The 72,089-nt window shown below is 50.0% G+C and overlaps 1 protein-coding gene and 2 pseudogenes across 1 annotated transcript; all 3 read right to left on the bottom strand.

The window, feature by feature from the left end:
- Window positions 1-39,809: 39,809 nt before the first annotated feature.
- LOC123063467 (neural Wiskott-Aldrich syndrome protein) lies at window positions 39,810-40,633 on the bottom strand. The gene is made up of 2 exons (XM_044487258.1): window positions 40,319-40,633; window positions 39,810-40,082 (listed from the first exon to the last, which is right to left on the bottom strand). Exons 1-2 carry the CDS (start codon window positions 40,605-40,607, stop codon window positions 40,045-40,047), a joined length of 327 nt encoding a protein of 108 aa, XP_044343193.1. The 5' UTR covers window positions 40,608-40,633; the 3' UTR covers window positions 39,810-40,044.
- Window positions 40,634-43,378: 2,745 nt separating this feature from the next.
- On the bottom strand, window positions 43,379-50,429 carry LOC123057248 (F-box protein FBW2-like; annotated as a pseudogene).
- Window positions 50,430-61,148: 10,719 nt separating this feature from the next.
- LOC123057247 (uncharacterized) lies at window positions 61,149-62,019 on the bottom strand (annotated as a pseudogene).
- Between the last annotated feature and the right edge of the window lie 10,070 nt (window positions 62,020-72,089).

Here is a 72,089-nt window from a genome sequence, read left to right as displayed (position 1 = left end):
GAAGAGAGCCCCATATGTTGGCGGCGGTGGCGCCGTCGTGATCAAGCATGTTGAAGATCTCGGTGGTGATGCGGGTGTAGAATCACTGAACAATCGCGAGATCGTCTTTCACCCATTGAGGATCATGAGGGAGAGGAGGACTGTTGGCGGTGATGTGAGAGCGGAGGCTGCAGCGTCCTAGGTGAAGATGAAAGAGGTGGCGCCATTGATAATAGTTGTGTGCGGCGAGGTCGAGGACGATGGGGATGAAAGGGCTGACATCGGTGATGGTGTTGGCGAGCGACATAGGTGCAGCCAGAAGAGTAGTAGGAGGTGTTGGTGGTGCTAGGAAAAGAGTAGATGAAGAACAGGCCGCGGCGGCGGCGGCTCTAGTGATGATAGTAGCCAAGCGGCGGTTGTTGTGGTGGGGTGGGTGGAGCCATGCCCTAAACCCTAGGATCAAAAAGCTGATACCATGATAGATGAATAAAACTATTGCTTGTGTTATGTTTAGCACACGGCACATGGCTATATATATTGGTACAAACAGACTTAAACTAGATATTACAAACCGACTTGGACTAGGAAACTTGTGATCCAAGGAATAGTCTAACACTCCTCTCCCCTGAGTCTCTCTTCTTCCTCCCGTGCTAGAGTTTCCGGCTGGCGGCCCGCTCGCGTCCGGTCCTGGCAGCAGCCTCCCGGTGCGTCTCCTACCCCCCCCCCCCCCCCCCCCCCCCCCAGTCTTGTACCAACTTGTGAGTGCTTTATAGTTGCTGCAGTTCCTTCTTGATACTGCCACATTGCTCCATCTTGAACTAGCAACACATCAACAAGGATGTTTAAAAAAATGCATTGACATCCGAGCACAGTGTCAATTTTTTGGGCAATATTACACCTAGTGCTCTTACTGTTGTAGGCAGCCACTTCAGGCGTAAAGTTCAGGTATACCCAGCCTTAATATTTTCTGATGTCATTGGTAGCTTTGCTCCGTGCTCTATTGTAGGGCCAAAAAATTCCAGATACAATAGTGTGTATTTTCTGATCTTAACCAAATGTGTTCAGCTTCACTTAATAATTATAATCTGAATTGGTTTAGCCTATCTTCTTGTGAAAAGGAAGACCTTCACTTTCTTTATTTCGATGGGCATTTTTACTGAAGATTTGAATGAAAAATAGTGACTTTTATTAACAATCCATCTTATGCTTGGATAGGTCAAGTCAACTTGAGATTGTAGTTTCATTCTTCTGTGCGCTCTCAGGGAGAGACTAAATATGAGATGAAGTCAGATCAAACCCCGTTTTTATATATCAAAGAATGCATAGATCAACTTTGGCATGCTCTACATTTTAGTTCAACACCACAGCATTTAATGTGCAATCTTCTTAGCTAATCCCTTCAATTTGCATCCTTTTTTCCATCAGTGTAGGCTATATTGTCTTGCCAATATTTTCTGAACTTCTTCTATAGACTAGGTCACCCTTAGCTGCGGATGGTTGCTTCGCACAGCAGGCACTAGGTAAAACCTACCCATTTGATTATCTAATCTTGGTGCATTTTTTATTTCCTTTCCTGAAGCTCTAGATTTTTTTTTCGATCATTGAATTTTTGCAGTTTGTTTTTTTAGCAAGCTCCAATTGATACTCAGGTGCCATGCTCCTTCTTGAAGGCGTCTTCCGGGGATTGCTCGTGTGGGGTGGAGCTGCTGGTGGCGTGGTGACGGTGTGAGGTAGCCTGTTCTTCTCAGTGGCGGCTGCCGTGGTCTCGGTCCAATCCCTGACCACCGCTTTGGCTATGCCCCTTTTGGCCTTCTCCATGGATCTTTCGCCTTCGTCCGATGACTTGCGGTTGTGAGCCGTTCCGCTTAGCACTAATGTACATGCCATGGTGAAGCGGTACTTCATCTCACTCATTGATGGCGGCGAGGATCGGCGGCATGGCGCTGTGGAGGTTCGCCGCCCGATGCGCGGAGATGGACTCGCGCAGGAGGAGGTTGCTGTCTGGCGTCATGGTGACGCCGATGGCTGAGTGGCCAGACAAGGTAGAAGCCTCAATATGATCTGAAGACGGACCTGCGAAAGATGGTGGCGACGACACACGAGTGCGTCTGACCGGATTGTGCCCCAGACCCGGTATGTGGCTCGGATGGGGATTCCGAATATGTTTCGGTTTCCGGCTTTTGATGTTAGGCTTAGGTGAGTGGTTTGGGTAGTGGCCCAGCTAGCACCCCTTCATCATTTTGGGTAGGAGTAGTGGCATGTGTTGCCAAGATGATGAATTCAGACTTATTGTTGTAATACTTTGTAAGGTCCTTGAGAATAATCAATAAAATGGCCGTATGCATCTCCCGGATGCAGAGGCCGGGGGTCATCCCTCTTTTCTAAAAAAAAAAGAAAAATTGATACTCAGGTGGACACTCGCTGTCGGCTTCTCCTGGACAGCAGTTTGTCAGGAAATTTTGTTTCAGCAACATTATAATGGCTACATATGAAGTCATAATTTTCCCTTTTATGCATGCATTAATACAGTACGTATTACCTGTCCGTGTTTAACAGTATATACTACACATGATCTTACCTCGGGTTTTTACATGTATTGGGAGACTTTAGTTTCTAAACATCTATTATTAAAACGATAGAAAAGGAACGGTTGAGATTAAGCACTAACTAAGTAACGGCTCAGATTATCAAGAGGCGTACGTGCAAAAAGATAGAGCGTTTTGTTTTAGAAAGAGACCTGTACGTTTAGGAGCAGGACACGGAAAAGGAGGGCCTGTACGTTTAAGAGGAGGATACAGATATCAAGAGGCGTACGTGCAAAAAGATAGAGCGTTTTTTCTGGAAAAAGACCTGTACGTCTAGGAGCAGGACACGGAAAAAGAGGGCCTGTACGTTTAATAGGAGGATACATAATTGTAATAAACCAAATAAAAAAAGAGAAGGATTCGGTGACTAGATGCATCCATGCGTTGAGGTGGAGCCTTTCCCATGTTTTTTTTTAATTTTCTTTCCCACGTTGTATAAAGGGCTTTTCTGCACTTTGCCACACCTGTATATGTACTGGCTTTTGGCCCTCAGTAAAGCTCCAATTGCTCATTCCTAACATGGTATCAGATGCTTAGGTTCCTCTCCCTCTTCTGCACGCTGCAACTCCGTGCCTGCTCCATCCTAATCGCCGCCGCTGCTAGCCTCCGGCTGTCCTCTGCTCTGATTCGTCCCCGTCCGGACCGTTGCTCCCGCTGCTCGATTCCATCTCGTGTCGGAGCTCCTCTCCGCTCCCGTTGCCGCCCGAGGCCGGCCGTGCCTCGCCTTGCTGGTTGCTGCTCCTGGCTGCTGCCTCCCCCGCTCGTCTCCTCTCCGTTCCAGCTCCTTTCGGCCGTCGCCGTCGCCCAGTTCGGCCGCTGCCGCTGTCGCGTTGAGGCCGCCTCGACCGGCTGCCGTTGCCGCCGCTCCCCCGGTCCGGCCGCCACCGCCGCCCCCAGGTCCGGCCGCTGCCACCTGGTCCGGCACTGGTTCTCCTCCAGGTCGTCACCGCCCTGCCTCTCTGGTCGTGGTCGATTTCTCAGGTCTCGCTCGCCTCTTGGTTCGAGCGTTTCCCTCGATCCAGATCGAGTTGAGGGCCCGTTGACCAAAAAAAAGAGGAAGGCGAACAACAGCAGCAAAGTGACTTCCTCATGTCCTCTTCAGGGTATGTCGCGGTCCCTCGGTGCTCGGTGATCTTTGATGGCACCAACTATGTTGAGTTTGTAGGCTTCATGCGCATCCATATGCATGTCCTCCTTCTGTGGGGTGTTCTCTCTGGCGATGTCCCCTATCTGCCATGCCCGGTTGCGCAGTGGCCCCAATCCCACCAGTGCCGCCGGTCCTTGCTGCTGTTGCCTCCCAGGCTGATCGAGATGCTGCCAAGGCTCTGGATAATGCTGCGGTTGATGCTTATGATCAGCAAGTATCCGCTTATTCTGATGCTCTCTCTGTGTACCGGGATGATCTGTCTGCTTACATTCAGTGGTGCAATGATGATGCTCGAGCTGTTGCCGTTCTCACTGCGAGTGTCCTCCCTCAGTTTGCTTCGGAGTTCATGGGACTTGGCACAGTTGCAGCGATGTGGTCTTACCTCTGTCAGCGCTATCAGCCCTCTGGTGATGCTCTCTACCTATCTGTGGTGCGCCAGGAGCATGCACTCCAGCAAGGTGATTCTTCTGTCGATGAGTTTTATTCATCGTGCTCTGCCATCTGGCGTCAGCTTGACTCTCTTCGGACAGTTGTTTGTGGAACCTGTCGTTGCTGTCAGACTACTCGGTCTGATCTCGAGTTTCAGCGGGTCCATGAGTTCCTATCTCGTCTCCGGTCTGAGTTCGAGCCTCGTCGTGCTCACTTGCTTGCTCGAGGTCGTGTTCCTATCTCAGAGATTCCTGCTAAGCTTCGTGCTGAGGAGACCTGCCTTCGCTCTGCTGGGTTGCTTCTGGTTCCGTCAGTGTTGGACGCCCGGGCTCCTGTGTCGTCTGCGCGCCTCACTGCTCCGCCCCTCCTGCCTACTCCTCTAGGGGGGTGAGCCGTCCTCCTTATGTTGAGAAGGGCACGTCGCACCGTGACACCGTTTGTGGTTATTGCTCCCGGTCAGGTCACCCAGAGTCTGATTGTCTCCAGAAGAAGCAAGACCAGAGGCGCTCCTCCTCCAGTGGGAATTCTGTATCTTCCTCGACTCCGTCACTCACTGACTAGGACATTGTTCGCCTCAAGCGTCTTCTTGCTTCCTCAGGCTCCTCGTTGACTGCTTCTGCTGCTGCTGTGACTACATCCCCTTCCTCATCATCACCGACATCTACACAGTCAGGTACATCTTCGTGGGTTCTGGATTCTGGAGCCTCCTTTCATATGTCTTCTGATTCTTCCGCGTTGTCTTCTCTCCGACCTCTTGATTCGCCTGTCAATGTCCTTACTGCCGATGTCACATCTCTCCCTGTTACTAGTCGTGGTATTCTTTCCACTCCATCGTTTTCTGTTCCGAGTGTTTCACATGTTCCTTGGCTTACCATGAATCTTTTTTCCGCTGCCCAACTTACTGATTCTGGTTGCCGTGTCATTCTTGATACCGAATCTTGCTCCATTCAGGATCGTCGCACCAAGGCTTTGGTTGGTGGTGGCCCCCGGTGCCGTGAGTCAGAGGGCCTTTGGGAGGTTGACTGGCTTTGTGTTCCTTTTGCTGCCACTACTTCTGCCAGCTCTCATGCTCTTGCTGCCTCTTCGTCTACGTCCCTCTAGCAGTAGCATCATCGCCTTGGTCACATCTGTGGCTCTCTCTTGTCTTCTTTAGTTCATCAGGGCCTCTTAGGGTCTGTATCTGTAGATGTCTCCTTACATTGCAATGGTTGTAGACTTGGCAAACAGACTCAGTTACCTTATCCTACTAGCGAGTCTGTATCTCAGCGTCCCTTTGACTTAGTTCATTTTGATGTCTGGGGTCCTGCTCCCTTTGATTCGAAAGGTGGTCATCACTATTATGTTTTGTTTATTGATGATTTCTCTCGCTACACTTGGCTCTACTTCATGAAATCTCGTAGCGAGGTTCTCCCTATATACAAACGTTTTGCTGCCATGGTTCACACCCAATTTTCCATGCCCATTCGTACTTTTCGTGCTGACTCAGCTGGAGAGTATATCTCTCAGCTGTTGTGTGGTTTTCTTGCGGAACAGGGTACTCTTGCCCAGTTCTCATATCCTGGTGCTCATACTCAGAATGGCGTTGCCAAACGAAAGCATCGTCATTTGCTTGAGACGGCTCGTGCGCTAATGATTGCTACTTCCCTTCCACCCCATTTTTGGGCTGAGGCTGTTTCCGCATCCACCTATCTCATCAACATTCAACATCGACTGCTCTTTAGGGTGGTATTCCTATGGAGTGTCTCACTGGTCGCTCTCCTGACTATTCAGCTCTTCGTATGTTTGGATGCGTGTGCTATGTTCTTCTTGCCTCCCGAGAACGCACCAAACTGACTGCTCAGTCGGTTGAGGGTGTTTTCCTTGGCTACAGTGATGAGCACAAGGGCTATCGTTGTTGGGATCCTGTGGGTCGTCGCTTGCGCATCTCGCGTGATGTGACCTTTGACGAGTCTCGTTCTTACTACCCACGTTCTTCCTCCTCGAGTTTCTCTGTGGACAACCTTTCTTTCCTTCTCCTTCCCGATACACCCTGCTATGTGCCTCCTGTGTCACCTCTTCCTCCGGCACCTCTCATTCCTTCTCATTCACCACCGACTGATGAAGACATGTACCTAGGGTGGGGACACGGACCTGACCTAAGAGTCCTACCCTAGGACATCCCAAGGAGAAGTCACCTTTCAATCGACTTAAAGGTATCCCACTCGACGGACTCAAGACACTCGACCTGCAGGCTATCAGTCGACCGCCAGGAGACCTGTAGTCACTCCGCAGGCAAACGGTCAGCTGTTAAGTAATCTTTATGGTCATTATAGCACTTTATTAGGGGCGTTACCAGTAACGCTCGACCTTAAATGTACCTTAAACCCTGCATTACTGAAGGCAGGAGGGGGCCGGCGAACTCTATATAAGCCACCCCCCTCCTCAGTATGAAGGGTGGGCACCCCTGTTATTCAGGCACCAGTAATCCAATCGACCGCCTCCGGGCACCGAGACGTAGGGCTGTTACTTCCTCCACGAAGGGCCTGAACTCGTACATCTTGGTGTGTTTACAACTTCCCAATAGCTAAGATCTAGCCTCTCCATACTTACCCCCTACATCACTGTCAGAGTTAGAACGACGACAGTTGGCGCCCACCATGGGGCAGCAGTCTTAGCGCCTGATTGGAGAAGTTGCGATTTTTCCGATCCCTTTGATCATGGTTTCGTGCGGAGTTTTGGTGGAGGGCCTCAAGATCCGTCTCGGCGCGCTCACGTTCATTGCCGACGACTCCGCCTGGCTTCAGGAGGCGCCACTCGACATCGACGCGCTCCCCGTCCGCGGTGCGATGCATTTCCGCGCATGCGTTCGTGGCGTCCTCCTGCGGCAACCGTCGACCCAATATCGGTCGGCCCCCGTATCGTCTCCCCGCTCTGTCTCCCACCGGCGCAAGCGCTCCGGTCGGTCGAGACTTCAGAGGTGGGTGAGACATGCCGTGGCTCGCCAGTCGGCCATCCCGTAAGTCGCGGCGATCGAGCTCGACGAATCCCTCTGCGGCCTATGCGACTGGCTCCGCGGAGACCACATCCGAGTACGACAGCAGCGACCCAGCGGCTGAGGTTCTGGCGGTCGATGGGACACACAGTCCTCCTGGTTTCCCTCGCGCTGGTGGAGGCGCGGGTGGGGGCGACCCGTCGCATCCCCACGATGAGTATCTCCCCGAACCTCTCACATCATTATAGCGAGAGGAGCTTCGCCGTCGGAACATGGACGCGCTCCACACTCCTATTGTCGGAGAAACCCTCGAGGCCCTGGCCTTGGAGGACGCGCGCTTGGCTAACCTGGCCGAGCGCACTCGACTGGAGAATCTCCGGCGGATACTCGACGAGCAAGCGCGTCAGCGGGCTCCCGAGTCCAGTCGACGTCAGCAAGCTCCCAAGTCCAGTCGGCGTCAGCTCTTCCCGCCGCCGCAGGTATACCGAACCCCAGTTCAGAATTTGGCCGCTGCAGCCCGTATAGCAGAATCAATTCAGCCCGCCCAGTCAGAGGCGGGCAGAGGCTTGTTGCAGATCAGAGCGCTGCTCCGGGCGGCGGGAAACCAGAATTCTGCTATCTCTCAGTCGCGGAACAGGATCCACAGTCGATCCGTCGCAACGGGTACAGTCGAGTTGGCTCACAGCCCGAGATCGCCCCCGAGGCGTGAGGGACGTGGCGACCGGCATGATCAGTACAGGAGGAATGAGCAGTATGATCACCGATTCAACCGTGATGATCGACGTCGAGTGCCAACCCCTCCCCCCAGGAGTGGGTCGTATGCGCCTCGATGGCAAGATGACAGACGCCCTCATAGTGTTGGGCAGAGGATTCTAGTCGACCCTAGGGACTCAGGCTTTGACGCGAGATCTGTCCTCGTTCAAGGCTTGGTTGACAGGAACATGGCTCATCGGGAAGGCCAGAATAGAGATGCGCCCGCCAGCAGCAGAGCACGTGTTTCAGGGCCAGAGTGTTTCAGTCGAGCCATCAGGGCCGCGGTGATTCCTCCCAACTTCAGGCAGGTGACTGGGGTCAGCAAGTTCACTGGTGAATCTAAGCCTGACACTTGGCTCGAAGATTACTGAGTTGCTGTACAGATTGGCGGCGGCAACGATGAGGTGGCCATGAAGCATTTGCCTCTCATGTTAGAGGGCTCAGCCAGAGCGTGGCTGAATCAGTTGGCACCCAGCAGCATCTACACCTGGGAGGACCTCTCTCGAGTGTTTGTCACAACCTTTGAAGGAACCTGCAAGCGAGCTGCGAGCCTTACAGAGTTGAGGTCCTGCGTACAGAAGCCGAATGAAACACTGAGGGATTACATCCAGAGGTGGATCATGCTGCATCACACGGTCGAGAATGTGCCAGACCATCAAGCAGTTTGTGCCTTCAAGGAAGGCATTAAATACAGAGAGTTGAATTTGAAGTTCGGTCGAACTGGAGAGATGTCTCTGAATCGGATGATGGAGATTGCCACCAAGTACGCTAATGGTGAAGACAAAGATCGACTCCGAAGCGGCAAGCTCAAGGCAGTCGCCCAAGAAACCGGAGGGAATTCCAGTCGGAAACAGAAGCGGAAGGCCGAGCCAGCCGCTCCTGGGGAGGCCCTGGCCGTAGCCCAGGGAAACTTCAAGGGAAAACCCAAAGGCCCCTGGAAGCCCAAGAAAGTCAAGGATCAAGATGGAAATGATGTTTTGGATCTGCCATGCCACATCCACACCAAGTAAGATGAAGAGGGTAATTTCATTTACCCAAAGCATACCACTCGACAGTGTCGACTCCTGATCCAGCAGTTTCAGGGCAAACAGCCCAAAGACAAGGAAAAAGAGTCGGACAGAGTTGAGGACAAGGAAGACAGTGACGATGGATACCCCCAAGTGAATTCCACCCTGATGATTTTTGCCGATGTCGAGAGTAAAAGTCGACTGAAAGTCATTAACCGCGAGGTGAACATGGTTGCCCCAGCAACGCCCAGTTACCTGAAGTGGTCTTAGACTGCCATCACATTCGACCAGTCCGATCACCCGACGCACATTGCCACCCCTGGGAGGCAAGCTTTGGTAGTCGACCCAATCGTTGAAGGCACTCGACTGACCAAAGTCCTGATGGATGGCGGCAGTGGCTTGAACACAATATATGCTGAAACTTTGAAAGGAATGTGCATTCCGATGTCCAGACTGAGTACCAGTAACATGAGCTTCCACGGAGTCATTCCTGGCAAGAAAGCCGAATCACTCGGCCAGATTGCTCTTGATGTGGTTTTCGGTGATTCAAAGAATTACCACAAGGAAAAGTTGACATTCGAGGTTGTGGACTTCCAAAGTGCTTATCATGCCATTTTGGGTAGGCCAGCTTACGCGCGCTTCATGGCTCGACCATGTTACGTGTACCTCAAACTGAAGATGCCTCGCCCTAAAGGGGTAATCACTGTTACAGGCAATCGGAAGAAGGCAGAAGAGTGCTTTCAGAAAGGCTTAAAGATTGCAGATGCTCAGATGGCAGTGGTCGAGCTGCAAGAGTACCAAAAGACTGCCGATCCGAGTGAATTGCTACGGGCCAAGAAGCCTGCTTCAGAGTCAGCTTTTCAGTCGTCCGGTGAAACAAAGACAGCTCACATTCACCCGACCGACCCCGACGCTGCTCCGACTCACATCTCGACGACGCTCGACTCCAAATAGGGAGAAGCGCTCATCCAGTTCCTCCGTGAGAACTGGGACGTCTTCGCATGGAAGCCTTCCGACATGCCTGGAGTTCCCAGGGGGCTGGCTGAGCACCGTCTGCGAGTCGACCCGAAGTTCAAGCCTGTGAAAGAACATCTTCGACGGTCCGCCGTCCAGAAGAGGAAGGCCATTGGCGAGGAGGTGGCTGTAACACCCCCAGTGTCATGCTATAGTAATCCTCTATGATTAAACTAATCATTTTTTCAAACAGCGCTTAATCATCCTTGTTCAATATTCCATTTGAAATTCCAGTCAAATCGAATTCAAGTAAAGTTTGATGTTGCTCAAAAGTTGCTGGAAAAATGTTCATCTTTTAGCAAATAATCCAAAACTTTTTACTGTTAAGGAACACAACATCATCATCAACTCTAAAAGGGCCTAATGCATTTTAATAGAGCAAAAACAGCCTTTATAATGCCCTTTTCATTTTTGAGTAAATTCAAATGAACTCCGGAAATGCCCAAACTTTTTGTGGCAGTGCTGCATATTGCAAAGTAATTATGTGACCAAGTTTCACATTTTTGCAAAATCTTATGGAAGCTCAAAATATTACTAAACCCCCCTTTCTGTAAAAAGAAAATAGAAAAGGCCACTGTGCACTGGCCCAAGTGCACAGTGCCTAGAGCCCAGCCCACCACGGCCTCCTCCTTCTCCCCCGTTCTCTGTTCAAGCGACCGAGGCGCACCACCGTCGCCGCCGAGCCAGCTCACCGACAGTGTTACTGGGTGGATAAGGCCTCCACCGAGGCCTCCCCACCAAGATATTTTCCCCCTCTCTCGCTCCGCCTCTCCCTATCCCCGCCAGATTCTCCCTCACGCGCTCGCCGCTCTTCCCTCTCCTTGCCCGAGCACTTCGCCGTCGCCCTTCGTCGATCTCGCGGTCCCTGGCTCCCCCCTCGATCAAGCTGGTGGCTGGAAGGAGCGCCGTCCTCCGCTCCGTCGTCCTCGACCATCAACGGGAGCTGGGAGGCCCTGTAGTGGCCGCTCTCCTCCACCCCCTTCCGCCTCTGTCGCCGGCAATATTCGTTGTCTCCGGTGAACCCTGCGCTCCTAAGCTGTCGCAGGCTTTTCGTAGCCGCTCGGTGAGCTCCTCCCTCCCTCCATTCTTCTCCTTGCACCGCGTGGCACTCCCTAGCTAGCTCGTCGCCGTTGCCGCGAACTCACCGCCGTAGATCACCTCACCGTCGTGGCCACCGTGGCCCGAGCTCGCGCCCGAGCTCATAACCGGGCTCCTGGAGCTCGTAGGAGCACAATGCCGCTCCCCGCATCGCCTGACTTGCCCTGCGTCACCATAGACACCAACGGCCGAACTCTGGCGTCCGCTCCGCCGCTAGCCATCGCCGTCTCCGGCCGTTTTCGGCCAAACCGCCGCGACAGATCGATGCGCGGGCGAGAGCCCGTTTGAAAGAACCTAACCGCGTGCCAAGTGATGCGTTGTAGCGCGATTCCGGCCATCTCTAGTGTTCGGCCGCCGCAGATGGCCTTGCCGGCGTTGCTCCGGCGCTGGCGCTGACCTGGCACCGGCAGGGCCCGCCTCTGGGTCGCTGCCTGCGGGCCCCCTGGACCTAGTTGACCACGTTGACCGTGGTCAACTATGCTGACTGGGCACTCAGTGCCACTGACGTGCGGGTCCCACTTCTTAATCCTCTAATTAAAACATTTTAATAATTAAAACTAAATAGTTTAGTTAATTAGACACTGACAGGTGGGCCCAGTAGTTTTAGTAACTAAATTTAGATTAGTTTGAACTCTGTTTAACCCACTGTCTATGACAGGTGGGTCCCCATGTCAGTTGACCAGTCAACCGGACAGTTGACTGCTGAAGTCACTCATACATCATGCTGACATCATATTCCTTTTCTGTTAATTTTAAATAATTCCAGAAAGTGTTTAAATCTTTGAAAATTCATAGAAATTAAACCGTAACTCGGATGAAAATCTTTTCTACATGAAAGTTGCTCAGAAAAATCCAGCGAATCCGAATACGCGGTCCGTTCATCTGTCACATGCCGCTAGCATGCTGAACATGGGACATTCCCCCTCCGCTCATCTGTGTGACATAGGACCGGAACCGGGAATACATTCCCGGTTGAATTCCCCCTTCACCTATATCGTGTAGCCATACGTTAGGTCACACCCGGCATAGCATATTGCCACGTTATGCTTTGTGATGCTATGTTGGCTTTATTTTTACTGTTTCTTTCCCCTCTTCTCTCCGGTAGACCCCGAGACCGATGCTGCCCCTGTGATCGACTACGTCGACGATGACCCCTCCTTGCCAGAGCAACCAGGCAAGCCCTCCTTTGATCATCCCGATATTGCCCATTCCATTCTCTCATGCTTGCATTAGATTTTGCTACTGTTATTGATTGCTCCTATTCTGATGCATAGCCTGCTTTTGTATCTGCTGTTGTACCTTACCTGCTTATCCTAAACTGCTTAGTATAGGTTGGTTAGTGATCCATCAGTGACCCCCACCTTGTCCTTGTTGCCCCTGCTTCATCATTGAAGACCCGATCAACGGGATCGAAGACCAGGCCCCGGCACCGCACATCACTTTCCCCTTAGTTGCTCGACACTGCTGGGTTACTATCGAGTGCCGAGGGTGAGACCTCTACACACTTCTGATGTTAACCCTGTAGTGTAGCTATTCGGTCGTGGTCATCGAGGGTGATTCCGCCTTAACCACTTCCGATACGACTCTGTCGTGCAACCCCTCAAGTGTGAACCTCGGGGGTGATTCCTCTTACGCTCACCTTGATGATTACGTCGAGTGGAATTCACCGGGGGTGATTCCTCGGGTTTTCCCCTTGATGTTTAGACACACAGTTACTATGATTACTATGACTTTACACTGAACCATGTTACTAAAGACGGGTCGACCCTGAGGGGTACCCGCGTGAGCATAATTGCGAGTGATGTGGAGTCGAGTTGACCTGGAAGGTGCCCGAGAGATAATTACGAGGCGTGGCCGGGCATTCTTAGCCCTTGCCGCAAGTCCTCGAGACGGGGCAACGGGGTTACATCTTTCGTGAGTCTCTGCTTGTTACCGCGTGTTCCTAATCCACTACGATTTGGATATTTGATCCGAGGGGCCTCTGGCCTGATAGCACTAACCATCACGTGGGCATAGTATGGGCGTTCTGCGTCGTATACATCAGCCGAAGCTTAATAGACGTCAGCGACGGAGCGGCGCGCGCCGGGTTGGACTGGTAAGCTTCTGCATTTTTAGGGAGGTAGCTAGGTCTGCTCACCGGCCGCCCACGCAACGTGCAGGAGTTCCCGGGGCGATGGCCCACGACCCCTGGGGGCATAGGTTTAGTCCGGCGTGCTTGACCTCTCTATTAAACCTAGGTCGGGTTGCGGCGTATTGTTTGGCCGAGGCCGGGCATGACCCAGGAAAGTGTGTCCGGCCGGAGTTAAGCGAGCGTGGTGGGTAAGTTGGTGCACCCCTGCAAGGAAGAACTAATCTATGCATAGCCTGTCCTACGGTAACGGACACTTGGAGTTGTATCCCGATCGATACAACTAAAACTGGATAATTGTGATGAGAATTGGATGGTGATGAGAATTGGATTGTGATGAGGTGATAACCGGATAGTATGGCTCTGGGATTGCTTTCTCGCAGGGAGTCGAGAAAGGATCTCTGGCCGAGGTTGATAACACTACTACTACTTTACTTTACGCTACTCTACTCCCTCCTGTTTGCTGCAAGATGGTGGTTTCCATAAGATGCTAGTCTTCGATAGGCTAGGCTTTTCCCCCTTCTCTTCTAGCATTCTGCAGCCCAGTCCACATATACATCCCTCCCTTTGATAATGTTGCATATGTAGTGTAGATCCTTGCTTGCGAGTACTTTGGATGAGTACTCACGGTTGCTTTGCTCCCCCTTTTCCCCTTTTTATTCTTTCCGGTTGATGCAACCAGATGTCGGAGCCCAGGAGTCAGATGCCACCGTCGATGCCTACTACTACGTGGAGACTGCCGACAACCAGGAGTAGTTAGGAGGCTCCCAGGCAGGAGGCCTTGCCTTTTCGATCGATGTTGCTTTTGTGCTAGCCTTCTTAAGGCAAACTTGTTTAACTCATGTCTGTACTCAGATGTTGTTGCTTCCGCTGACTCTTGTGTATTCGAGCTTATGTATTCGATCCCTCGAGGCCCCTGGCTTGTAATATAAAGCTTGTATTATTTTAATTTGTGTCTAGAGTTGTGTTGTGATATCTTCCCGTGAGTCCTTGATCTTGATCGTACCCATTTGCGTGTATGATTAGTATACGATTGAATCGAGGGCGTCACAAGTTGGTATCAGAGCCGACTGCCTGTAGGTAGCCCCCTTCCAACTCCTTGGCCGAAGTCGAGTCTAGTCACTACAAAACTTTTACTAACATGGCTGTGTGTCTTACGGGCCCACGTCGCCATTTGGGTGGTATTAGGATCTTTTATTCCTCGTCTATACTCTGGGACTCTAATCTCTCGTCTATTCCGGTTAAACATTTTACTGACTCTGACATTAGGTTCTCGTACCCACTTCCTCCCGGAGAGCCCCGACATTACCGATGATCGCTTGCTTCGCCAGAAGATTCTGCAGATACTCCTCGAGGTTTCTCGAGACCCTGTGCCCACTGCCTTGCAGTTCCTGACCACAGATAATCCCCGTGAATAACATCCTTGCCGCTTGTACCTTCATACCCAGTTGCTCCTATTATTACAAGATGTACTCTCCGTTGTTTCGAGAATCCTTTATGCCTTCTGCTTTGCAGCTTCTTTTTGCACTACGGATGATTCACTGAACCCGTTTATCCCCAGTTGTTCATGTGTTTCACAAATTCTTTGGAATACTATTCGATCTACCAATAATCCTTAGTAGCCTATTGCTCCTGTTCTTCCTTATCATCTTACATTATGGTTAATTCCATATGTCTAGCAATATTCTTTAAAATTCTTTGTGATTGTCATTCTGTTCCTATGGATTCAACGTGTGAGCGAATACTCGCAATCATCAATTAATCCTTGGAAATTTCCTTTCCGGCTCCGACATCGCTCCGGATATGAGCTGGTTCTTTCCCAATCAAGGTTTGGTCGGGTGCACCTCTAAGTCTATTCAACTTACTCATCTTTTGATCAGAGCCTCTGCTTCTGATCCTTCGTCTTGAAATCATAATTCCTTTGTACCAAAGCATCGAATCATTCAGACGTTTCTATATGCCAATGCCTTTGCATCCCCTTCTTCATCTGATTGATTACCGATAATCACATCAACTCTGTCGTGAATCGCCAGATCCATTGCTGGGTTGTTATCCGACTGTGTCCTTCACATCCAAATTCTTGTGAGTTTTTCCCTGATACATAATATCTTCGGTATATTGTATCATCTGCTTTGACTTCGATACTCTGCTTTCGAACGCGTATCTTTTGCTTGGTTGATGGTTGTATAGATTCGAAAAAAATGCCCCGATTGGTTGAACTTATGCCTTCCGTAATCCGAGTGAACCCGAGAGTTCTCACGAGTCTTACTCTTCTGGTACTTCGCCAGATAAATCCTCTGCACTACATTTTCTTTGAAAAACGAGGAGTGAATGAAAGGTTATGCATTGAACAAGTGGGAGTCGACCTTGAACTCTTGTGTTCATGCCCATGGACCCGATGTAGAACTTATCGTGGAAGCTACTCGTAAAAATGATTACCCCTTGTTATAAGTTCATCTTGTATCGGTGGTTTGATCATTTGTAACCGTAGTTCCGACCATAGTTTCTCCTTAACTCCATTTCCCGGACAAGTTAAAATACTTGTCTTCTGCAGATCATTTCATATGTCTAACCTCTATTTTTGATCTACCTCAAGTATTGCCCCTTGTTATCTCAAGTATATTGTGTCATTGCACTACCACTTGTGAATTCTCATTGGAATGATACTCCATCACATCATTCCTTTCTTGATCGGTTATATCATTACCGAGCTAATTTTAACTGTGCTACCCGACCCTTTTTCCCGGAGCAACTTCCGACGACGAGCTAAGCTTACGTCGATCTTCCTCGCCAATATCATTTTTCCTCGAACAACAAGCTTGATTTCAAGTTTGTGTCATACCCGTGGTTCGAATAACCTTTCGCGTCATCATTCCTTTAACTTGATGTCGTCGCCAATCGATTACATCTTCAAGAAATCTCTCAACAAATGTGTCGTGATTATCGTTAACGTTTTGATGCTCCTCCGGGATATCAATCGAATTCATGATGAAAAATACCATCTGTGCCCCTCGATGATTTGGGTTATCATCGACAACATTCTTGCCTCCCCTGGCATTACATCCTTTTGACCTGTCGATGGATTGCTACTGAACCCATCGGCCACATCCTCATCCTTCAATGATGAAATTGTACGAACTATTCTAGCAGTTCCCGCGGGATCCTTTGTGAATTCTAAAGTCTGACTTTTACCCGATGACCATGTCAATGATATCCCGAAGCATGTCTGTGGTACTACGATTGTCAACAAGAACATTGGGAGCGCAATGCTAACTGTTCTCGATCAAATATCCAAACACCGCTGTATGGGTAAACATCATGATTCTCCTTGCCCCATTAACTAAATGGATTAATACTTGATGTCCTGTCATGTATATCATGCTCTGTTTGTTCTTGGGAAGCATATACTCTAATACCTTTGTATAAGCACCTTTTCCTTTCCACTGGTCTGGTTAAACTAATAACCACTTTTTCCTTTCCATTGGTTTGTTTAACCTTCTTGTGATCTATATGATATAAGCAGGAATAATTCCCTGCTTATAAAACACCCCGATGTACAACCTTGTCAGTGAGACCTTGTTACTATTGTTGATGACATTCCGGTAGCCATCGATGGATGAGAACTTTGCCTATTGGTCTGCCTCGTCTTACGAGCAGGAACATGGTTCTTTTTGTCCCTCGCCCTTGGTACCAACGCTGTTGCCAACATAATTGGCAGGCTATCCTCTGACCTGCCTTGCTATCATGGCCGTGCAACATTTTAGCGCCTTCCTGCTTTTAACCCACATGGTGGGCCCATAACCCACAGTTCCACATGATCGAAATCTGACTCTCCTGTATATCTTTGATTCCGAAATATTCTTGCATTTGGCTTCGTATCATGTTACGAGCCACCTCCCGAGGGATGATCTATTCCTGATGCTTTGAACCCCTTCTCACACTCTGTTCAGGTATCGATCGATTGTCCATCCGCTTGAAACTTCTTATTGTACCATCATATTTTGCTCTTGACGTTATTCTTAAATTTCAACTCGAGAGATACTTCTGTCACATTACCTAAATTGTTCACCAGATAATTAACCCTTCAAGGGTCAGTTCTCCCGAAGTTACTCTTTACTTCACCACTTAAATCTCGGGACGAGATTTCTTTTAGTGGAAGAGATTTGTAACACCCCCAGTGTCATGCTACAGTAATCCTCTATGATTAAACTAATCATTTTTTCAAACAGCGCTTAATCATCCTTGTTCAATATTCCATTTGAAATTCCAGTCAAATCAAATTCAAGTAAAGTTTGATGTTGCTCAAAAGTTGCTGGAAAAATGTTCATCTTTTAGCAAATAATCCAAAACTTTTTACTGTTAAGGAACACAACATCATCATCAACTCTAAAATGTCCTAATGCACTTTAACAGAGCAAAAACAGCCTTTATAATGCCCTTTTCATTATTGAGTAAATTCAAATGAACTCCGGAAATGCCCAAACTTTTTGTGGCAGTGCTGCATATTGCAAAGTAATTATGTGACCAAGTTTCACATTTTTGCAAAATCTTATGGAAGCTCAAAATATTACTAAACCCCCCTTTCTGTAAAAAGAAAATAGAAAAGGCCACTGTGCACTGGCCCAAGTGCACAGTGCCTAGAGCCCAGCCCACCACGGCCTCCTCCTTCTCCCCCGTTCTCTGTTCAAGCGACCGAGGCGCACCACCGTCGCCGCCGAGCCAGCTCGCCGACAGTGTTACTGGGTGGATAAGGCCTCCACCGAGGCCTCCCCCCCAAGATATTTTCCCCCTCTCTCGCTCCGCCTCTCCCTATCCCCGCCAGATTCTCCCTCACGCGCTCGCCGCTCTTCCCTCTCCTTGCCCGAGCACTTCGCCGTCGCCCTCCGTCGATCTCGCGGTCCCTGGCTCCCCCCTCGATCATGTTGGTGGCTGGAAGGAGCGCCGTCCTCCGCTCCGTCGTCCTCGACCATCAGCGGGAGCTGGGAGGCCCTGTAGTGGCCGCTCTCCTCCACCCCCCTTCCGCCTCTGTCGCCGGCAATCTTCGTCGTCTCCGGTGAACCCTGCGCTCCTAAGCTGTCGCAGGCTTTTCGTAGCCGCTCGGTGAGCTCCTCCCTCCCTCCATTCTTCTCCTTGCACCGCGTGGCTCTCCCTAGCTAGCTCGTCGCCGTTGCCGTGAGCTCACCGCCGTAGATCACCTCACCGTCGTGGCCACCGTGGCCCGAGCTCGCGCCCGAGCTCGTAACCGGGCTCCTGGAGCTCGTAGGAGCACAACGCCGCTCCCCGCATCGCCTGACTTGCCCTGCGTCACCGTAGACACCAACGGCCGAACTCTGGCGTCCGCTCCGCCGCTAGCCATCGCCGTCTCCGGCCGTTTTCGGCCAAACCGCCGCGACAGATCGATGCGCGGGCGAGAGCCCGTTTGAAAGAACCTAACCGCGTGCCAAGTGATGCGCTGTAGCGCAATTCCGGCCATCTCCAGCGTTCGGCCGCCGCAGATGGCCTCGCCGGCGTTGCTCCGGCGCTGGCACTGACCTGGCACCGGCAGGGCCCGCCTCTGGGTCGCTGCCTGTGGGCCCCCTGGACCCAGTTGACCACGTTGACCGTGGTCAACTATGCTGACTGGGCACTCAGTGCCACTGACGTGCGGGTCCCACTTCTTAATCCTCTAATTAAAACATTTTAATAATTAAAACTAATTAGTTTAGTTAATTAGACACTGACAGGTGGGCCCAGTAGTTTTAGTAACTAAATTTAGATTAGTTTGAACTCTGTTTAACCCACTGTCTATGACAGGTGGGTCCCCATGTCAGTTGACCAGTCAACCGGACAGTTGACTGCTGAAGTCACTCATACGTCATGCTGACATCATATTTCCTTTTCTGTTAATTTTAAATAATTCCAGAAATTGTTTAAATCTTGAAAATTCATAGAAAATTAAACCGTAACTCGGATGAAAATCTTTTCTACATGAAAGTTGCTCAGAAAAATCCAGCGAATCCGAATACGTGGTCCGTTCATCTGTCACATGCCGCTAGCATGCTGAACATGGGACATTCCCCCTCCGCTCATCTGTGTGACATAGGACCGGAACCGGGAATACATTCCCGGTTGAATTCCCCCTTCACCTATATCGTGTAGCCATACGTTAGGTCACACCCGGCATAGCATATTGCCACGTTATGCTTTGTGATGCTATGTTGGCTTTATTTTTACTGTTTCTTTCCCCTCTTCTCTCCGGTAGACCCCGAGACCGATGCTGCCCCTGTGATCGACTACGTCGACGATGACCCCTCCTTGCCAGAGCAACCAGGCAAGCCCTCCTTTGATCATCCCGATATTGCCCATTCCATTCTCTCATGCTTGCATTAGATTTTGCTACTGTTATTGATTGCTCCTATTCTGATGCATAGCCTGCTTTTGTACCTGCTTATTGATACCTACCTGCTTATTCTAAACTGCTTAGTATAGGTTGGTTAGGTATCCATCAGTGACCCCCACACCTTGTCCTTGTTGCCCCTGCTTCATCATCGAAGACCCGATCAACGGGATCGAAGACCAGGCCCCGGCACCGCACATCACTTTCCCCTTAGTTGCTCGACACTACCGGGATACTATCGAGTGCCGAGGGTGAGACCTCTACAACACTTCTGATGTTAACCCTGTAGTGTAGCTATTCGGTCGTGGTCATCGAGGGTGATTCCGCCTTAACCACTTCCGATACGACTCTGTCGTGCAACCCCTCAAGTGTGAACCTCGGGGGTGATTCCTCTTACGTTCACCTTGATGATTACGTCGAGTGGAATTCATCGGGGGTGATTCCTCGGGTTTTCCCCTTGATGTTTAGACACACAGTTACTATGATTACTATGACTTTACACTGAACCATGTTACTAAAGACGGGTCGACCCTGAGGGGTACCCGCGCGAGCATAATTGCGAGTGATGTGGAGTCGGGTTGACCTGGAAGGTGCCCGAGAGATAATTACGAGGCGTGGCCGGGCATTCTTAGCCCTTGCCGCAAGTCCTCGAGACGGGGCAACGGGGTCACATCTTTCGTGAGTCTCTGCTTGTTACCGCGCGTTCCTAATCCACTACGATTTGGATATTTGATCCGAGGGGCCTCTGGCCTGATAGCACTAACCATCACGTGGGCATAGTATGGGCGTTCTGCGTCGTATACATCAGCCGAAGCTTAATAGATGTCAGCGACGGAGCGGCACGCGCCGGGTTGGACTGGTAAGCTCCTGCCTTTTTAGGGAGGTAGCTAGGTCTGCTCACCGGCCGCCCACGCAACGTGCAGGAGTTCCCGGGGCGATGGCCCATGACCCCTGGGGGCATAGGTTTAGTCCGGCGTGCTTGACCTCTCTATTAAGCCTAGGTCGGGTTGCGGCGTATTGTTTGGCCGAGGCCGGGCATGACCCAGGAAAGTGTGTCCGGCCGGAGTTAATCGAGCGTGGTGGGTAAGTTGGTGCACCCCTGCAGGGAAGAAACTAATCTATGCATAGCCTGTCCTACGGTAACGGACACTTGGAGTTGTATCCCGATCGATACAACTAAAACTGGATACTTGTGATGAGAATTGGATGGTGATGAGAATTGGATTGTGATGAGGTGATAACCGGATAGTATGGCTCTGGGATTGCTTTCTCGCAGGGAGTCGAGAAAGGATCTCTGGCCGAGGTTGATAACACTACTACTACTTTACTTTACACTACTCTACTCCCTCCTGTTTGCTGCAAGATGGTGGTTTCCAGAAGATGCTAGTCTTCGATAGGCTAGGCTTTTCCCCCTTGTCTTCTAGCATTCTGCAGCCCAGTCCACATATACAGCCCTCCCTTTGATAATGTTGCATATGTAGTGTAGATCCTTGCTTGCGAGTACTTTGGATGAGTACTCACGGTTGCTTTGCTCCCCCTTTTCCCCTTTTTCTTCTTTCCGGTTGATGCAACCAGATGTCGGAGCCCAGGAGTCAGATGCCACCGTCGATGCCTACTACTACGTTAGGAGGCTCCTAGGCTCCCAGGCAGGAGGCCTTGCCTTTTCGATCGATGTTGCTTTTGTGCTAGCCTTCTTAAGGCAAACTTGTTTAACTCATGTCTGTACTCAGATGTTGTTGCTTCCGCTGACTCTTGTGTATTCGAGCTTATGTATTCGAGCCCTCGAGGCCCCTGGCTTGTAATATAAAGCTTGTATTATTTTAATTTGTGTCTAGAGTTGTGTTGTGATATCTTCCCATGAGTCCTTGATCTTGATCGTACAGATTTGCGTGTATGATTAGTGTACGATTGAATCGAGGGCGTCACAATGGCTCGGCTCTTAGCAGCAGAGTTCATCCGAGAGATTTACCACTCCGAGTGGCTCGCCAATGTCGTCATGGTCCCCAAGAAGGACAAGTCACTTCGCATGTGCATTGATTTCAAACATATCAATCGGGCCTGCCCGAAAGATCATTTCCCTCTCCCCCGCATCGACCAGATAGTGGACTCGACCGTGGGATGTGAGCGTTTGTCTTTTCTAGATGCTTATTCAGGGTACCATCAGATCCGTCTGTATGGACCTGACGAGATCAAAACGGCTTTCATCACCCCGTTTGGGTGCTTCTGTTATGTCACCATGCCCTTCGGCCTCAAGAATTGTGAAGCCACGTTCATGAGGATGATTCCGAAGTGTTTGCTCACTCAGATCAGTCGGAACATAGAAGCATACATGGATGATATTGTGGTTAAGTCACAGAAAGGTTCCGACCTACTGACTGACCTTGCGGAAACCTTTGCTAACCTCAGGAGATATGATATCAAGCTCAATCCATCAAAGTGCACATTCGGAGTTCCAGGTGGAAAGTTACTCGGTTTCCTCGTTTCCGAACGAGGAATCGACGCTAACCCCGAGAAAGTGCGCACCATACTCCGGATGAAGCGCCCCGTGCGTATACACGATGTCCAGAAGCTTACAGGTTGCTTGGCCACTCTAAGTCGATTCATTTCTCGGCTCGGTGAGAAAGCGTTGCCTCTTTACCGACTGATGAAGAAGTCTGACAAGTTCGAGTGGACTCCAGAAGCTGACGCAGCGTTTGCAGAGCTCAAAGCTCTGCTCTCCACCCAGCCGGTGCTTGCTGCCCCAATCAGCAAAGAGCCTCTGCTACTGTACATTGTGGCCACGGGACAAGTTGTCAGTACAGTACTCACGGTCGAGCGGGAAGAAGAAGGAAAGGCCTTCAGAGTTCAACGCCCAGTCTATTATCTGTCTGAAGTTTTGACCCCTTCAAAACAAAGATACCCTCACTACCAGAAGCTTGTATATGGGATTTACATGACCCCGAAGAAGGTTGCACATTACTTCTCTGACCACTCCATTACAGTCGTCAGCGACGCCCTATTGTCAGAGATTCTGCATAACAGAGATGCAACTGGTCGAGTGGCCAAGTGGGCAATTGAACTCCTTCCCTTAGATATCAAGTTTGAAGCAAAGAAGGCTATCAAGTCCCAAGCAATTGCAGATTTCGTCGCCGAGTGGATTGAACAGCAACTTCCGACTCAAGTTCACTCGGAGCACTGGACCATGTTCTTCGATGGATCTAAGATGCTGAATGGTTTCGGTGCTGGGGTAGTTCTAGTCTCCCCCCGAGGAGATAAGCTCAGATATGTTCTCCAGATTCACTTCGATTCCTCCAATAATGAACCGGAATATGAAGCACTTTTGTATGGGTTGCGGATGGCCATTTCACTCGGCGTTCGTCGCCTCATGGTCTATGGCGACTCAGATTTGGTGGTTAATCAGGTGATGAAGGAGTGGGACGTCAGAAGTCCGGCTATGACTGGTTATTGCAACGTAGTGAGAAAGCTAGAAAAGAAATCCGAGGGGTTAGAGCTTCATCACATCCCCCGACTGAAAAATCAAGCAACTGATGATCTGGCAAAGATAGGCTCCAAGAGAGATGCCATTCCCAGCAATGTGTTTTTGGAGCACATCCGCTCGCCGTCAGTCCAGGAGGATCCTTTCACAGAAGAAGCCCCACAACCGAAAAGCGCCACAGATCCGACTGAAGTCGAAGTTCCTGCTGTGGTCGACCTAATCATGGAGGTCTTGGCAATCACTCCCGACTGGACGATACCTTACATCACGTATATCCTAAGGAAAGAGCTCCCAGAGGACGAGGAAGAGGCTCGACAGATCATCCGCCGATCCAAGGCCTTCACAGTCATAAAGGGGCAGTTGTATAGAGAAAGCGCGACTGGAATTGGTCAGAAGTGCGTAACACCAGAAGAAGGTCGGATAATCCTTGATGATATCCACTCGGGGACCTGTGGCCACCATGCGTCCTCTCGGACCATTGTGGCTAAAGCATACCGAGCGGGATTTTACTGGCCTAGAGCAAATGCGATGGCGAAAGAGATAGTCGACAAGTGTGGAGGCTGCCAGTTCTACTCCAACATGTCACACAAGCCTGCATCAGCCCTGAAGACCATTCCACTCGTCTGGCCCTTTGCTGTCTGGGGACTGGACATGGTTGGTCCACTGAGAACAGGCAGGAGCGGATTCACGCATGTGCTTGTGGCAGTCGACAAGTTTGCCAAATGGATTGAAGCCAAGCCTATCAAAAATCTTGATGCTAGCACTGCTATCGGTTTCATCAGAGAGTTGATATTCAGGTATGGGGTCCCACATAGCATCATCACTGACAATGGGTCAAACTTCGATTCAGACAAGTTCAGAGCTTTTTGCGCCTCTTAAGGCACACGAGTCGACTACGCGTCGGTCGCGCATCCTCAGTCGAATGGACAAGCTGAAAGAGCAAATGGTCTGATTCTCAAAGGACTGAAGCCTCGGCTGATGCGTGATCTCAAGCACGGGGCAGGTGCTTGGGTCGACGAGCTTCCGTCAGTTCTGTGGGGATTGAGGACCACCCCTAACCGGTCGACTGGAAGAACTCCATTCTTTCTGGTTTATGGAGCCGAAGCGGTTCTGCCAAGTGATCTTCTTCACAACACGCCCCGAGTCGAGCTTTACACCGAAGATGAAGCAGAACAGGCCCGGCAAGACGCAGTCGACCTCCTAGAAGAAGAGAGGGAGATGGCCATGATCAGATCGACCATCTATCAGCAAGACTTGCGTCGATTCCACGCCCGGAATGTGAAGAGTCGAACCTTCCAAGAAGGAGATTTGGTCCTCCGAGTGGATCAACAGAAACCACACAAGCTTGCTCCTACTTGGGAAGGCCCCTTCATCGTTACCAGAGTCCTTCACAACGGAGCATATCACCTCTACAATATTGATCACCAGATCGACGAGCCACGAGCTTGGAATGCGGAACTACTCCGCCCCTTTTACACTTAAGTTCTCCCTTGGCAGAGATGTAATAAGAAAAATTTCTGCAGTTCATTTTTATCAAAGGCAAGAGTGTTCCAGTAATTGTTGTCACTTTTTACATACGAAATCCCCCAGTGGGTGACTTAGCTGCGAATCCGTTTCGCCTAAGTTTTAAAAAAAATCCTACCGAGTGGAGAGCAAACCTCCCACTCGGGGGCTTAGCTGCAGTCCAGGACTCGCCTAAGTTCTCCCACTAAGAGACTTAGCTGCAGTCAGTGCTCGCCTAAGTTTGAAAAAAATCCTACCGAGTGGAGAGCAAACCTCCCACTCGGGGACTTAGCTGCAGTCCAGGACTCGCCTAAGTTCTCCCACTAAGAGACTTAGCTGCAGTCAGTGCTCGCCTAAGTTTGAAAAAATCCTACCGAGTGGAGAGCAAACCTCCCACTCGGGGGCTTAGCTGCAGTCCAGGACTCGCCTAAGTTCTCCCACTAAGAGACTTAGCTGCAGTCAGCGCTCGCCTAAGTGTTAAAAAATCCTACCGAGTGGAGAGCAAACCTCCCACTCGGGGGGCTTAGCTGCAGGCCAGGACTCGCCTAAGTTCTCCCACTAAGAGACTTAGCTGCAGTCAGTGCTCGCCTAAGTGTTAAAAAATCCTACCGAGTGGGGAGCAAACCTCCCACTCGGGGGCTTAGCTACAGCCCAGGACTCGCCTAAGTTCTCCCACTAAGAGACTTAGCTGCAGTCAGTGCTCGCCTAAGTGTTTAAAAATCCTACCGAGTGGAGAGCAAACCTCCCACTCGGGGGCTTAGCTGCAGCTCGACGCTCGCCTGAGTACAGGACACAGCCCAATTCGCGAATCGACCGCTACTTTCTCCCTCGGAGCTACCTCGCAAATACAAGATTATTCCGAGTGAAGATCCAGTTCCACTCGACGAATCAAACTATGAAGATATCCAATGAGAAATCTGGTTCAGAAAAAGCCTAAAAGGTCCCAGACCTCAAAGTACTCGAGCCCTCGGCTCGGCAGAGTTTAAACGGTTACAAATCCACTCGGCATTCCGAGGTAAATTCAAAGTTTTTTACTCCTCAGGAGGAGGACTGGAAGGGGCGACGAACTCATCCAAGTCGATCCCGTCGGCAATATGGGTGGCAGCAGAGATGAAAGTCTCCATGAAGTCTTGAAAGCTGTGCTTCCTAGTATTGGCAACTTGGATGGCCGCCAGCTTTTCTTCTCGCGCCTCCTTGTAATGGACGCGGACCAGAGACAGAGCGACGTCAGCACCACATCTAGCAGAAGATTTCTTCCATTCCGCCACTCGACCTGGGACTTCGTTGAGTCGAGCCATCAGAGACTCGAGGTCGTTCTGAAGCGTCGCCCCAGGCCAGAGTGATGTGTCGATCCGCGACATCGCCACTTTCAGCCGAGCCAGATAGTCAACGACGTTGGCAGTACAAGACTCCATATGGAGCACGTTCATTGCAGCCTCGTCCTTCACAAGAGAGTTAATAGGGTCCAAGCTTGGCTCCACTCGACTGGTCTCCTCTTCAAAATTCTGGCAAAGTTCTGCATACACGATCCAAGGATAAGTCAATTTTCATAGACTGAGTCGACACAAAAACCAGTCGGAACTGAATGTGCACCTTCAAGCTTAAGGTACAACTTCTTGGCAAGGCTCCCCAAGTAGCTCTCCAGGTCGTCCCTCCTGCGAGCGATGCCTTCCAGCTTCTCACTCAGGGTGAGGTTCTCCTTCTTCCAACGTGAACACTCCCTGTTGGCTTCATTCAGAGCGGTCTTCAGCTTGGTATTATCTTCTTCTAAGTGGTCGACCGAAGCCAGCTTCTGTGCGCCCAGAGCGGTCTTGTCCTCAGCCTCCTTACGGGCAATAGCCAAGTCCTGATCCTTCTCCGCCAGAGCTTCGTTCAGTTTTTCTGCGAAGAAATGATGATTGAATCGGAAATAACAAAAGGGTACTCAAGCCCAAAGACTAACCAATCGACAAAGCCGTCTTACCTGCGGCGCCGTCTCTGACCTTCTGCAGCTCTATTCTGGCTAGCTCCAGATCAAGGTTCAGTTGAATCTTCTGCTTCTCCAACTCAGTATAGCGAGCTACGAGTTCGCAGGATTTCTGTAAAAGCAAAATCAGTCGACAGACGTCCAAGATAAGTTGCTTCCGAGTAACTAAGGGACAATGATGATGTTTCCAAGACCACAGCCGAATCAAAAACATTCGACAGTAGTCTCGGGGACTACACCCAGTGGGTGCACTCAGCGTGCCCCCACTGGTTTGACCAAGAAAAAAAAAGGGTTCCACTCGACCTGGCCCAACCAAACCGAGTGAAGAAATACAACTACAACAACACAATGTAAAGACTACAGTCGACTGCCAGCAGTCCACCGTAGTCTCGGGGACTACACCCAGTGGGTGCACTTAGCGTGGCCCCACTTGTCCAAGGATAGGAAGACACACCCAGTGGGTGTACAGATACAGATACAAAAAGATCTTCGGAAAAGAGACTCTTCAAACAGCATATCATAACAGAACAAGTGTTGAAGTCGACTGACCTGGATGTTGCTCTGAAGAGCCGAACTCGCGTCATAGGCTGCTTGGCTGGCCTCCCGAGCCATCTTCACTTGCTCCATCGTGATCCCCGCCTGGCGTATAGCCTCCTTGGCAGCAGCCGCTTGGTCCTCAGGGACGGGGTATGCGGCAAAAAGCGAAGACGGATCCGCAGTCGACGATGAGGGCCGCGCACTCGCCAGAGGAACGGCAAAGGTCACAGAAGCCCGAGCGGTGTCACCACCATCCCGAGCTACGGCCTCGGACGTCGGAGCGGAGTGGGGGGCCTAGTCAGCCGGCGCGTTCTTATGCCTCCTCACCCTCAACGGACCATCGTCATCGTCATCCGGGAGGTCGACAACATGTGGAGGGGCTACAAAGGAAACATTCAATCGACCAAAGTTGCAATAAATGATCAGTCGACTCAAGACAGAACGTTAGTAATCGTACCAGGGTTGGAGGTAACAGCATCCTCCAGCTCTTGGTCGTCGTCCTTGGCGGAGACCTCAGAAGTAGCAGCACTGCGAAACTCGAAAGTCAGTCGGTTGGCTCAATGAATCGACCAAGGATCTGTCCATGGTCGACGAAGGAAAACAAGTTTTATTATTACCCAGAAATGGTAGGGACAGCTATCTTCATCTTGGGAAGAGCCTTGGGCGGCTTGGACAGCGTCGTGCGTGGGAGCTTGGGGACCTTCCCAGTCGGCGTAGGAGAAGAGGTCCGAGGGCGTTTCGACGACTGCCTAACAGAAGCAGTCGCCTTGCCACATTCCCGCGCTGGGTCGTGTGTGTGCTTGGACCGCCCCTCTGGGCAAGGGGGTTCGACCTCCTCCTCCTCCTCCTCTTCGCTGGAGTAGACATTGTCGTCTCCCTCCCCTTCACCGTCGGACTCCTAATCGCCTTGGTCGTCCCCGCTCTCACCTCCGCTCGCCTCCCCTTCCTCAGTCGGCCCCTGAGCCCGTTGGGCGTCGAGTACATCTCGGTGGTCGCCTGGAAAACAACACACAAGACAAAAGTCAATCGACCAACACAAAGAAGACCAATGCAGAAAACAAGATTTCAGTCGGGAGCATAAAGACACACCTGGTCCACCTCATACGAATTGTCGAGTGGAACCACCCTCCTGGCTCCTCGGGGGTTGTCTTCGTTCCCCATAATGCTCGACAGCCACCCCTCCAACATCTCGTCAGTGACCTCCTCCGGGTGGACCCGAGTGGTGTCGTCAAGACCCGCGTACAGCCACATCGGGTGGTCACGGGCCTGGAGCGGTTGGATATGCCTCCGGAGGAAGACCTCCAGCAGGTCCATACCAGTCACACCCTCACGGACAAGCTCAACCACTCGACCCGCCAACACTTTGACCTGGGCCCTTTCCTCCGGCGACACTTTCAGAGAAGCAGGCTTTTCAGCTCGGTCGAGAGAGAATGGAGGAAGTCCAGTCGACTGCCCTGGGGTCGCCTGGTCTTGACAGTAGAACCAGGTTGCCTGCCAACCGCAGACCGACTCCGGGAAAGTGACGGAAGGAAAACAACTCTTCCCCCTCGTCTAGATCGCCAGATCCCCGCACAGCTGGATCACCTGCGTCCTCTCGTCACTCGACTTAGCCTTCTTGACCGATTGAGAGCGACAGGTAAGGATGTGCTTGAAGAGTCCCTAGTGGGGGCGGCAACCCAAGAAGGCCTCGCACATAGAAATGTAAGCGGCGAGGTATACGATGGAGTTGGGAGTGAAGTGATGGAGCTGCGCCCCGAAGAAGTTCAGAAAACTCCGGAAAAAGGGATGGGGCGGCAGAGAAAACCCTCGGTCGATGTGGGTGGCTAGGAGCACGCACTCACTGTCACGGGGTTGGGGTTCGATCTCTCCCCCCGGAAGACGCACGGATTGGTGGGGGATGACTCCCCCCTCGACCATGTCGTCGAGATCTTCTTGGCGGAGCACCGACGACATCCAGTCGCCCTGAATCCAACCTTTGGGCAGAGCGGTTCTAGAGGAGGATCCGCCCCGAGCCGATCTTCTTCCCTTCCCCTGCGCCGCCGCCTTCTTCGCGCGCTCCAGAGCGGAGGTCTTGCCCTTCGTCATCATTGCCGGCTAGGTCTCGCTCGAGCCTGCTGTGCTAGGGCGAGAACGGAGGTGGCAGAAGGACTTGCGAAGGGAGAGAGGAAGAAGGAAGGAGGAGAAGAGAGTGCACTGCCTGGAAGCCCCGAGCCGGCGATTTATAAGGGACCGCTTCCAGTGGCTGACTGGTAGGCCCAGGCTATCTAGTCAAATCCCGTAGCAGAGCGCGCGCAGTACCTGGCGAAAAAGGCGACGCGGGGATCGAGGGGCTTCCGCTTTATCACTTCCGATTACTGCGGCCGCTCCTGTCCCGCGCGCTTCCCAAAATCCGAATCCCACGACATCCGCGGGCCACAAAACAACTTGTCAAAACAGAAGACCCCGATTGCCCCGGCGCTCGGTATGTCACAAGCAAAGAAATTCACTCAACGGAAGGCCTGGAATGGATCAAGGCGACTGAAAAAGGTTGGCAACGTCACCCATGACGATTGACCCAAAACGAGGCGCTCACGTAGCCTGAAGAACCAGTCGGAAAGATCTCCAACTCTTTCCCCACTCTAACCTCGATCCATTCGGGGGCTAATGATGAAGACATGTACCTAGGGTGGGGACACGGACCTGACCTAAGAGTCCTACCCTAGGACATCCCTAGGAGAAGTCACCGTTCAATCGACTTAAAGGTATCCCACTCGACGGACTCAAGACACTCGACCTGCAGGCTATCACTCGACCGCCAGGAGACCTGTAGTCACTCCGCAGGCAAACGGTCAGCTGTTAAGTAATCTTTATGGTCATTATAGCACTTTATTAGGGGCGTTACCAGTAACGCCCGACCTTAAATGTACCTTAAACCCTGCATTACTGAGGGCAGGAGGGGGCCGGCGAACTCTATATAAGCCACCCCCCTCCTCAGTATGAAGGGTGGGCACCCCTGTTATTCAGGCACCAGTAATCCAATCGACCGCCTCCGGGCACCGAGACGTAGGGCTGTTACTTCCTCCGCGAAGGGGCTGAACTCGTACATCTTGGTGTGTTTACAACTTCCCAATAGCTAAGATCTAGCCTCTCCATACTTACCCCCCTACATCACTGTCAGAGTTAGAACCACGACACCAACCCCGTCTTCTCCATCCTCCTTCTCCACCTCTCCACCATCATCTCCAGTCCGTCACCCTCTCTCACCGTTTCCTCTCCACTATACCCGTCGATCTTGTACTGAGGATGTCTCCTCTGACGAGCCTTCTACCTCTGCTGCACCTCTCACGCCTTCCCCGGTTCACAACCTCCATGCTCGGCCTCGCCCCCCGCCTAATCGCTACTCTCCTGATCGGTACGGTCTCACTGCTATTGCTGAGCCCACTTCCTATCGGACTGCCCTGACTCAGCCTGAATGGCAGTATACGATGGCTGAAGAGCTTGCTGCTCTTGAGCGCTCTGGCACATGGGATCTGGTTCCCCTTCCTTCTGGTGTCCGTCCCATCACCTGCAAGTGGGTCTACAAGATTGAAACTCGCTCCGATGGTTCTCTTGAGTACTACAAAGCTCGTCTTGTGGCCCATGGTTTTCAGCAGGAGCAGGGGTGTGATTATGATGAGACATTCGCTCCTGTGGCACACATGGCCACTGTCCGCACTCTTCTTGCTGTGGCTTCTGTTCGTCAGTGGTCTATCTCTCAACTTGATGTTCAGAACGCTTTTCTCAATGGTGAATTGTGTGAGGAGGTTTATATGCAGCCACCACCGGGGTACTATGCTCCTGATGGTATGGTCTGTAGACTTCGTCGCTCCCTGTATGGTCTCAAACAGGCCCCTCGCGCCTGGTTTGAGCGCTTCGCCTCTGTGGTGACTGCGGCTGGTTTCTTGCCCAGTGATCATGATCCTGCGTTGTTTGTTCACACGTCTCCTTGTGGTCGGACTCTTCTCCTTCTCTATGTTGATGACATGATCATCACTGGTGACGATTCTGAGTACATTGCTTTTGTTAAGGCTCGCCTTCGAGACCAGTTCCTCATGACTGATCTTGGTGCCTCTGATGGTGACCCTCTTCCTAATCCCACTCGCTATCGTCACCTCGTTGGCAGCCTTGTCTATGTTGCTGTTATGCATCCTGACATCTCCTATCCTATCCACATCCCGAGTCAGTTTGTTTCAGCCCCCACCTCTGTCCACTATAGTCACCTCCTCCGTGTTCTACGATATCTTCGTGGCACGATCTCTCGGCGTCTTTTCTTTCCCCGCTCCAACTCTCTTGAGCTCCAGGCCTACTCTGATGCTACCTGGGCTAGTGATCCCTCTGATCGACACTCGCTGTCTACTTACTGTGTCTTTCTTGGTGACTCTCTTATTGCCTGGAAGACAAAGAAACAGACTGCAGTTTCTCGCTCGAGTACAGAGGCTGAGTTGCGAGCCATGGCTATGTTGACGGCTGAGGAGATCTGGTTACGGTGGTTACTTGCGAATTTTGGTGTGTCTGCTACTACCTCAACTCCTCTCCTGTCCGACAGTACCGGTGCTATCAGTATTGCGCGTGACCCGGTGAAGCATGAGCTCACCAAGCACATCGATGTGGAGGCCCACTTTGTGCATGCTGCTGTGCAGGATCAGACTCTCGCTCTTCACTATGTGCACTCTGAGTTACAGTTGACTGACTTCTTCACGAAGGCACAGACTCGAGTGCAGCATGGAATTTTCGTCTCCAAACTCAGTGTTGTTGATCCACCAAGAGTTTGAGGAGGGGGGGGGGGGTGTTAGATGTGTATAGTTCAGTGTGTACATCCCCATTGTATAAGGGACTTTTCTGCACTTTATCACACATGTATATGTACTAGCCTTTGGCCCTCGGTAAAGCTCCAGTTGCTCATTCCTAACAGTGATAACAAACTGTCAAGACTAGCAGTCCGCTTTCTAAATAAAAAGTTTTGCCGTCGCTGTGCACATGACAGGGATTTCAAGCAAAGAGGAAGACAGATTGAGAAAGAAAAACTTCAGCGCTAACACGTGTGGGAGACGTTGGTTGATGCATCAAGCAGCACGTCGGCCTGGCTAGATCGAGCACCTTGCTGAATTAGACGGCCGAGGGACGACTGCGCGTTAGTAATACTGTCAACAAGGTTTGCCCGGCTCTGATGAGGGAGGGGCGATGGCAGCGGTGCGCTTTTGGCTCGCTTTAGTGCTTGTAGTCGTCGCTAGATGGTCTATGGACCTGGATGTAATTTTTATTATTTCTAGTATTCGTTGTACTACCATAATTGAAGATGAATAGATTGGAAGTTTTCCCCGCAAAAAAAAAGTATATTGTTCGCATGGTAGATTTTATAAAGAAATCTTGTTTGCAGCTGCGAAAAAACTAATCAACATGCGCAATATTTTTTTCTTAAGAGTGGGGGAAATATGGATTAAATGCTAGACTTTTGCTGACCTGCCGTCACAGTCCTGAAAATAAGGAGACCAACATATATACTAAGAGCATCTCCGGCCGCGCCCCCAACAGGCCCTCCCCAGGCGATTTTGCCGCGCCGGCGTCGAAAAAACGGCCCAGTCGCGCCCCCAGAAGCTCGGTGCGAAACTAGTGCCGGTGGACCCAGGCCGAACCCGGCTTCCTGGGGGGCACCTGGGGCGCCGACACAAGCGAAAAGGCCGCGTGGGTCCGCCCTGTCAGCCAGGCGAGCGCCTCTTCCCGTCGTTTCTTCCCGCGTTTTCCCCACTTCCCTCCCGTACTCTTCCTTCCTCCCGCCAATCTCCCTCCCGCTCGCCTCCCTCCTCCCAGCCGGCCGCCATGCCATCGAAGAAGTACGTCGCCCCTCGCGTGGCGGCAACCGTGACCGCCTCCGTCGCCCAGCCGAAGCAGAGGAAGCCGAGGGCGCCGCCGACAAAGCCACCGGGCATGCCAAACGCTTAGTGGAGGGCGGAGGTTCAGCGGCGGGAGGCTGTCACCGCCGACCGGCGGAACAGGGCCATTGCCAAGAAGGCCGGCGACAAGGCGGCGCGCCCGGCTGCGGCTGCCTCGGCGGACCAAATCGAGGCCGAGGCGGCTCGCGCGGGGGTGATGAATCCACCCGGAAGCCAAGCCCAGTACGCGCCTTGGGGTTAGCAAGGCGTCGGCTCTCCGCAACCATGGGGATCGCCCTCGCCGGGCTACGCCGACGATGACGCGCACGGTGGGTTCAACCCAAACGTCACCTTCCCCCATGGATACCCGGTCCAGTGCACGCCCTCACCCGCCTTCGCCGGCGTGCAGTACTCTCCATACAACTACTCGCCGCCCGCCTACGCTTCCTCCCCGACGCCCCCGCTACGCCATGGCCTGCTGCCCTTCTCGCACCTGGGCGACACCGACGAGACCGAGGCTGACATGGACGACATCATCGTGAAAGGTTCGGCCGCGGCCGCCGCATCGCCTGGGTTCGTCTCCCAGGACGAGGTGGTTGATCTCGGCGGCGGCATGGACGGCGAGCTCGGCTACGTCTACGGCGAGGACGAGCAGGAGGAGCAGGAGGAGGAGGACGAGGAGGAGGAGGAGCCGACGCCTGCAACGGCGAAGGGGCGCAAGAAGAAGCGGGCGGGCAGGACAGGGGAGCCGCGCATCAAGTAGGCGTCCAAGGAGGAGGAATGCCTCACTGAAGCATGGAAAGTCGTCTGCCTCGACCCGACGACCGGCACGAACCAGAGCGTCGACATGTACTGGGACCGCATCAAGGCCGAGTTTGACGAACGCAAGCTCGTCGACCCCTACTTCAAAGGCGTCTACATGAAGCGCGGCTCCAAGGTGATGGGGAACCATTGGGGGCGTATCCAGGGGGCGTGCAACAAATGGCATGGGGTCGTCGAGGAGGTCGCGGCTCACCCGGAGAGCGGCGCCAGCGTCGAGGATCAGGTATGCCCCGCCGGCCTCCCGCCACTCTTCGTCGTGTACGCGCGCCAACTGTTTGTCCCTCCGCGCAGTTGCTGCGCATGTTCACCCTGTACCGGCAGAGCAACAGCGACGCCGAATCAAGAACCTCCACGTCTACAAGCGCATTGACAAGTGCGAGAAGTGGGCGGAAGTCCGGCGCACCCTCGACAAGGCCAAGGAGACCTACAAGCCGGACGCGCTGACTCCTGGCGCATCGGAAGGGCGGCCGGACGGCAACAAAGTTGCCAAGAAGGGGAAATACGCCGACGCGGCCACCGCTCGAGTGCAGGAGTCCATCGAGCACTGCCTCGCCGACGCGCAGACCCGGGCCGTCCTTCGTGAAGAGAAGACCGAGGCTCGGTGGTCGGCGTTGATGTCGAGCAGCGCCGTCAAGCTCGACCTGCTCCGGACGAACGTCGCCGCGAAGAAGAGAAACACCGACCTGGCTTTCCTGCTCGGCGGGGCGGATATGCTCCAGAGCACGGACGAGGCGGTCAAGGCGTGGTACTTGGCGGAGCGCGGCCTCATCCTGAACCAGCTTCCCTCGACAAGGCCGCCGACGCCGACGCACACGCCGACGCCGCCACCAAGCCCGCGTGACGACGGCCAGCACCACCGAAGCCGCTCCGACGCCGCCCAGCGCAGAGGCTGCTGTGACGCCGCCAAGCCCGCGCACGCCAACTCCGCCGACGCCTGGGGCAGAGCCCGCCGAGTGATGCGCATGCGAACTTCTGCCGCTCTATTTTTTGTACGCCGAACTGTGGCTTGCGATCGCCCGACTTGTGGCGCCTTTTGTGAGCGGGAACGACCAAGTTCGAATTTTTCGCGTCCTGGGGGCGGTGCCTGGGGGCGTGACTGGGAGCTAGGTCGCCCCCAGGGGCCGAACTAGCACCGGTTGGCCCCCAGACCGCCCTTTTTTAGCGCCCTGGGGGGCCGAATGACTGGAGATGCTCTAAGAGAGACAAGTTGTGTACGTCCCCATACTTTGAGTGAAAATATGACCTCGGGACTAGCACATAGACATCAAAAACCTGACTGTTCTAGCCACAACATAAAGTTCATACTTAGATTGTGCCAGCCGCATAAATACATGGCTCATAATTCTAAACCAGAGATCTTTTCATGTCAAAGGAAAAACAATGATATGTTTGGTTCATCTAATAATCATCTTCAGATTAGCTGTCACATGCTTCTATTTTAAGCAGAATCACTAATACAAACCCACTGTAGATAGATAAATAATTAACTTACATTGGAGTAATATATAAAATAGATTTAGTATTTTGTACCCCGTACAAACTCGGTATGAAGATCATAAATAACCAAAATGCGTTCATGTAGAAACGTAACATGAGTCAAAACATAGATCAAACCCCATAAGAACATGTAATAGTTATGACGAAACTAAGTGAGAGTTGATGTATTTTGCAAGTTTATCTTTGAACTTTATTTGATAATTACATTGCCTTTCATGGTTAAGGGACTATGGCAATCCGAGTAAGACATCATGCCTCCAAGCATCTAGAAGTAATGGGGCATGCATAAATACAACACGAAGTGCAGTTATAAGCCATCGATATTTCAAGTCCAACATTTCCTTCAAAATTATAAGAAATGTGCTGACTGTAGTGCAAGAAAAAAACGGTATACCTGTGGCTTATTACAAAAGTAAATGGTTTTGAATGAATGGCTAGGGATCTTAATTGTATCGGTCTTACAGTGTCGTTGTTAGAGAACAAAATATCATTGTCAAGCACAGAATGCAGACTTCGTAGAAATTCCCAAGAGTGCATTTGGGTTTATAATCACTATTCATATTATGAAATGTCGACACTAATGTTGCATCAAAATATAAATTGAATTGTAGTTAACAAAACAATACTTAATAAATCTAGCCGCGTAAATGCGCAGGTCACCCAGCTAGTTTTTATTTTAAATTTGCAAGAGGCAACATACTTGCCTAGCGCATGATTCAGCTACAAAGTCCAATCCTCAGCCCAGAAAGCTCGCATATCATGCCCTTTCACACCCAGAACAACCCTACAACCATGATGCCATGGCAGGGCATCACTTTCTCCGCCATAGGAAAGTACCCCGTGCTCAACCACTGTGTCTATATCAAGCGGCGAGAAACACAGACCAAAACACTTCTCCTACAGAGAAGAGAGCACACAAAAAATCTCAACTCACCGACATAGCAAGAAATAATGCATACGCTGAGCAAATATATCAATGGATAACAAGAAAAAAAAACAATGAGCAGACGTGCCATCTCAGGAAACAAGATGAGCCACCAAAGAGCCGGCGACCAATGGCAGCCTACAATCCCGCTGAGGAAGTGTCATCTCTAATCTGTAGGAGAAAGAGCATATCCCAAAACAACACCTCATGCCAGCACGCACGTGCGCGGCCAGCCAACTCCCCACTAACAAACCTAAGACATGTAGCCTCACCAGCGGCACACGGATTTGGTACATGTCCTCACAAGCTCCGGACCGACATCGCAAAACCAAACTCAATGGAGCTAGAACTGAACCAGTAAAAACAAAAACCAGATAGAACCGTACGAGGAAGAAAAATAAACCAGCTCACACATGACCGAAATCCCGCGCAGCAAGGCACGCGAATCCCTCTAGTATTACTAGATGCATGCATGTTGGCAAGATTATCTTCGGGTGTCAGGTGTCGCACAGCAGTAGGAGCAGTAGTTTTTCTTTTCTTTTACCAGTAGAGCTGCCGTGTCTTAGCAGTGAAGCAAATAGGCTAGAACATAAGCCATGATGTCATTTAGATACTTGACGTCAGCACATGCGTACCATAGGTCGGTTTGTAAGTGCTATATAAACAGCACCACTCCTCCCGTTGTAATTCCACTGGATCAGCCAAAGAGCTTAATAGTACTACTACCAATTCTCCTCGTGTGTGTGTGTAGATGGAAGGAATCAATCACAGTATATCCATTCCATGTACAGGTTACACATATATATACACAGGTTTACAACAGTGGATGCGCTAGATGAGGGAGTCGTGCGTAACAGACGCACGCCCTGCGAGCGACGTGGGCGCGTGGACGTTGGAGCGCAGGACCCGGTCAGGTTGGCGTGATAGGCGTCTTCCAACAGCCCCCCGCAGTCGAAACGGGGTCTTCGACGACGTTGAGGCTGGCGCGGAAGTCAGTAAAAACGCTTGTAGGCAACCCCTTGGTGAAGATGTCGGCGAACTGGGACGTGGATGGCACATGTAGAACGCGGACGTCGCCAAAGGCAACACGATCACGCACAAAATGAAGATCGATCTCCACATGTTTGGTGCGCTGGTGCTGTACCGGGTTGGAGGAGAGGTACGTCGCCGAGATGTTGTCACAGTAGACGACAGTGGCGCGCTCCGGCGGGCGCCCAATCTCCTGCAGGAGCTGCCGGAGCCAACACGATTCGGCGACCGCGTTGGCGACGGCCCTGTACTCGGCCTCCGCGCTCGAGCGGGACACCGTGGTCTGTCTCTTCGACGACCAAGACACGAGGTTGTCGCCGAGGTACATGCAGTAGCCGGACGTCGACCGACGAGTGTCGGGACACCCGGCCCAATCGGCATCAGTGTAAACGATCAGCTGTGATGAGGCCGACGGGCGGAGATGAAGGCCAAGATGTGCGGTGCCACGTAAATAGCGCAGGATGCGCTTAAGGAGAGCGACATGCGGCGTGCGAGGCGAGTGCATGACGAGGCAGACCTGTTGTACGGCGTAGGCGATGTCGGGACGCGTGAGTGTGAGGTACTGGAGAGCGCCGGCGAGACTGCGGAAGAGTGACGGATCAGGGGTGGGGGCGCCAGCAGTAGCGGAGAGCTTAGCTTTAGTGTCGACGGGAGTGGCGATAGGCCTGCAGTTGAGCATAGAGGCGCGGTCGAGTATCTCGAGAGTGTATTGGTGTTGCGAGAGGAACAGGCCGGAGGCGCTGCGGTGGACATTGATGCCGAGGAAATGGTGGAGAGCGCCGAGGTTTGTCATGGAGAACTCGGCGGTGAGGGCGGCAGTAATGGAGGTGAGGAGCGACGGAGAGCTGGCGGTGAGTATGATGTCGTCGACAGATAACAAAAGATAGGCCACCGCGGCACCGCGGCGTAGGATAAAGAGCGAGGAGTCGCACTTGGACGCCGTGAAGCCAAATGAGAGCAGGAAGGTGGTGAAACGCTGAAACCACGCCCGGGGAGCCTGTTTGAGACCGTACAAGGATTTGTGGAGCTTGCACACGGCCGAAGGACGAGAGGAGTCGATGAAGCCGGCCGGCTGGTGACTGTAGACGACCTCGTCAAGTGTGCCATGGAGGAAGGCGTTCTTGACGTCGAGCTGGTTGATGGCCCAGTTGTTGCTGACGGCGACGCTGAGGATGACGCGGATGGTGGCTGGCTTCACCACGGGGCTGAATGTCTCGCCGTAGTCGATGCCGGCTTGTTGTGTGAAGCCGCGCAGCACCCACCTGGCCTTGTACCGAGCGAGGGAGCCGTCGGGATGAAGCTTGTGGCGGAATATCCACTTCCCAGTCACCAAGTTGACACCTGCAGGGCAAGCAACCAAAGACCACGTGTTGTTCTGCACCAAAGCGTTAAACTCCTCAAGCATAGCATTGTACCAGTTTGGGTCGTTAAGAGCGTGTTTGTACGAGGCTGGGATGGGTGAGATGAGTGCGGAGGCGGTTGTTGCAGTCAGGAGCTTTTTGGGCTGGAGAAATCCCGACTTTGCTCGCGTGCGCATGGTGTGAAGATTCTTAGGTGGAGCGATGGGTACAGCGCGTGGGGGCAACGTAGGTGGATGCATGGGCGGTGTGGCGGGAGGCGACGTGCGGGTGGGGCCCGGGCTGATTGGAGGCGAGGTGTCAGGGAGGCGCGCGGGGCGCGAGGCCCGGGCGGATTGGAGGGGCGATGCGTGGTTGGGCGAGGCGGGCGCGGGGCATGAGGAAGAGTCGGCGGGGCCGGCAGGTGCGTGAGGCGCGATGGAAATGGGCAACGGATCCGAGGGAGCTGCGGAGGCGGGTGGGATGGGCGTGCATGGCGCGGCATGCGGGGAAGGATGTGGGATTGGTGGGGCACGGGATCCCACGAGGATAGTGGTGGATGGGTGGGTAGGTGCGGGATTTTCTGCGGGAGTGGTGGGTTTTTCTCGTGCAGGTGTGTGGCCGCTCGAGAGGGAGGAGTAGGGGAACTGGTTTTCGTCGAAGATGACATGCCGGGAGGTGATAACGCGACGAGTGGCAAGGTCCAGGCATCGGTAGCCCTTGTGCTCAAGGGGCATGCCGAGGAGAACACAGCGGACGGCGCGCGGAGCTAGTTTGTGCGGCATGGTGGCGTAGAGGTTGGGGTAACAGAGACATCCGAAAGTACGCAACGAAGTGTAGTCAGGGGATACGCCATAGAGCATAAAGTGAGGGGTGTTGTGCTGGATGGCGCGGGAGGGCCGTATGTTGAGCAGATGGGTGGCGGTGTTGAGGGATTCGACCCAAAAGGGCGGCGGCATATGAGCCTGGAGAAGGAGGGTACGAAGGATGTCGTTTGTAGAGCGTATGGCACGCTCCGCCTTGCCATTTTGGGGAGAGGTATGTGGGCAGGAGAGGCGAAGGGCAGCGCCGCGGTCGTAGAGAAAGGTGCGGAGACGAACGTTGAGAAATTCGCCACCGTTATCGCACTGCACGCATTGGATAAAGACATGGAATTGAGTGAGTACGTACGCGTAAAAACGTTCAAGAGTGGCAGCGGCATCAGATTTGTTGCGGAGGGGAAAACTCCATGAGTAATGCGTAAAGTCATCCATGATAAGTAAATAATATTTGAATCCAGAAAAACTTGGGACCGGTGAGGTCCAAAGATCACAGTGCACTAGCTGAAAGGGAAATGTAGTAAATGATGTAGAAGTAGGGAAAGCTAAACGAGTCTGATGCCCTAGCTGACATGCATCGCAAGAACCATGCGGGTGAGGCGTTTTATTACAAGTAGGTAAGAAGTTATTTGCTAATCGGGAGAGAGATGCAGCGCTGGGGTGCCCGAGCCGTCGATGCCACAAGTCGCTGGTGCTCACGGAGAGTGCTGCTGCTGATGTGTTGGTGCGGCCGCCGGAGAGGGAGTAGAGCTGACCATAGCTACTGGAGCTCATGAGCGGGGTCCTGGTGGCTAGGTCCTTCACAACAAAACCAGAGGGGTAAAACTCAATTGTGACAGAATTATCGATGCAAAAACGACGAACGGAAATGAGATTAGTCACTACACGAGGAGAATAGAGAATATTGTGAAGGTAAAAGGGACGGGAGGTGATCTTGGCGGAACCAGTGGCAGCAATGGGAAGGTGGGACCCATCCCCGACAATGATGCTGGAAGGAGAATGCTTAGATGGAGAACGAAACGAGTCGAGGTTACCTGGGTTCCCTGTGACGTGTGACGAGGCGCCGGAGTCGAGGTACCACTCCCCGGGCTGCTGTGGCTGCTGCATGGACATGGCTTGCATGGCGGCGATCAGGCCGGCTTGGTCCCACGACGGAGGCGGCGGAGGATGCTGCGAGGATGAAGGCGCGCCGGGATACATCATGGGGTAGGCCTGGGCAGGATTGCCGGGGCGAGGCCCGAGCACGCCGGCGGCGTTGGGGGGGACCCACGGTGCACGACCTTGCGGAGGGAAGGGGGCACCCCACGGGGCAAAGTACCCCATCCAGGGGGTCTGCCCCCCCGGGAGAAGGTGCGCCTGCCCGCGCCCGCCAGCTGGTCCGCCATGGTTGAAGCCGCCGCGGCCGCGGCCGCGACCCCGACCGCGGGGATGCCCGCCGCCGCGAGTCGGAGTGCCGGCGTCTGCCGGGGCCTTGCCGCGGTCACCGCCGCCACCAGACGAGGGGCCGCCACCGCCGCCACCGCTGCCGCCGCCGCCACCGCCGCCGCCGAGCCCGATGGCAAGCGCTGTGGAGCCGTCGGCGCGATCGCGGGCGTCCTGGGTGATCTCCTCAAGGAGCAGCCGCGAGCGAGCTTGGTTGAAGGTGGGAAACGGGGATTGCATCGGCAGTACCGTGGCGATCACCTGGAAGCGGCGCGAGAGCCCCCGCAGCAGCTGGAGCGTCAAGGTCCGGTCGGTGATGGGCTCGTCCACGTCCGCCAGGGCGTCGGCCAGCGCCTTGAGCCGACCACAATAGTCGGCGATGCGCATGTCGCCCTGGGTGAGGGCGCGGAACTCCGCACTGAGGTGCACGGCCTGTGCGGGCTGGTTGGCGAGGAAGAATTCCCGCAGCCGATCCCAGGCGCGAAACGCGGTGTTACCGGCGCCGCGGATGACCTCGTACAGACCGTCGGTGATGGTGGCGTAGATGAGCAGGAGGATCGTGAGATCGGTGTGGCGCCAGGCGGGAGTCTGCGTAGAGGGATTGGAGTAGTGGTCGACGTGGGCTTCGACGGCGTACATGGTGAGGATGCAGCGCCAGAGCTCGCGCCACTTGGAATAACTGCCGGACTGGACATCGAGCTTGAAAGTGATGAGATTGCCGATGTTGTGGAGGTCGTGGATGGAGGGGACGGTGGAGGAAGCGGGTGCCACGATGGGAAGGACGGGAGGTGGTGCGAGCGGCAGCACAGAGGGAGCCGAGGAGGTGGTGGTGGGAGCAGCAGTGGCGATGGGGGCAACAAGGCCAGGAGCATTGAGCACCGGAGACGCCGTGGCCGGGGGAGCAATGGCGGCAGGGGCGACGAGGCTGGGAGAGGGAGGGATGGGATTTGTGTCGTCGCCTGAGGAGGAGGAGCCGCCGGTCTCCATGGAAGGCAGAAAGGAAGCTCTGATTACCAAGATGGAAGGAATCAATCATAGTATATCCATTCCATGTACAGGTTACACATATATATACACAGGTTTACAACAGTGGATGCGCTAGATGAGGGAGTCGTGCGTAACAGACGCACGCCCTGCGAGCGACGTGGGCGCGTGGACGTTGGAGCGCAGGACCCGGTCAGGTTGGCGTGATAGGCGTCTTCCAACATGTGTGTGGTGTGTATATGCTACACCAGTCAGTGTATGTTTCACTAGTGTGTTTGAGAACAACAAGCAAAGAAAGTGAGAAAGAGAGAGTAGCAGTTAGTAGTTGCGGGTTCACATCGGGCCGCATCGGACGCGGCGAACGCTGCCATCCCCGTCGCGGCCCCAGTTGTGCGTCGGACGCGGCCATCCTCGTCATCGAGCAACCCCTGCCCCTGGCATCGAGGGCCACCATCCTTGCCGGTGACGTCCAGACCCGCCTCCCTGGTCGGCAACTTCCCGATCCACCTCCTTGGTCGGCGACTTCCGGATCCGCGTCCATGCCCTCTTTCTCCTCTTCCCTGCCCAATCTAGTTGTTGTGTCGAATAATTACCATGTGTTGCAGAGTTACAAATAAATTTATTTCCTTCTTAGTTCTGAATTTATGACTTTATGCATCTTAAAGTCCATGCAAAGAATTCTATATGTCGAAGAAATTGCTATTTAAGGTTGAAATTTAGTTTTCTAATCTGTGTACAGTTGTACATTATGCCTTTTTAGTTAACAATTTCATTTTGTACTTAAACGATGGTGATTGAGACATCGAGTAATCTTGTAGTACTTGGGATAAACTCATTGTGTGGTCTATTCAAGTTGCTAGCACAATAATGCTCTGCTGGCTTAATTAGTTTTCTGATAGTGAGAAATACTACGAACATGGTACCAGATCCTGCACATCTGTGCAGAAGAACATATTCAAAATTATATTGCCAACCCTTTCCGAACTATACAATGCTCTAGTGCTTCCAGGCTCTGATCAATTTGCTGATTGCTATGATATTAGAAACTCATTTCGTAGCCGCAGTTAATAACACTTAATTGAGCACGATGTGTCCATTTGGTAATATTCTTGTTACATTCAAATTATGGACGCTACTAGAACAAGGTATATGCATCATATGTATATAATACTTTGTCTACCGATGACCCCATCAACATTTTTTTAAACATTATTGAGTCTATAGTGTTTGCTTTTGCAGGTGTGCAATCTCCCAATACTTTGAAGATTCCGAGGAGCGAGATCAGTGACTGCATAGAAGAAGATCTTGCACAAAGACTTCCCAAGGTAACATTCCTGGACGTATATAGCTACACCAAGATTGGGGCCCGTGCTGTGTAGCCATTTGGCAAGAACTGCAAAACCTTCGTCAGACTTCGGCGAGTCATGCACCCTCTAGATGTCGTTGCGAAGGTTTGCCAGAATGACGACGCCCATGCTACTGCCAGCAAAATTCCAAAGCTCCGCCACCTCTAGATAGGAAACATGCTTATTGAGACTAAGGTAGTTTAGAAGATCGCCTCTGAGTGCCATGACCTCAAGTTCTAAGATCTGTGTGGTTATCGGGACGTCGATGATAAGCTCTTGCAAGATAAGTTTCCTGGGCTGAAAACCATCGGCCCCCGTGTGGCGACTGCTATCAGAATCGCTTTAGGAAGGATTGCACCCATGACTGCGATTACGACTACATCTACTTATGCAAAAGTTCATGGACGTCATGAGAACCGCGTCTGGGAGGCGTGCATCGTCCATGAACTGTTCCCATGAGTAGATGTATTCATCACCCGAGTCATCGGTGCACTCCTCGCAGAAGTGGTTCTCATAGCAGTCGCCCATGCGGGGGCCGAGACTTTTCAGCCAAGGATTCTTCTCTTGCAAGAGCGTATCGTCGACATCCCAGCAACCACGCAGATCTAAGAACTTGAGTTCAAGGCATTGGAAGGCGATCTTAACGACAGCCATAGTCTTAATGAGCATGTATCCTATCTCGAGGTGGCAGAGCTTTGGCATGTTGCTTCCAATAGCATGGGCCTCGTGATTCTGGCACACCTTCCGAACGACATCTATGGTGTGCATGACTAGCCGATGTCTGACGAGGGATTTCTATTTCTTGCCAAATGCATCCAGAGCACGGGCACCAATCTTTGTGCAGCTGCTTACATCCAGGAATGTAACCCTAGACGGTCTTTGTGCAACATCTTCCACTATGCTGTCGCTGATCTCACTCCTTGGAATCCCGAAAGTATTGAGAGATTGCGCACTTCCAAAAGTAAACATGGTAGGGTCAGTATGGTTTAACAAAATATTGTGGATAGGGTCATCGGTAAACAAAGTATTATATAAATGATGCATGACCCTTATTCTAGTAGGGTCGATAATTGGAATGTAACAAAAAAATTGAAATGGACTCACCACGATCAATTAAATGATATTAACCACATCTATGAACTAAGTTTCTAACACTATCCCAATGAGAAAATAGTTTAGAGCCAAAAAGACTGGAGCATTGTAGAGTTTGGAAATGGTTGGTAATATAATTTTGAACATGTTCTTCTGCACTAATGTGTAGCATCTAGTACCTTGTTCGCAACATTTCTCACTATCTGAAAACAGATGTTTGTTTACTTGAAAACACTCTCCTGTAAGTTTCTAAAGAATTAAATGAACAACTGATTCACCTATGGAGGATGAAGTGATGCGTACTATTTTCACATCTCAAAGCCGCAGGCCCGGATGGTTTGTATGCAATTTTCTACAAGAAATATTGGCATTTGGAGGGTCAAAAAATTGCACAAGAAGTCTGCAACGTGACAAACTCGAGGCAAATAGCAAAGGGGGTACAATGACACCATAGTAGATTTAATTCCAAAGATGCTTGCTAAAATCTAAAGATGATTTTACAAGAGATTATTTAACCAATCCAAATTCACTACCCGAACCTAACTTTTTGGTGATGATTAGGCACGTTTGTGATGGCCCCGAAGTCTCCTTCAGAAATGTGTGCCTGTTCGTGCCGTGGATGTTCAGCCAAGGCGAAAGGTGGTTACGTTCCTGATGTTCTTGATAATAAGTTAATAACCTTTAGGAACGGAGTGGAACGTTTGCGTCGGTACTATATCCAGGGCACAAATCACTTTACACAAATTCAGGACGTGTACATGGCTGTCAAGAAGATACCTACGTGGGACCCGAAGATATTTTCGCTTCTGGGGCACGTGATTTTTTCGCTTCCGCTGCACGTGATTTTCTCATTTGGGGAGTGAGAAGCACACGGATATTTGTTTCCCGAGGTGTTTTCGCATGACTTCCTCTCTCATCAGGAGGGTTGGGTCAAAATACCTAAAAGATGATCATGTAGTGCCCCCATTGTGCTACTAGTCCCACTCCCACAATTGGTCTACATCCACCGTCCAACACCGCCACTTCCCCCATACTGGCCTTCCAGTTCTGGTCCGCCGCCTTCCTCCAAATCTAGAGGTGCCCACCTCACCATCGAGCGCCCCTTGCCTCTGTCGTCGAGGGCCACCCTCCTTGCTGGAGACATCCAGATCCGCCTCTCCATGGTCGGCGACTTCCATATCCGCCTCCCTCACCGTGCAGAGGTGACCCCCTCTCCATCCATGCCCTCTTTCTCCTCTTTCCTACCCAATCTAGTTGTTGTGTAAAATTATTACCATGCGTTTCCAGGTTACAAATAAAATTATTTCATTCTTAGTTCTGAATTTGTGACTATGCATTTTTATGTCAGTGCAAAGAACTTCTATATATTGAAGAAATTCCTATTTAAGGATGAAATTTAGTTTTCTAATCTGTGGACAGTGGTATATTTTGCCTTTTTAGTTAACAATTTCAGCTTGTACTTAACCGATGCTGATTGATACATTGAGTAATCTTGTAGTACTTGTGAGAAATTCGCTATGTGGTCTATTCTAGTTCTTAGCACAATAATGCTCTGCTAGCTTAAACTGTTTTCTGATAGTGATAAATATTACGAACATGGTACTAGATCCTGCACTTATGTGCAGAAGAACATGTCGAAAATTGTATTACCAACCATTTTCGAACACTACAATGCTATAGTGCTTCCCAACTCTGACCTATTTTCAGATTGCGATGTTGTTAGAAAATCATTTCACAGCCGCGGTTAATAACACTTAATTGAGAAGGATGTATCCATTTGATAATAGTTTTGTTACATTCAAATTATGGGCACTACTAGAACAATGGTTATGCATCATATATATATATATATATATATATATATATATATATATATATATATATATATATATATATATATATATATATAATACTTTGTTTACCGATGGCCCTATCAACATTTTTTTTGTTAAACCTTACTGACCCTGTACGGCCTCCGGCAAGCCCCAAGGCCGTGGAACGCCAAGCTTGTTGCAAGCCTTGCATCCCTTAGGTTCTCGCATGTACTCATGTGGCACTGTGAACACGCTACTCTTCGTCGGCATCTACGTCGATGACCTAGTCATCGCCTGGGCAGAGCCTTAAGAGGTTCAACCGTTCAAGGGAGAGATGCGTCGTCTCTTCAGCATGAGCGACCTCGGGCTGCTTGGGTACTACCTCGGGCTAGAGGTTAACCAAGAGGATAGCCACATCATGATCACGCAGGCGGCCTACAACACGAAGATGCTCAAGCGAGCAGGCATGAAGGACTATCATGTCGTTCACGCTCCAATGGAGGCACGGCTGAAACTCGGCAAGGATAGCTCTGAGAAGGCAGTGGATGCTACGCTCTACCGCAACATCATCGGGAGCCTCAGGTACCTCATATACACCCGACTGGACATCACGTTCGTTGTCGGGTATCTGGGTAGGTTCATGGAAGCTTCGGCAAGCGATAATCTAACTGCAGTAAAGCACCTACTCCGGTACATCGCGGGTACACTCACGCATGGATGCGTTTGTCGTCGTGGCAACGACGCGAGCTTGGTCATCTATAGCGACTTAGGCCACGCTGGTGACGTGGACTCCCGGAAGAGCACCTCTGGCATACTATTCTTCCTCGGGAGCAGTCCCATCGGCTGGCAATCAATATAGTAGAAGGTTGTCGCCGCATCTTCGTGCAAGGTGGAGTACATCGCGGTAGCTGTAGCCTCCTATCAAGGCATATGGCTTGCTCACCTCCTCGGAGAGATGTTGAACCATGACAGCGCCCTTGCACTCATCTTCATCGACAACAAGCCGGGGATTTCCTTCTGTAAGAACACAGTGCTTCACGACTGCAGCAATCACATCGATCTCCACTATCACTACATACGTGACTGCGTCGAGAAAGGCATGATGGTCGGGGAGTTCATCCGGACTAGTGAATAGAAGGCGGACATCCTAACGAAAGCACTTGGCCATGTCTGTTTCCAGGGGCTACACGACAAGGTCAGGGTCATCAACAACAAACTCCTTTGACAATGTTATGGGGTAGATTGTTGACTCAAACCTGGTCTTCATAGGCTTGCACACAACGACATCAACATTTACGTAGCTACTAGTCCTTTAAAACTCTAAGCTCCCTTGAGAGGGAGGCTCCTGGTGGATCGGTCGTGCGTTCTGCGCCGTGGGCCCTCATGTAAGTGTCTTGGTTATTCATAGGTTTCGACCTGTTGGTGAACTAGCGTGTATTCGTGGTATATTGTGGCGCCGGGTACACGTCTTGTTCTTACTATTGGGGTCGCGATCTCTCTTCCCCCCTTCTGATTTGTGTGAGGATGGCGGTTGCTAGGGAGAAAACCCTAGCCACCGACCCCCTCCCCCGCGCCATGTCGATCCCTTCCTTGATAGATGAATAAAACTATTGATTGTATTATGTTTAGCACAGGGTTCGTGGCTTTAGCTGGTAGGATGGAAAGAGGGGTGTCTGGTGTAGGAGAAGATGCAGACGATGAGTGGGGTGGTGTTGGGTTGTGTGGTTGCAGGTTGGGTGTTGACGGGTTGGGTGATGGCGGGTTGGGTGGTGGTGAGTAGTTTGGTTTCAGGTTGGGTGGTGACTGGGTGTTTGATGGCGGGTTGGGTGGTGTCTAGGTGTTGGATGGCGGGTTGGGTGGTGTCTGGGTGTTGGATGGCGGGTTGGGTGGTGCTGCCGTGATAGTAGGTGCGGTAGGTGGGGCTGCCGTGACAGGAGTGTAGAGGTGGAATGGACGGGGAGAATAGGTGGCGGCGGAGGTAGGGATGATTGATGGTGTGTCGGTGCGTTTAGCAAAAGGAAAAATATGTGCAGCGAATGTAACGTGGCGAGACACGTGTACCCGTCCTGTTTGTAAATCAAGACAATTGTAACTTTTGTGTTCGGCGGAAAAACCAAGAAGGACACATGGGGTAGATCATGGAGAAAGTTTGTTTTCAGAGGTGGCATAGGCATTTGGAAAGCAAAGACAACCAAAAACACGAACCTCGGAGTAATTGGGATGGCAAAGGAAAAGATGGTAATAGGGAGTGATATTTGGATGGGTTTTGGAGGGGCGAATATTGAGAAGAAAGGTGGCTGTTTGGAGTGCTTCTGCTGAGCATTTTGATGGCATGGAGGACTGAACGAGAAGTGTACGAACAATGTCATTGATGGTGCGAAGAGAACGCTCGGCTTTACCGTTTTGAGGAGAAGTGTAGGGACAAGAGAAGCGAAGAAGGATGACATGTGTTAAGAAGAAGGTACAATTTTGAATGTTGTCAAACTCACGGCTGTTGTCACACTAAATGAAACGAATAGGGAGGCATAAGTGGACAGAAACATAGCGCTGAAAATTTAGAAAAAGAGAGTAAACATCGGATTTTGTTGTGGAGAGTAAATATCCGTACAAAGTGAGTAAAATCATCTAGTATGACGTGATAGTATTTAAAACCAGAAACACTTGCAACGGGTGATGTCCATTAATCACAATGTATTAATTCAAAAGGATAAGTACTTGAAGAACTAGAGGAGCTAAAGGGAAGACACACATGTTTGCCTAACTAACAAGACTCCCAAAACGAAGAATTGTGGGAATCATGATTACATAGTATGGAGAATTCACTAAGCATAGATGCTAAAATAGCAGGGTTCGGATGACCCAAACGATGAAGCCGAAGGTCGACGGAGGCCACCATGGATGTAGGAGGAGCGGCGGCAGGAACACTATGAAGAGAGTAGAGTTCACCGGAGCTATTAAAGCGGGCGGTCTCGGCCTTTGTCTGGTAATCCTTCAAAGACAAGCTAAAAGGGTCAAATTCAATGGAAACTAGTTTGTCACGAGTAAATTGGCAAACATAAATTATGTTTTTAATAAGAGCGGGTGCAGCAAGAACATCGCGAAGAAGAAGTGGTTTAGTAGGAGAGGGAAGTTGAGCCTGACCTATACAGTATATGGGAATAAATGAACCACCACCAAGGGTAATGGAAGGAAACAGAGAAGGAGTGCAAGAAGAAAGGCAATTACTTGATGCTGACATATGACTAGAGGCTCCAGAATCAAAAATCCAATCCGTACCTGAGTTTCCATGGGCAGCCAAGTTGTTCATGGCCTAGAGCAAGGCGGCTTGATCGCAGCTCGGCTGTGCGGGTGAGGTTGGTTTGCGTAGTAGCGGCGGTTGATATGCCGGTGAACGCATGAGAGCCAACGAGGGCATATAGTAGAGACTTCCGTCAGCAGGAGAGTGCGAGGGAGCACCGTAAGGAGCATACGATGAAGCGGCATGATATGCGTTCGCTGGTTCGAGGGGTGAGCAACCCAGGGCCACCAGTATGCGGACGAAGGCCGGGTTGCCAAGCACTAGTGTAGGCAGGTGGAGCGCCAAGGGGTGACGGGGCAGACCGGGGCATAGGCCATGCCTGGAGAAGCCCGGTCCATGGATCATGTGGAGGACACCAGGATGAAGGCGCAGGTGGAGCACTCTGAGCCGACGCAGGGTTTGAAGGTGGCGGTTTCAAAGGAGGCGCCGAGCGCGTCGAGGGCGGCCTATAGATGGGGTCTTTGTCGCGGTAGTTGGGACTGGGGAGCCAACGTGTAGGTGGCTGCACAAATGGCGGCGTGGCGGCAAGAGCTGGCGGGGGAGGTGCTGATGGAGATGGCGAAGGAGGACGAGCCGTAGCATGGAAGACCGGTGGGCGAGAGTCCTTGCGAGCTTGAGTGTCCGCCGCGAGCTGCAGCATGGAGCGGACTTTGGCAAAGGTTGGAGGAGGCCACATCATGGGGGTGAAGGAGGCCTGCTTGTCGAAATCCTCGCTCGGCCCGACGACGATGATGTCGATGAGCCGTGTGTCGCTGTCGGGATCACCGAGTTCGCGAAGCTCATCGCAAATGGTCTTGACACGCTGTCAGAAAAGATTTACCGGGGCATTGCCTTGGGTTAGGTTACGAAGCTCGGTGTGCAGAGCGCTCTTCCGAGCGTCGCTGTTGCTCTGAAAAAGCTGGCGAAGAGAGCCCCGTATGTTGGCGGCGGTGGCGCAGTCGTGATCAAGCATGTTGAAGATCTAGGTGGTGATGCGGGTGTAGAATCACTGAACAATCGTGAGATCGTCTTTCACCCATTGAGGATCATGAGGGAGAGGAGGACTGTTGGCGGTGATGTGAGAGCGGAGGTTGCAGCATCCTAGGTGAAGATCAAAGAGGTGGCACAATTGATAATAGTTGTGTGCGGCGAGGTCGAGGACGATGGAGATGAAAGGGCTGACATCGGTGATGGTGTTGGCGAGCGACATAGGTGCAGCCAGAAGAGTAGTAGGAGGTGTTGGTGGTGCTAGGAAAAGAGTAGATGAAGAACAGGCCACGCTCTAGTGATGATAGTAGCCAGGCGGCGGCTGTTGTGGTGGGGTGGGTGGAGCCATACCCTAAACCCTAGGATCAAAAAGCTGATACCATGATAGATGAATAAAACTATTGCTTGTGTTATGTTTAGCACAGGGCATATAGCTATATATATTGGTACAAACAGACTTAGACTAGATATTACAAACCGACTTGGACTAGGAAACTTGTGATCCAAGGAATAGTCTAACACTCCTCTCCCGTGAGTCTCTCTTCTTCCTCACGTGCTAGATTTTCCGGCTGGCGGCCCGCTTGCGTCCAGTCCTGGCAGCAACCTCCCGGTGCGTCTCCTACACCCCCGAGTCGCCCCCATCCAGCCTCCCGCGCTCCTAGAGGAGAGGCCACGGTGTAAGTGAGGCCGAGGCCATGGCAGAGGGGAGGTAGCGGCCACGGCGGAGGGGAGGTAGAGGCGGAGAAACCACGGCGGCAGGAATCTCGCTGAGATTGACGAGAGCATACGGCGGCGTAGGGGGCTGGGGAATCCGGGAACACATCGATGAAGGAGCAGTGGAGGCCGGACGATGGCGGCATTGGCAGGAGGGCTGGAGCTACCCTGAAAAAAAGAAAAATCATCAAGAGTTCTCTTCCTGCAAAGTAGGTGGTCGCCTGCGTGTCTCTCGACAAAGCCGATCCCGCCTCATCACACATAGCTGTCACCTATCCGGATTTTGTTGTTGGCCGGCCATGACCACTTCGCTGCCACCTTGGTCTACTGCGTTGCCGTCATATTTGATTGCTCAGGCATGCAACAAGCCACTGTTGATGCAGTGAGGCGATGGCGTCAAGGACGGGCATACGGAAAAATGGTGGCCTAGACCGTCACTCGGATGGTCTGGGGACGCCGGCGCTGGCAATAATCTCCATGCCAATAATGCGGCGCCGGCCACACGGATGCCGTTACCTTTCTACCCTTTCCTCAACACACTGGTCGCCGTCCTCCTCCATCGATGTAATCAATTCAAATCAAGTTTAGGTTGTGTCTGGATCAAGTCCTGGAGCAATGCATCCGAGGCTAGATCCTGATGGGATTCATGTTGCAAACTAATGCCTGCAGCAACTATTATGGGAGCCCAAAGAAGTAAGTTTCTGCCGATGATCCGACTTAATTATGGTAATTTTGTACCTTCACACAGTATATGCCTTCAAGTGGGTCGTATTAAAGAACCAACATGCACAGTGCAGTCATACTTAGAAACAATTGGACAATCAATTAAATCATGAAGAGCATTGAGTACCATCTGCATTGCAAATCTTGCATGAAAAAATGGTGTCCCATTGTAATTATTTTTAGTTCTACACTGAGGGAACATACTATGAACACCTCATTCTATCCTTGAAGAAAATAGAGTGACTACAAATAAATGGATGCATGATGCTCGTTGATCTCAATACATAATTAGCGAGTAAGAAATTTTCTGATAAAGTGCCATTTCATTTTGTTTTCGTAGTAACCACAATACGCTTCATCCCATATTCTGAAAAAAGATGGTTTTCCAGCATGTTTGTTGCAAGAGGATCTAAATATACTTTGATTCCCAGGTGTAACTGAACTTTAATAACTTATTTGGTACCGAGTATGTACCAATAAATAAGTGTTTCGCAAAAAAGAAACGCCCCCGAGTAGGGGTATTTCCTAATGCGTAACGGCGATAAAATAAAACGCGGGCGTGCCAGTATACTTTCGTATACAAATAAATAAAGAGACAAAACACATAGAGAAATACTGCTTTATTAATTCTCATGAGAATACAAAGTGCAGTTTACCACATGATTACATAAGTTGCACCATGGAAAAGTACATCTGACTAAATCCAGCGACTGTGGAGATTCTGGTTCCCGAAGCCTCGTAAGACGATCCGGTTAATTACATCCACGGGGCAATCCACGGAACACCTCTGATTAAGCTGCGCTGATGGTTGTCGTCTTGAACCTAAAATATTCTCATGATATGTTGAGAAGTAAAATGGCAGACATGAATGTTCCAAGGCCTCGTCGGCCCTGGTATGAAGCGTCCGGCCTCGTCCGCACCGGGTCCATAGGAAAGTCTCCAAGAATGTGTCCGGTCTCGTCGGTCGCGAACAAAAGTGAGTCCAGCCTCCTCAGTCGGGACATAAATGATTTCCGGCCTCGTCGGTCGTGGAAAGGGGAAAGATCTCCTGGCCCTCGTCGGCCAAGGAGAAGTTTGTCTAGCCTCGTCGGCCTAGACAGAGATGGATAATTCCGGCCTCGTCGGTCGTGGAAAGGGGAAAGATCTACTGGCCTCGTTGGCCAAGGAGATGTTTGTCTAACCTCCTCGGCCTAGGCAGAGATGGGTAATTCCGGCCTCGTCGGTCGCGGAAAAGGAATATGCTGCAAGGCATTCTATGAAATATCCGGCCTCGTCAGTACCGAATAATCAAATAAAGTGCGTTGGCACTCTTAATCATTTTACACGTGGTGTGAACCAATTTATCTTTAATCATGGAGACAGTCTCCAAAATGCATCACTCGATCGCCGCATGATCTTGAGTGTGCTATCATAGTATGGGACTTAGCCGCGGATCAACTCGCTCACAATCCTAACATGGAGCTAATGGTACTCCTGGTCGCACCACTCGATCACCGGATGATCTGAGTGAGCGGCGGTCCATGCAGAGAGTTTCTTCACTGGAAAATATGCACGGCCATTCATGCTGGGCGGCCACAAGAGTACATGGCCACACGTATTTAAGGTACGGGTACGGCCATGCCCAACATGTTTGTTTCAGCATCTTCACATAGTTTGAATAATCTGAAATAAATTTCATGTCTATGGATGCATGTGTAGACCATAAAAACAGGAGATTTAATATCCTCATGGATAACTCCATCGAGCCATCGCAAACTGCATGTTCGCCTTGACTAGTGACTGTCCCTAAGAGGTACATGTGAATTTTTGGGGATTTCTCCTTTGGGCCAAACTACCTCAAAAAAATACGAGCATGGCACTGCGTGGTTTGTTTGCCTCTTCTGAATACTTTCAGATTTATTTGGCATTGCCTGATGGACGTGGTGTACATTTTATCATAGTACAACCTGTATAGATCGAGTTGCGAGATGGCATATTTCTCGCCTCAACAGACATGGCCATATAAGGTCGCATGTCGTGCTCATGATCTCACCGCTTCCCCTCGCAAGGGCACGCCGCACGCAAGACCTGTTCGCCATGTAGTGAAACCTGTTAAATGGAGCGAGAGATGGAGTTTTCTTCGTCTCTCCGGTCATGGCCGTATGGGGTGGCATGCCGTGCTCATGATCTCATCTCCTCCCTTTGCAAGACCTGTTCGTTTCCCATCAGAGTAACCTGTAGAACGGAGCACGAGATGAAATGTTTCTCATCTCGACATGGCCATATGAGGCTGCATGTCGTGCTCGATTTTTATCGCTTCATTGGTTCCGGATACTACGGCAATGCCGTGCTCAAAACCTGTCCTCCACCTGTTCACCAGAGATGATAATAAAAAATACCTGCACCAATGAAAGAGAAATATACATGCTCTTACCGACCTTACCATTGTCTTGCACCGATCTTGATGGATGATGGATCTCAAGATGTATTAAGTGGAGAGATAGTAGGAAGGCTGAGCATAATCGTTCTATGGGTGGAATTGTGCAGGACATGACGGTGTGTGTGAGCGGCCGCGCCTCGTGCGTGTGTGGGCAACCTGACGGACACGCGGCCGTATGCACATCTGATCGATCTAGGTGGCCTCAGACGTGTGCCTGAAAGTGGCCGGCGATCTCATGTGCCCAGCCCTGACTCGGCCGTCGCCGAATGCGCCCCCCCCCCCCCCCCCCCCCTCCCTCCCTCATCATATATCCAACAGCTAGGGCAACCGGTAGATGGTGAGAGATCTACGAAGCGCCGCTTGTGAGTTGTAGCGAGCGAGTAACTCGTATGTGGTAGTTCCTGCATGCTAGGCCTGATCTCTTGATCTGTTCAACGGATAAGTATGACCTTATAGCTAGCATTTTTTTGAGACAAACCTTATAGCTAGCTAAGAGCAACTCTAATGGGGCGACCCATTTCGTCCGTCCGCGTTCGTTTGGGTCGGCGCGGACAAATGTGGCGGCCCAACACGCCGACCCAAACGGACGCCCATTCCAGGCCCATTTTTGAGCCGGATTTGCGTCGGCGCGGACACGAGACGGACGCGCGCGCGCGCCTACTCCTCTCTCCGGGCCTGCCTGTCGGTGCCAGCCACAACCATTTCCCCCCATTTTACCAAAAACGCTCCCGCCAGCGCGCGCCCCCCGCCCCCAACCAGCGATGGAGGACGCCATCGACCTCGACCTCGACGCCGCCGCCGGCCTCGCCTCCCTCGCCTCGTCCGGCGCCGCCGCCCACTCCGGGAAAGGCAAGCCTCGTGCCCCGCGCAAGACCGCCGCGGCGACCAAGCCGAAGAAGGCGCTGACGCTCGAACAGCGGGCAAGGGAGTCGGCCAAGAGGAAGGGCCGGAGGCACGCCGCGGACGCGAGGGATGAGGCCACTACGCAGGCCGCCGCCGCCGCCGCGCAGCAGGAGTTCACCAACGCCCGCGTCGCCGCTGCAATGAGGCAGGTGCTTTACATGCTTGGGGTAAACCCTAGCCAGCACCACCTCGTCCAAGCCGCCGTCGCCGCGGCCAGCACCGGCTCATCGGCATTTTCTCGGATGGTGATGCCCGACTGACCCCGCGCATCGGCTTGCAACCCGGTCCCCGGCTTCCACGTCTACTCGCAGGCCTCCCGCCTCTCCGGGGAGTGCTCACCCGACGTGAGCGTGGTCGCGCCTTCCACACCCACGCCCGCGCCCATCGACCTCAACACCACCCCGGTGGTCGGTGCCTCGTCGTCCGGCGGCGCGAGGAAACACACGCGACAGACGCCGGCCGGCGGTCTCCCGGACGCCCGCAACCTGTTCGAGGAAATGCCGTCCGCCGTCGACGAGGACTACATGCAACACCTCATCTTCGAGGGTGGTGCGCCGGGCGCTGGATATGATCCTGAGGAGACGCAAAGCCAGGACGGCCGCGGGGCGTTCACGCCGGCCGCTGGCTATGATCCCGATCAGGCGGCCTTCATGCGTGATCAGGTCGGCTTCGACCTGGATGGCTTCCCCCTTGACCACGAGTTCCCGGACGACTATGGGATAGAGGAAGAGGATGAGTGCGACATCGAAGTGGAGCCTTTGTTCGAGGACGAGCTCGCCAACTAAGCCGTCGTGCCGAAGCCGAAGCGCAAGAGCAAACGCACGGAGGCGTACACAGCTGCCGAGGACAAGCTTATATGCGAGTGTTGGCGAGACATTGGACAAGACCCAAAGACGGGCGCCAAGCAAAAGCATTCAACCTTTTGGACTCGTGTGCAGCGCGTGTTTCATGAGCGCAAGAAGTTTCCACCCTACCAATTTGTGAGCACGCGCGGGTGGGTCTCCATTTCCAAGCGGTGGAGGGTAATCCAACAAGAGTGCAACAAGTTTTGTGCCACCCTTGAGAGCGTCAAGGCCCGCCCCGTGAGCGGCATCGGCGTGCAAGACATGGTATGGTAGCAAGCAAGTCGGCCTCTTTTGTGCCATTAAGATCATTTTTTACGTCTTCATTTGCTATCACTTGCCCATATGCTTGCATGGAAACATTTTGTAGGCATTTCAAGCTTTGGAGGCATTCAAGGTTCAACACAATGGCAAGTGCTTCAACCTCTCCCATTGCTATCGTGTCATCAAGGACGAAGAGAAGTTCAAGGCACAATATGCCGCGCTCAAGGCACGTGGGGGGAAGGGCGCCGTGGAGGATGTTGGGGAGGGCAAGCCGGCACGACCACGGGGGAAGACCAACTCCAAGAAGGAGGACAAGCGAGATGCGGCCACCAACGCCTTGATTGCAAGCGTAGACGGCATGATGAATAATAAGGACTCAAGGGAGGAGGAGCGTCGGCGTTTCACAGAAGAGCAAATGAGCGCTTTCATGGAGATCCAAAGGAGGAGGCTTGAGCTTGACGCCGAGAAGCAAGCCAAGATGTTCGAGCTCGAGGCTGAGAAGCAAGCGAAGATGCTAGAGATCGACGCCGCCAACACCAAGACAAAGGCGAAAGAAGTGGCTCTTGCAAGCATGATGACTGGGGTGGAGATCATGAAGGTGGATCTCAACGCCTTGTCGCCAAGGAAAAGGCTGTGGTTCGAGAAGATGTAGGCCGACATGCTCAAGTTCCAGGACGACTGATCTATGGCGTCGAGGGCCATCTTTTTGTATGCCGGCAGGTGTGCCGGCATGACCACGGGAGCCACGGCGGTGTGGTCGAACTCCAAGTCCCACCATTTTTTGCGTGCTGGCATGTGTGCCGGCCGGCTAGCGAGCAAGTGCGCCAGCAGGAACTGTGGTATTTTCTGAAGCCGGCATTGTATGCCGATGCTGGCATGGTGCCGGCATGAGACATGGCCGCTGACATGATCGGCCGCGGGCCTTTTTCAATTCAAAGTTGAATGCGGATATGAAATGGGTCGGCGCGTTGGACGCATTGCCGACCCAAATATAAAACTGGGCGGACGTCGGGCGGGCGGCCGACCCAAACGGACAAAAAGCGGACAAATGCGCCATCCGTTTGGGTCATCCCATTGGAGTTGCTCTAACTCCCGGCAGATAACTACCAGGACGTTCGGCCATGCACGCGTACATTTGATAGCTACTACTGTGTGCTAGTACTTGCACGTACGTGTTGATCCTCTCGCTGTATCACCAAGCTTGTATCCCTCCGGTCATGCATGCATTCATGGATCAGGCCTTTGGTTGTATCATGTCAAGCCCACCTAATTAAGCCAAGGAGATTAGCACAAGTAATATACATATGGACTTGTAAAAATCAGGCACAAGTTCCCTCAAAAAAAAATCATGCACAAGTCACGTGCCAGACCATGTCATCAATATAATCCTTATTTGTGCATGCAAATAACTTATATTATTATTTATCCACCCCACATGTGTCTGATAAAATGTGACAAAATCTCGTCAAACAATAAGAATCAGTAACTTAGTCTTCCATTTTTTTTGAATCACCCTGTTGACTTATTGCTTGCAGTAGATTGGCACAATTTCCTAATCGGTACTCAATTCATTTATGTTTTCTTACGCCCTTTGCTATAATATTCTATTTTTCTTGATATAGCTAAATATCCTTCTGGATTAACCAATAAAAGCATCTTCCACAGGCCATTAATTCTTTGTGATGCATATAACTTCTCATCATCCATTTTGTACCAACTTGTGAGTGCTTTATAGTTGCTGCAGTTCCTTCTTGATACTGCCACATTGCTCCATCTTGAACTAGCAACACATCAACAAGGATGTTTAAAAAAATGCATTGACATCCGAGCACAGTGTCAACTTTTTGGGCAATATTACACCTAGTGCCCTTACTGTTGTAGGCAGCCACTTCAGGCGTAAAGTTCAGGTACACCCAGCCTTAATATTTTCTGATGTCATTGGTAGCTTTGCTCCATGCTCTGTTGTAGGGCCAAAAAATTCCAGATACAATAGTGTGTATTTTCTGATCTTAACCAAATGCGTCCAGCTTCACTTAATAATTATAATCTGAATTGGCTTAGCCTATCTTCTTGTGAAAAGGAAGATCTTCACTTTCTTTATTTCGATGGGCATTTTTACTGAAGATCTGAATGAAAAATAGTGACTTTTATTAACAATACATGTTATGCTTGGATAGGTCAAGTCAACTTGAGATTGTAGTTTCATTCTTCTGTGCGCTCTCAGGGAGAGACTAAATATGAGATGAAGTCAGATCAAACCCCGTTTTTTATATCAAAGAATGCATAGATCAACTTTGGCATGCTCTACATTTTAGTTCAACACCACATCATTTAATGTGCAATGTACTTAGCTGATCCCTTCAATTTGTATCCTTTTTTCCATCAGTGTAGGCAATATTGTCTTGCCAATATTTTCTGAACTTCTTCTATAGACTAGGTCACCCTTAGCTGCGGATGGTTGCTTCGCACAGCAACCACTAGGTAAAACCTACCCATTTGATTATCTAATCTTGGTGCATTTCTTATTTCCTTTCCTGAAGCTCTAGAGTTTTTTTTTGATCATTGAATTTTTGCAGTTTGTTTTTTTTAGCAAGCTCAAACTGATACTCAGGTGGACACTCGCTGTCGGCTTCTCCTGGACAGCAGTTTGTCAGGAAATTTTGTTTCAGCAACATTATAATGGCTACATATGAAGTCATAATTTTCCCTTTTATGCATTAATACAGTACGTATTACCTGTCCGTGTTTAACAGTATATACTACACATGATCTTACCTCGGCTTTTTACGTGTATTGGGAGACTTTAGTTTCTAAACATTTTTATTTTAAATTTGCAAGAGACAACATACTTGCCTAGCGCATGGTTCAGCTACAAAGTCCAATCCTCGGCCCAGAAAGCTCGCGTATCATGCCCTTAGACACCCAGAACAACCCTACAACCATGATGGCATGGCAGGGCATCACTTTCTCCGCCATAGGAAAGTACCCCGTGCTCAACCACTGTGTCTATATCAAGCGGCGAGAAACACGGACCAAAACACTTCTCCTACAGAGAAGAGAGCACACAAAAATCTCAACTCACCGACATAGCAAGAAATAATGCATGCGCTGAGCAAATATATCAATCGATAACAAGAAAAAAAAGACAATGAGCGGACGTGCCATCTCAAGACAAGATGAGCCACCAAAGGGCCGGCGACCAATGGCAGCCCACAATCCCGCTGAGGAAGTGTCATCTCTGCTCTGTTGGAGAAAGAGCATCCCAAAACAACACCTCATGGCAGCACGCACGTGCGCGGCCAGCCCCCCCACCACTAACAAACCTAAGACATGTAGCCTCACCAGCGGCACACAGATTTGGTACATGTCCTCACAAGCTCCGAACCGACGTCGCAAAACCAAACTGAATGGGGCTACAACTGAACCGGTAAAAACAAAAACCAGATAGAACCGTACGAGGAAGAAAAATAAACCAGCTCACACATGACCGAAAACCCGCGCAGCAAGGTGCCTGAATCCCTCTAGTATTACTAGATGCATGCATGTTGGCAGGATTATCTTCGGGTGTCAGGTGTCGCACAGCAGTAGCAGCAGTAGTTTTTTTCTTTTACCAGTAGAGCTGCCGTGTCTTAGCAGTGAAGCAAATAGGCTAGAACGTAAGCCATGATGTCATTTAGATACTTGACGTCAGCACATGCGTACCATAGGTCGGTTTGTAAGTGCTATATAAACAGCACCACTCCTCCCGTTGTAATTCCACTCCATCAGCCAAAGAGCTGAATATTACTACTACCAATTCTCCTCGTGTGTGTGTGTGGTGTGTATATGCTACACCAGTGAGTGTATGTTTCACTAGTGTGTTTGAGTACAACAAGCAAAGAAAGTGAGAAAGAGAGAGTAGCAGTTAGTAGTTGTGGGTTCACATCGGGCGGCATCGGATGCGGCGAACGCCGCCATCCCCGTCGCGGCCCCAGTTGTGCGCCGGACGTGGCCATCCTCGCCATCGAGCACCCCCTGCCCCTGCCATCGAGGGCCACCCTCCTTGCCGGTGACGTCCAGACCCGCCTCCCTGGTCGGCAACTTCCAGATCCACCTCCCTGGTTGGCGACTTCCAGATCTGCCTCCCTCCCCATGCTGAGGTGACTCCCTCCCCGTCCATGCCCATTTTTCTCCTCTTCCCTGCCCAATCTAGTTGTTGTGTCAAATAATTACCATGTGTTGCAGAGTTACAAATAAATTTATTTCATTCTTAGTTCTGAATTCATGACTTTATGCATCTTAAAGTCCATGCAAAGAACTTCTATATGTAGAAGAAATTGCTATTTAAGGTTGAAATTTAGTTTTCTAATCTGTGTACAGTTGTACATTATGCCTTTTTAGTTAACAATTTCATTTTGTACTTAAACGATAGTGAATGAGACATTGAGTAATCTTGTAGTACTTGGGATAAACTCGTTGTTTGGTCTATTCAAGTTGCTAGCACAATAATGCTCCGCTGACTTAATTAGTTTTCTGATAGTGAGAAATATTACGAACATGGTACCAGATCCTGCACATCTGTGCAGAAGAACATATTCAAAATTATATTGCCAACCCTTTCCGAACTGTACAATGCTCTAGAGCTTCCCGGCTCTGATCTATTTGCTGATTGCTATGATGTTAGAAACTCATTTCGTAGCCGCAGTTAATAACACTTAATTGAGCACGATGTGTCCATTTGGTAGTATTCTTGTTACATTCAAATTATGGATGCTACTAGAACAAGGTATATGCATCATATGTATATAATACTTTGTTTACTGATGACCCTATCAACAGTTTTTTAAACGTTATTGAGTCTATATTGTTTGCTTTTGCAGGTGCGCAATCTCCCAATACTTTGAAGATTCCGAGGAGCGAGATCAGTGACTGCATAAAAGAAGATCTTGCACAAAGACTTCCCAAGGTAACATTCCTAGACGTATGCAGCTACACCAAGATTGGCGCCCGTGCTGTGTAGCCATTTGGCAAGAACTGCAAAACCCTCGTCAGACTTCGGCGAGTCATGCACCCTCTAGATGTCGTTGCGAAGGTTTGCCAGAATGATGACGCCCATGCTACTACCAGAAAAATTCCAAAGCTCCGCCACCTCTAGATAGGAAACATGCTCATTGAGACTAAGGTAGTTTAGAAGATTGCCTCTGAGTGCCATGACCTCAAGTTCTAAGATCTGTGTGGTTATCGGGACGTCGATGATAAGCTCTTGCAAGATAAGTTTCCTGGGCTGAAAACCATCGGCCCCCCGTGTGGCGACTGCTATCAGAATCACTTTAGGGAGGATTGCAGCCGTGACTCACATTATGACTACAACTACTTATGCAAAAGTTCATGGACGTCATGAGAACCGCATTTGGGAGGCGTACATCGTCCATGAACTGTTCCCATGAGTAGATGTATTCATCATACGAGTCATCGGTGGAATCCTCGTAGATGTGGTTCTCATAGCAGTCGCCCATGCGGGGGCCGAGGCTTTTCAGCCAAGGATTCTTCTCTTGCAAGAGCGCATCATCGACATCGCAGCAACCACGCTTATCGAAGAACTTGAGGTCAAGGCACTGGAAGGCGATCTTGACGACATCCATAGTTTTAATGAGCATGTATCCTATCTCGAGGTGGCAGAGCTTTGGCATGTTGCTTCCAATAGCATGGGCCTCGTGATTCTGGCACACCTTCCCAACGACATCTATGGTGTGTATGACTTGCTGATGTATGACGAGGAATTTCTATTTCTTGCCAGATGCATCCAGAGCACGGGCACCAATGTTGGTGCACCTGCTTACATCCAGGAATGTAACCCTATACGGTCTTTGTGCAACATCTTCCACTATGCAGTCGCTGATCTCACTCCTCGGAATCTCGAAAGTATTGCGAGATTGCACACTTTCAAAAGTAAACATGGTGGGGTCAGTATGGTTTAACAAAATATTGTGGATAGAGTCATTGGTAAAAAAGTATTATATAAATGATGCATGACCCTTATTCTAGTAGGGTCGATAATTGGAATGTAACAAAAATATTTCGAAATGGACTCACCATGATCAATTAAATGATATTAACCACATCTATGAACTAAGTTTCTAAATCTATCGCAATGAGAAAATAGTTTAGAGCCAAAAAGCACTGGAGCATTATAGAGTTTGGAAATGGTTGGTAATATAATTTTGAACATATTCTTCTAGACTAATGTGTAGCATCTAGTACCTTCTTCGCAACATTTCTCACTATCTGAAAACAGATGTTTGTTTACTTGAAAACATTCTCCTGTAAGTTTCTAAAGAATTAAATGAACAACTGATTCACCTATGGAGGATGAAGTAATGCGTACTATTTTCACATCTGAAAGCCGCAGGCCTGGATGGTTTGTATGCAATTTTCTACAAGAAATATTGGCATTTGGAGGGTCAAAAGATTACACAAGAAGTCCGCAATGTGATAAACTCGAGGCAAATAACAAAGGGAGTACAATGACACTATAGTAGACTTAATTCCAAAGATGCTTGCTAAAATCTAAAGATGATTTCACCAGAGATTATTTGACCAACCCAGATTCACTACCTGAAACTAACTTATTGGTGATGATTAGGCACGTTTGTGGTGGCCCCGAAGTCTCCTTCAGGAATGTGTGCCTGTTCATGCCATGGATGTTCAGCCAAGGCGAAAAGTGGTTACATTCCTGACGTTCTTGATAATAATCTTCAGGAACGGAGTGGAACGTTTGCGTTGGTACTATATCCAGGCCAAAAATCACTTTACACAAAATCAGGATGTGTACATGGCTGTCAGGAAGATACCTACGTGTGCCTCGAAGATATTTTCGCTTCCGGGGCACGTGATTTTTTCGCTTCCGGGGAACGTCATTTTCTCATTTGGGGAGTGAGAAGCACACAGATATTTGTTTCCCGAGGTGTTTTTCGCATGACTTGTGCTGTCATCTGGAGGGTTGGGTCAAAATACCTAAAACACGATCAAGTAGTGCCCCCATTGTGCTACTAGTCCCACTCCCACGATCAGTCTACTTCCACCGTCCAACACCGCCACTTCCCCCATACCAGCCTTCCAGTGTGGTCCCCCACCTCCCTCCAAATCTAGAGGTGCACACCTAAACATCAAGCGCCCCCTGCCTCTGCCATCGAGGGCCACCCTGCTTGCTGGAGACATCCAGATCCGCCTCTCCATGGTCGGCGACTTCCAGAACCGCCTCCCTCACTGTGCAGAGGTGACTCCCTCTCCATCCATGCCATCTTTCTCCTCTTCCCTACCCAATCTAGTTGTTGTTTAAAATTATTACCATGTGTTGCCAGGTTACAAATTAATTTATTTCATTCTTAGTTCTGAATTTGTGACTTTATGCATCTTTATGTCAGAGCAAAGAACTTCTATATATTGAAGAAATTCCTATTTAAGGTTGAAATTTAGTTTTCTAATATGTTTACAGTGGTATATTTTGCCTTTTTAGTTAACAATTTCAGTTTGTACTTAACCGATGCTGATTGATACATTGAGTAATCTTGTAGTTCTTGTGAGAAATTTGCTATGTGGTCTATTCAAGTTGTTAGCACAATAATGCTCTGCTAGCTTAAACTGTTTTCTGATTGTGAGAAATATTATGAACATGGTGCCAGATCCTGCACTTCCGTGCAGAAGAACATGTTCAAAATTATATTACCAACCATTTCAGAACACTTCAATGCTCTAGTGCTTCCCGACTCTGACCTATTTTCAGATTGCAATGATGTTAGAAAATCATTTCACAGCCGCGCTTAATAACACTTAATTGAGAAAGATGTATCCATTTGATAATAGTTCTGTTACATTCAAATTATGGGCGCTACTAGAACAATGGTTATGCATGATATATATAATACTTTGTTTACCGATGACCCTGTCAACATTTTTTTGTTAAACCTTACTGACCCTATAGTGTTTGCTTTTGCAGGTGCGCAATCTTACTTTGGAGATTCCGAGGAGCAAGATCGGTGACTGCAGAGAAGATCTTGCACAAAGACTTCCCAAGAACTGCGAAACCCTCGTCATACTTCAGCAGGTCGTGCACCCAATTGATGTCATTGGGAAGGTTTGCCAGAATGATGAGGCCCATGCTTCTGCTAGCAAAATGCCAAAGCTCCGCCACATCGAGATAGGAAACATGCTCATTAAGACGAAGTTGTTGTCAAGATCGCCTCTGAGTGCAATGACCTCAAGTACTTAGATCGGCGTGGTTGTTGGGACGTCGATGATAAGCTCTTGCAAGATAAGTTTCCTACTCTTAAAACCTTTGGGCCCGTGTGGTGACTCGAATGATGAATAGATCTACTCATGCAAAAGTTCATGGACGTTATGAGAACCGCATCTACAAAGTTTGCACCATCCATGAACTGGTCCCTTGAGTAGATGTAATCATCATCCAAATCATCGGTGCACTCCTCACATATGTGGTTCTCATAGCACTCACCCGTGCAGGGGCCGAGGTTTTTCAGCCAATGATACTTCTCTTGCAAGAGCTTATCCTCGACGTCCCGCAACAATGTGGAAATAATAACTTGAGGTCCACACACTGGGAGGCGATCTAGATGACAACCTTCGCAGGGAGCTTTGGCATGTTGCTTCCAATAGAATGGGCCTTGTCATTCCGGCACACCTTCGCAGGGACATTTATGGGGTGCATGTCTCGCCGATGTCTGATGAGGGATTTCTATTTATTGCCAAATGCATCAAGAGCGCTGGCCCCAATCTTGGTGCAACCTTGGACAGTCTTTGTGCAACATCTTCCACTTTGCAGTCACTAATCTCACTCCTCGGAATCTCCAAATATTGAGAGATTGTGCACTTTCAAAAATAAACATGGTTGGGTCAGTATGGTTTAACAAAATATTATGGATAGGGTCATCGGTAGACAAAGTATTATATAAATGATGCATCACCCTTGTTATAGTAGGGCCGATAATTGGAATGTTACAAAGATATTTTTGAATGGACGCACCATGCTCAATTAAATGATATTAACCACGGCTATAAACTGAGTTTCTAACACTATCGCAGAGAGAAAATAGTTTAGAGCCAAAAAGCAATGGAACATTGTAGAATTCTGAAATAGTTGGTAATATAATTTGGAACATGTTCTTTCGCGCTAATATGTAGGATCTGGTACCATGTCGCAACATTTCTCACTATCAGAAAACAGATCTTGGATTACTTGAAAAGATTCTCCTGTGAGTTTCTAAAGAATTAAATGCACAACTGATTCACCTATGGAGGATGAAGTGATGCGCACTATTTTCACATCTCAAAGCCGTAGGCGATGACGGTTTGTATACAATCTTCTACAAGAAATATTGGCATTTCATTGGTCCGAAGATTACACGGGAAGTCCCCAACATGATAAACTAGAGGGAAATAACAGAGGTGGTATAATGACACCGTAGTAGATATAATTCAAAAGATGCTTGCTAAAAACCTAAAGATGATTTTAGCAGAGATAATTTTACCAACCCAAATTCACTACCCGAAACTAAGTTTTTGGTGACGCTTTAGACACCTTCGTTATGGCCTCGAAGCCTCTTGAAGAATGTGTGCCTGTTCCTGATGAGGATGTTCAACCGAGGCGAAAGGTGGTTATGTTCCTGACATTCTCAATAATAACCTTCAGGGATGAGAATAACGTTCAGGAACAGAGTGGAACGTTTGCGTCGGTAGTGTATTCAAATCACGAATCACTTTGCACAAGTTCAGAGACGTGTACATGGCTGTCAGGATGATACCTACGCGGGACCCGAAGATACTTTCGCTTCCGAGACGCGTGATTTTTTTCATTTGGGGTGTGACAAGCACGCGAATATTTTGCTCTCGAGGTGTCTTTCACATGACTTGTGCTCTCATCGGGAGGGTTGGGTCAAAATACCTAAAACATGATCAAGTAGTCCCCATCATGCTACTCATGCCACTCCTACGATGGCTCTACCGCCCCCGTCCAGTGTCGCCACTTGCCCCGTACCGACCGTCCTATTATGTCTATCGCCTCCCTCCCAATCTAGTCCCACCTCGGCATCGAGCGCCCCCTTGCCCCTGCCGTCAAGGGCCACCCTCCTTGCCGGTGATGTCTAGATCCGTCTCATTTCTCGGCAAATTCCAAATCCGCCTCCCTGGTGGGCAACTTCCAGATCCGCCTCTCTAGTCAGCAACTTCCAGATCCGTCTCCCTCGCCATGCAGAGGTGACTCCCTCTCCGTACATACCCCCGTTCTTCTCTTCCCTACCCAATCTAGTTTTTGTGTCAAATAATTAACATGTGCTGCGCAGTTGCAAATTAATTTATTTCATATTTTGTTCTGAATTTGTGACTTTGTGCATCTTTATGTCCATGCAAAGAACTTCTATATATCAAAGAAATTTCTATATAGGTTGAAATGTTGTTTTCAAATCTGTGTACAATGGTACATTTTTGCCCCTTTAGTTAAGAATTTCATTTCGTACTTAAATAATGCTGATTGAGACGATGATTAAGCTTGTAGTAGCTGTGATAAATTGCTATGTTGTCTATTCAAGTTCCTAGCACAATAATGCTCCACTGGCTTTAATCTGCTTTCTGATAGTGAGAAATATTACAAACAATTTCTGAACTCTACAATGCTCTAGTGCTTCCCGACTCTGATCTAGTTTTTGATTGGGATGATGTTAGACTCTCATTTCATAACCGCAGTTAATAGCACTTTATTGAGCACGGTGTGTCCATTTTGAAATATTTTTGTTACAATCCAATTATGGATGCAACTAGAACAAGGGTTATGCATCGTATATATAATACTTTGTTTACCGATGACCCAATCAACATTTTTTTATTAAACCTTACTGACCCTACAGTGTTTGCTTTTGCAGGTGCGCAATCTCTCAACAGTTTGTAGATTATGAGAAGTGAGATCAGCGACTGCATAGTGGAAGATCTTGAACACTTCCCAAGGTTACATTCCTGGATTTATGCAGCTGCACCAAGATTGGCGCCCGTGCTCTAGAGGCATTTGGCAAGAACTGCAAAATCCTCGTCAGACTTTGGCGAGTACTGCACCCTATAGATGTCGCTGGGAAGGTGTGGCAGAATGACGAGGCCCATGCTACTGCCAGCAAAATGCCAAAGCTCTGCAACCTCGAGATAGGAAACATGCTCATTAAGACTAGAGTTGTTGTCAAGATCGCCTCCGAGTGCCATCACCTCAAGTTCTTAGATGTGCGTGGTTGTTGGGACGTCGATGATAAGCTCTTGCAAGAGAAATATCTTGGGATAAAAACCCTCGGCCCCCATGTGGAGACTGCTATGAGAATCGCGTCAGTGAGGAGTGCACTGATGACTCAGATGATGACTACATCTACTCATGAAAAATTTCTACAAGGGCACAGGCCCGACGGTTTGTTGCAATTTTATATAAGAAATATTGGCATTTGGTGGGTCCAAAGATTACACACGAAGTCCCCAACGTGACAAACTCGAGGCAGATAACTGAGGGGGTGCAATGACACCATAGTAGACTTAACTCCAAAGATGATTGCTAAAACCCAAAATATGATTTTACCAGAGATTATTTAACCAACCTTAATTCACTACTCTGAACTAACTATTTGGTGACGCTTAGATACATTCATGAAGGCCCCGAAGCCTCCTTCAGGAATGTGTGCATGTTCATGACGTGGATGTTAAAGCCGAAGCAAAAGGTGGTTACGTTACTGACGACTGACGTTCGCGATAATAATGTTCAAGAATGAGAATAACCTTCAGGAACAGAGTAGAATGATTGTGTCATTAGTATATCCAGGTCACGAATCACTTTGCAAAAATTCAGGAATATGTACATGGCTATCAGCAAGAAACTTACGTGGGACCCAAAGAAATTTTCGCTTCCAAAGGCACGTGAGTTTTTCATTTGGGGAGTGAAAAGCTGGTGGATATTTCGCTACCACGGTGTTTTTCGCACGACTTGCGCTCTCATCGGGAGGGTTCGGTCAAAATACCAAAAACACAATCAAGTCTTTACCGCATCATGGTACTCGTCCCACTCCCCTGATGGCACTACCTCCCGAGTCCAGCGCCACCACTTCCCCTGTCCCGGCTATCAAGTTCTGGTATGTCGTCCCCATCCCAATATTGAGGTGCCCACCTCTCCGTTGTGCGCCCTCCTGCCCCCTGTTGTCGAGGGCCACCCTCCTTGCTAGTCACCTCAAGATCCACCTCCCTGATCGGCGACTTCAGGATCCACCTCCCTGGTCGGCGACTTCCAGATCCACCTCCCTCACCATGCAGAGCCGAAGAAAGATTTATGTGCAGACAAGATGGATATTGCGCAAGGCATATGACAGAGTTGAGTAGGTTTTCTTGAGGAATCTTTTGTTAAGGTTGGGATTCTTAGAGAATTGGGCTTTTTAATGTTTCTCGTTGGTACAATATACTTTGAGGTATAATTCTTAGGAAACTGATAACTTTCAACCTACTAGGGGTTCAAAACAAGGGGAACCATTGTCTCCTTATCTATCTATATCTATACTTGTACTAATTAGAGACTCCCAAGAAATTAGCACATTAATTAGAAATTAAGAGCCGTTCATCTGGTGGGATCAAATTATTACGGTGTAGATCAATCTACAAATTCATGTGCAAAAGAAAACTCTCCAAGACCCATAATATTTTCTCGTCCAAAAAATACAAGTAGAAAAACTCCTAGTTAATGCATACAACTCCACACATGCTTTTTAGCCGTACTGAATCTCAATCTAAATCTATCTGCAGCTCCACGGCCTCTCCTAGGTAAAGCGTACAACTCCAGGCTTCTTTTCATGGTTGTAACCGTACTCAATCTCAATCTCAATCTATCTACAGCGCACTGGCCTATGCCTCTCGCCTTAGAAAATAAACATATCAATCTAGAGCTCAATAGTACAACTCCCGTCTGTTTCTAAAAATAATCCATGATTTATTCCTTCTCTTATTAAAATAAAACCAATTATCTCTCCTTTCATGGAAAATTTATCCATCATTTCTCTCTTCCCGTAGCTAAAAAATCTTTCATCACTTTCAAGCTGAATCAAGCAGGTTGGGACTACATAGCTGAGTGCCTTTTGGCAATATGCACGTATGCGGCTAGCTAGATTACTTCCTAGCCGATCGGTGTTGGAAGGAGATGAACCTATATGGCAGGATACCGGTGGAGCACGCAGGCGAGTGCCTTCCGCCAATACGCATGTCTGAGACTAGCTCGATTATTTTCTACGTGATCTGTGTTGGAAGGAGATGAAAATATATGGCAGAATCGTGCATGTACAGAAGCTACCAGGCTGCTGGATAAATTCCACCAAGAGACGCAGGTATTGCATAGATAACCACTTTGATCCATTCTGGAAAACACACACACACACACACACGCACGCGCGCGCGCACGGGACACAATTTCTTTTGTCGTACATGCTCGGTTGCATATGTGCATGGCCATGTATGACAGGAAAGTAACGTGGACCATTCGACGAACTGTGAGCGTCTTCTCAATGGAAAGTACTCATTTACCAAAGATGATGGACCTGCACCAATGATTAAAAAATTATTGCTGAAGTGCATTGCATGGTTCAGCTTCTTTGCTTGCTATCTACATGATGGTTGTTATATTTTTGAACATCAGAAGTTTATTCTAATCAGCGTCCCAGTAATGGATACTGTTAATCTTGCTGCTCACCCAACTGGAGGTTTGTTTTATAGCACCTGTCTTTACATATTTAGAGTAAAACACATTCCGTTAGCATTATCTCTTCTTTTTTTTGGCTTTTAAACCAGAGTGCGTGGACATATATCATGTGTAAATAGTTTGAGTTATTTGCTTCTAGCTTATGTACGTACTACGTAAAGGCACAATTTCCTGGGAACTATGTCACAGGCATGTGCAATTATCACCTCATTAGGAGATGGTTCTAAACTCAATTATCTGATGATATATTTTTGTGTACCACTATTAGTTTCTGAACTGGGACATGGTGAAGTATGTTTTGTTTTGACGCAGTAAGTCACACCTAATTTCTTAACAAGCACTGGGTTCCCTCCTTCCTTTTGAGCTTACATCACATGAATTATGTTAATCTCTTATGCCATTCTCACTAGTAGAAAACAGGGCTTTGGTCCAGGCCGGGTCAGCCCATTAGTCCCGGTTCAGTCCAGAACCGGGACCAATGGGGGCATTGGACCTGGTTCGTGAGCCCAGGGGGCCGGCCGGGCCACGTGGGCCATTCGTCCCGGTTCATCTGGACCTTTTGGTCCCGGTTAGTGGGACGAACCGGGACCAATGGGCCTCGCTCCTGGCCCACCATCATTGGTCCCGGTTGGTGGCTTGAACTGGGACCAAAGCCTCCCCTTTAGTCCCGGTTCATGCCACCAACCGGGACCAATGAGGTGCCTATATATACCCCCTCGCGTAAGAGCAGAGCACACTGCTCTGTTTTTTTCTGGCCGAGGGGGAGAGGGCTTGGTGGTGCTCTAGCTCACCTCCTATGCACACAAGGTGTTCGATGGAATGCCCGAGCCACATTACTTAAGCTTTCTCCTCTTCAAGCTCGACCTCCAAGCTCCATTTTTCTCAATATTTGTCTAGATTTAGCGGTCCGTCACGCCCCGTCCCCGTCTTCACCGCCGTTGATCACCCGCGCCGAGCTCATCGCCGGCACCACCGTGGTGAGCCTCTTGTTCTTATCTTCTTTCTGAAAGGAAAAATATTCTTACTTGTATGTTTACATAGATACTTGTATTATTTTCTTACTTTTATTATTGCATCTTATACAGTGCGATGGTTTTGGTATCCGCCCCCGTCGGCCCTCGTCCTGTCTATGATTCGGATGTGGTATATATATTATCTTTATAACTATTGGTTCATTTATTGTTTATGAAAATTATGCCGACCAACGTGACATAGATTTTATTTATGTAGGATGTATGTCAAACGGAAATGCCAACCGACCCTATTGTCGAGAGGTTAAATTTAGTTGAAGAAGAAAACAATTTGTTGAAGGAAAAAATAAAAAAAATTGAGGAGGGGAAGATGATATTGGAGTTGCATGTTGCGGATGTCGTCGATGATCACAAGATCAAGATGGATGCAATGCACTTGAAGATTAGAAAGATTAGAAAATATGCCATTCATACCAAGGCTTGGTATCATTATGCCGTTGGATCAATTGTTACCTTGGTTGCGATTATGATCGCATTTGTTTTCGCATTGAAATGTTTTACATAGTTTCAATGTATGGTTTAATTAATTAGATGCTCTGGAGAGCTATATGTTGTTAGATGAGAACTATGTATGCACTTTGGTTTTAATGTGATGATGAACTTCTATTAATTTGGACACTTAATTATATATAATGCACGCAGATGAACCGGCAATGGATGTACGGTGACAGACACACCCGCGAGTACATTAAGGGCGTGCATGAGTTTCTCGATGCGGCTGAGGCAAACAAGCAGAATGGTTTTATGTGTTGTCCATGCACTAAATGTGAGAATACGAGGTCTTACTCTAACCGGAAAATCCTTCACTCCCACCTGCTTTACAAGGGTTTCATGCCACACTATAATGTTTGGACGAGGCACGGAGAAATAGGGGTTATGATGGAAGACGGCGAAGAAGAAGAGTACAATGACAACTATGTGCCCCCTGAATACGGTGATGCTGCAACGGGGGGAGCTGGTGAAGATCAAGAGGAACCAGACGATGTGCCCAATGATGCTGCAACGGGTGAAGCTGCTGAAGATCAAGAGGAACCAGACGATGTGCCCGATGATGATGATCTCCGCCGGGTCATTGTCGATGCAAGGATGCAATGCGAAAGTCAAAAGGAGAAGCTGAAGTTTGATCGCATGTTAGAGGATCACAAAAAAAGGGTTGTACCCAATTGCGAAGATGGCAACACAAAGCTCGGTACCGTATTGGAATTGCTCCAGTGGAAGGCAGAGAATGCTGTGG

The sequence above is a fragment of the Triticum aestivum genome, chromosome 3A, assembly GCF_018294505.1.
Source record: "Triticum aestivum cultivar Chinese Spring chromosome 3A, IWGSC CS RefSeq v2.1, whole genome shotgun sequence".
Classification (NCBI taxonomy): domain Eukaryota; kingdom Viridiplantae; phylum Streptophyta; class Magnoliopsida; order Poales; family Poaceae; genus Triticum; species Triticum aestivum.
This window is presented reverse-complemented; position numbering and strand designations above follow the sequence as displayed.

Coding starts and splice junctions, on each gene's coding strand:
- LOC123063467 (XM_044487258.1), bottom strand. CDS start 40,607: ATGGGGTACTTTGCCCCGTGGGGTGCCCCCTTCCCTCCGCAAGGTCGT. Junction 40,083..40,318: donor ACACGTCACAGGGAACCCAG/GTAACCTCGACT, acceptor TTTGTTGTGAAG/GACCTAGCCACCAGGACCCC.